The sequence below is a fragment of the Prunus mume genome, linkage group LG5 (genome assembly GCF_029339155.1).
Source record: "Prunus mume cultivar Tortuosa linkage group LG5, ASM2933915v1, whole genome shotgun sequence".
In the NCBI taxonomy this organism is placed as follows: Eukaryota; Viridiplantae; Streptophyta; class Magnoliopsida; order Rosales; family Rosaceae; genus Prunus; species Prunus mume.
In genome coordinates, this window is record NC_142702.1 from 22,949,885 (window position 1) to 23,021,047 (window position 71,163).

Consider the following 71,163-nt stretch of genomic DNA (forward strand, 5'->3'; position numbering starts at 1 on the left):
TTGAGGATCCTTCAATAGAAGTTCTATGTATGTGTGTGTGTGTGTGTGTGTGTGTGTGTGTGTGTGGCCAATGGGATCTAGCCTAGTGGAAAGGGTCTTGACTTGCAAATCAAATCAATGGTCTCAAGTTGAAACTCCTATGATATCTTGATGATGCATATGTAAGAAACCTTCTCCCTTTATAATTTAGAATATCATTCATACATATATGTGTATAAATGTCCATCAATTGAAATACATATCGACAATTTGTAAGGGGTCAAAATCGCTTAAGGGTTGTGGTCCTGGTGGACAAAATCAACTTCAATTAAGGACACAAATTCATATAGCCTAGGGGATTGCCCACCTCTCTTTTTTTTTCTTTTTTTTAGACATTGAAAGAAATTAAATTAAGGGTCATTATCATTCATTGAATAATAATACTGTGTGATTTAATTATGGTATTAAGTCTATTGACTCATTAACGAGAAGAAGTCATATGACTATAACATATTCAACAAGCTAGTCCTTCATGCATTGCATTCATAATTTAGTCAAAAAAATCATTAGTCACAAAAGCTTAAGTTCTATTTGACGTATGATAATTAAGTTTTTTTAATGTAGAAATTATAGGATTGCATTCATAATTCAGCCAAAAAAGTCATTAGCCACAAAAGACCAATACAAACTAGCCACAAATGATCATTACAATAACGGAGCTGTCTAACATTAAAATTAAGACCGTTTGGTGCACCTCTATTAACAATCACGCAGGATCAAAGAAACTCTGGCATAAACATCCCAACTAAAATTACAAACTCAAAATAATTAAAAAGAGATAAAGGTTGAAAAAGCCAAATCATAACAATACAAATAAAACTCTCACAAATGAGATATGAAAAGCTCTCACAAAGGAGAGGTGAAAAAAGTTCTCATAAAATGAGAGTTGAAAAGCTTTCACAAAAGGAGAGGTGAAAACTATACAGAGAACCCAAAAGTCTCTGTGACTTATTCCAAACATAAAGAAACCACGAAAAATATGGCGGTAGAGATCCGACACCGAAACCCAAATGGAGATCCGATACCGAAATGAAGCCGCCTGTGATGATTGGATGAAAAAAATATTTTTATTTATTTATACAAACGATATTCTAACCACATGATTTCAATTTTTTTTTTTTGGAGATTCAACGATCTTCATTATGGGAGAGGAGAGGGGCTCAATTACCATCATTGGGGTTCAAACGGGGTGCCATGGGGGCTGGCGAGGACCTCAACCTCTAACCATATGGTTTTGAGTTGCTTAGAAATATACAAGTGTAGAGTTAAATCTATTATCTTTTTAATGAATCGGATAATGAATTAATGGTCAAAATTTAACGTCCTATCATTTTACGTACAAATGGTTCCCTAGATACCAAGTTTTGCTATTAGTTGTTGTTTAAAAGATTTTTAATTTGCCACAACAATTTGAAAGAAAATTGTTTTTAATTCGCTTCGAACTCTCTCACATAATATGAGGCCGGCTTATAACATTCGAAGATACCTCACATATCCATGATCCATTATTGCTAGTTTGGTTTGAATTTGCGGCGCTTATCACAAGATTAGTTAATTAATCAACTCCTATGACATCTTCCTGGTTGCAAATTAAGGTGCATAAATGCATGCATGAAACTGCAGGTTTAAGGAAACTAAAACTTGTATTAATTTTAAGCATATACATACATTAATTTTAACCATAACCATTATTGCTAGTTTGGTTTGAACCATACCTTGGCATACAAGATACAGGGACAGGGCAAGATTACATGACCAACAAAGTAAAAGGGTATACGCTTTTTTTTACCAAACCATTCCATTAACCAACCCCTGCACGAACCTTTTTTTTTTTAATCCCTACTTCTATTAAACTTCACTGAGCTGCACTGGGCTAACCTACTGCGCCTCGGGCGCACTTTAGCAACCAAAGGCTTGGCCATCTCACACGACAGCCTTAGCACCTCAGACAAGTCCACGGCATTCTCATCCAACGGTAGCCATTCATACTCGTGTAAAAGCGAAGCTACCCAGTACGTGACAGTTGTCAACCCCAGAGCCTTCCCCGGGCAAGTCCGCCTACCCGAACCGAACGGCGCGAGCCTCAGATCCGACCCGAAAACCGAAAACTCCAGCTCCCCATCACGGGCCACGAATCTGTCGGGCTTGAACTCTAGTGGGTCCACCCAGACCTCCGGGTCCCTCGAGATGGCCCACATGTTTACCATGGCTGTGGTCCCTAAAGGCACATGATACCCATCAATTGTTGTATCAGTGATGGCGAGGCGGGCCCAGGATAAAAGTGGGCCAGGAGGGTGCAGCCTCAGGACCTCTTTCACCACAGCCGTCAGATACACCAACTCAGAGATATCAGACTCGTTGACGGCTCGCGACCTGCCCACCACTTTGTCAAGCTCGTCGTGGACCATCGATTGAACATCAGGATGAAGAACCATCCTCGCCATGATCCACTCGATCAGAACCGCCACGGTGTCCGTCCCTCTAAATATCATTTCCTGCGCATATAAAACGACAGCGTTTTGATTACTAACAAGAAGATTTTTATTAAAAATCTGAGTAACAGCAAGAGACTGATTTAAATGCTTACCCAGAGGACGGCAATCATATCGGAGTCGGACAATTTATCGGGTCCGTGGAGCGAAAGCAAGACGTCAACAAAGTCAGGGGCCTTTTCAGATTTTCCGGCTTCGACGTCGGTTCGGTGTTCAGAAATTATTCGGGAGACGAACCGGTTCACTCTGGGGACGAGATTGGAGCATCTGAACCGGATTTTTTGGCCATCAAAATCAGCCAACCAAGGAAGATGATCGGACCAATTTAACATACCCAACAAATCGTACCCTTCATCGACCAACCCTTTGAGCTCTTCGACCTCATTGTTCATGGAGGCCCCAAATTCAAGCTCGTATTTTCGCCCAAAAACAGAGCACATCATGTTGTTCAGCGAAGCCCTCTTGACCACTTCACGAATGGCCAGTTTCTCCTTGTGGGTCCCAAACATTGCCACCATTTGAGAAGCTAGCTCGCGCCGCTGGACCTCGGAGTTCTTGATTTGCTTGGGGGAGAAGAGATGGGCGGCGGAAATTCGACGCAGGGTGCGCCAGTAGACGCCGTACGGAGCGAACCCGATGGCCCGGTTGAACATCAGGCTGTAGGCGGACTCTTTGACGGGGCGGTCGGCGAAGACGGAGCTGTTGAGAATCTCACGTGCCACGTCGGGGTGGCACGTGACGACGACTCTGGTTTGGCCGAGGGAGAAGGCCATGAGGCGTTTGGCGTTGCAGGAGCGGGCCATGGCGGCGATTTTGCGGTGGGCCAGGGAGGTCATGAGGGCCATGCTGCCGATGAGAGGCAGGCCTCTGGGGCCGGGAATTATGGGCTTGGTTTTTGAAGATTTTAGCAGCAATGGAATGATGTTTTTGAAGTTGCGACCCCAAGCTGGGCCACCAGGGTGAGACCAGTAGATGAAGGTCATGGCAAGGCATGTTAGAGCTACGAGCAGAAGCGTGCATGCAATGCTTTCTGCAGAGAAGGCTCGGAATGATTTGGAGGCTAGGGCAAAAACCCAGAGGTTTTCAATGTCTGTTTTCATGGCGGACAGTGGAGAGAGAGAGAGAGAGAGAGAGTGGGTCTCGGTTTGGAAATTAGAGTGAGAGAGAGAGGTGGGTTTTGAGTTTGAACCAAAAATAAGCTGAAGAATGGGGCAATATATAGGGGAAGATATGAGATACGGTGCATAGATTTTTGGTAGCTTGCTCAATAAAACAAACCCAAACAAAAACAATATAAAAAAGAAAAAGAAAAATACAAAAGAAATTGGGCAAATTGTAAAAGAAAACCGTTATACTCAAGACTCTCAATAGTTGGAGGCGTATAACTGAAACAACTTTGTATTTTTCATTTTCTTTTAACCTTTTATTTTTTATTTTTTATTTTTTTTAATAGATGCGCCGCCAGATGTGCACGAAGTGTGGATTGGAGGTGGGGGCGGGGGTATGATTGTCATTTTAGTTCTGCATTGTCGAATACGATTGGCAGAATTTGCAAATTGGAAGTGGGTCTTCAGAGTAAATTTAACTATATGCTAAATTGAAAATAAATAAAAAATGTTTAAAAATGTACAGGAATCTTAGAGTGATTGGGTTGGGAAGAGATGTATATAGACACAGATGTGTCCGAATGTTCGAAGTAGTTATGTGCTAAAGTCGACCCTAAACACTGTTTTAAAACCCATTTCACCATAAATTAGTTAACATAGCATTATCCTCTCACAATATAACTTTGATTTATTTGAAAATTTATCCATAATGGTGTTTTAAACGACCAATTTGATATTATAAGAACTTCCATGTTTTCATCATGCACTCATTCTCTTGCTTTTGTCCCTTCAATTTCCTCGGGTAGTACAAGTACAAACATGAGAATGAAAAACTACGTAACAGAACTTATATATGGTACTATATGCAATACAATAGCAATAAAGTGAAGTTATTGAACTGTACCATTGCAAGCAAAATTGTTGTTCAACTGGTGGTAGCAAATGTCTAGATATTCCTCGTTTTGAGACTCGATCTAATTTTAACTAGTTATCAATTTTTTTACTAATTACGATTATATTTTACCACTTAAAATGTTTTAAAGTGTGTTTTAATTCAAATCAATTGTATAGATTTAGAAAATTGAAATAAAAAAAGCAAATAAATAGAGCGTGATAAGAACTAGACATGACATGCGCAGCAGCGCAGGTGAGGCAGACATTTTGGCCGGGAGGCCTCGACAAGGGAAGCATGGCAGCCGTTATTTTCAGGTTGCACGGTCGGACACGTGGCGGCGTTTGGCGGGACGTTGTTCGGCGAGGGCGTTTGGATGCACATGAAGGCCCATGCATGCACAGGAGGGAAAATCTTTGGTACGACGGGCTCATGCAGCGAAACTCGTGGGATCTGATCCGATGCACCGTCTTTAGGCGTGTATGCAAAAAGAGAATGGCCCGATGATATCTCAGAGGTTCCTCGAGTTATGGTTCTCAGCTGTTTTTATTGACACGTGGCGGTTGCATGCGATATCCATGAATCACCTTGACCACGACAGCTCCTACCCACGTTCCAAAGCTCCCCTGCGTATTTTGGAACTTGGAAATCGATACGCACAACAAAAAAAGCCATAATATTAATATTGTTTGTTTGATATGTATATATAAACAAAACAAAAATAAAAAGAGAAGAAAATTGCATCTTCAAATGTTTATATACGATTTTAAAAAAACATGAAAGGGCAAGATAACCTTTGAGACATTAACGTCAAAAATGTAGACTCTGATGACTTGAACTGATCTTTCTATTCTACAGTACGAATATGTGTATTACGTACGATGTACGAACGATGAAAAATGAACAAAAGAACTAGACCGTATTTTGAGTGAAATGCGTCACTCGATGAGTTATTATGATCTAGAAAGTGTGGTATTTTTGTATGTTTGTATTGAATACGAGTTGATATATATTTGAAACGGAGTTAAAGTAAATTCATGCAATCATTAGAGGCATTTTTACATTTTAGTTTCGTAATTTTAATTTTGGCAATTTTAGATTTGTACGCAGGAGAATTTTTCATACTTCAAGACTTGTGTGAAAATGTGTCAAACCTAAGCGATATTTTAAATTCACTAAGAACCCGAAAATCTACATTTACGCACTAAATTTTAACGGAGTCAACATTAGGGTACAAAAAATTGACAAACTTAAACTATAGGATTAAAGTGGAAAATTGTACAAATTATAAGGACCAACAATGTGATTTGGTCTCGAAAATTATAAATTATAAGCAAGCATTCAGTCAAAAGAAAGACTTGCGAGGGACGCAGACCCTGACTAGATTCAAGTCAATACACAATAGGTAGCGTATTTTCCTTTTATCGGTATTTTTTATTTTATTTTGTTCTGGTTAACTGGTACATGGCGGCTTCAATTAGTTTACTGTAAATTTGCCCATGGTTTGGTGATGATAAGATGGACTCACCATGAATCCATGACCATCGTTACAATTTAAATATTTGCACGTGTTGCGCTAAAGTAAAGCCATGGACTCACTCACCCACTAAGCTAAGCTAGGCTATAAATTTTTTTTTTCTTTTAAAAAATTTAAATTAAAAAAAAAGAAAGAAAGAAAAGATTTCATAACTTTTATAATAACATTCAAATATTGGCTGGATAATTTTTATTTTAATCTCCATACTTAATCAATGTGCTTAGGTAAAGCTTATCGGGGAGTTGGTTGATCTCTGTCAAACACTACCACAATTCTTGGGACTTAAGCTAGAAGAAAACAAGCAAAAAAACCTTAAAAATTGCAAAAGAATATTTTAATTTCGAAAAGGGGAGGATATGTAATCTAAGCGTGACCCTAATTAGGGTTTGAATATTACAAAGTGTGAAGACTATAACAGCAAATCAAATATGCGTATACGCATCTTGTAGGTCACCGGCAAACTTCAAGGAAATTTCCCATGTTGGAAAATTGCACCATGGCATTCAAACCTCACTATATATATATATATAACCGGAAGCTGACGTGGCATGCAAAGACCAGAGACGAAATTGCAGTGAAAGAAAGTAGAAAATGAGCTGAAGAATACAATATTAGTGGCATTACTATTTGTAGAACAAACCAGCTCATAATTAATATTTTCTTAATGCACCGGTCAGGATATGCCGATGATTACTATGTAATCAACATATCCCATGCAACTTGCAACTTGTACATATTTTTATGTTTCGAAAACGAGAGACGGACACGAAATTAATTGAACGCCATATGCAAGAAGAGAAAGGAATTGGTCGTGGTCTAATCAAGCGGAGATTGCTAAGTGATTAAGAATTTGTACACAAGGTTTTATATTCGAAGCAAATGCAAATCCATGGCATTTCGATGAAACCTATGCATTTATCTTAGGTCGTCACGAGAATATGGTTAAGGATTGAGCATGTTGTGCACATATGTTAGTGTTTTGCATTAACTTGTGTATCAGTAAATCCAAAGCCAGTTAGCTGAGTCCAACTTTGTTGGAAGTCTTCTCTTCATTTAACCTTTGTGCACGAACCTACATGGAAGTTTGAGCACATGGTGTTTATACTTTGGTTGGATGAGTTTCACAAGTCGTACCATAATCGCTTCATTTGTACTATGTATTACTTGGTATGTAAAAATATATGTTGTCAGGTGTTCCGTTATTTTCAGTCAAATATAATTCATTCGCATCAAGGGTGGTTGAGGCTTAGACATTCCAACTTTGCTTTTGAAAATCTTAAAGTTGTTGACAAATGAAAATTACTTTACATTCCTTAAAAACAAATCATTAAAGTGAAGAAAAAAACCTCAGTTTAAAGATTTGGATGATTTGATTACCCTAATCTTTGAAAGCAAGGTCAAATGAACAAACAAGTAAGTTAGTGGGCTAGCTGCGATGGTGAGGACCTAACCCACTTGGTTTTAAACAACTCCCAAGATGATTGGATTCGATGCTGTAATCTAACTGGGTGAAGTTCCATTTTGACTGGCTTGGGTGGGGTGGGGGAGGTCTCAAGATTCTTGACTTTTATATTTTCTTTATTTTTTTTTTCCTTTTCAAAAACTTGAATCTTTGAATAATGGAAAATATGTTCAACTTCGGTCCGTGGTCCTTCAAGGAGCCCTTCTTTTCTCGTGGGGTTCTTGAGGCATAAATTGATGATATATGACTCTTGCAAACTCCACTTTCTTTTGACTGCAAAAAGTCGAACAGAGGTAACTGAGAAGTTGAGTTGGGTCCTACATGTAGATTTGCTTCTTCTCATCAAATATCACTTGAAAATATTCCAAGTCACTGACTCACTGTGCTCTCACTGTGCTTGCTTGTGTTGCCTATCTTCATCGATCTATCTATCCTCTTTTGAATTTGTCTACAACCAAATGTCAATTATACTTCCCATGAACGAACCATATTTATGTTTTTTAGGCCATAAATTTGAACTTCAACATGCATGCCAAAGTTTTTTGCACGATGGATCAATGAGAATTGCCTATTCTGCACAAATTCATTTGTTTGGTGTCCCCCTAAAGTTGATAACGAGCGATATGTAAACAACAATGGGATTGGAAATGTTCGAATGTTATATATTTAATCAATGAAACATACTAATTAACACAATTTCTGAGGATTAAAATGATCAATACAGATAGCTTAGCCCAGCAGACAACACAGAGAAATATTTATGGAGGATGCTTACTTTAATGGAGGACCAACTTTATGAAATTCTAAGGCATAACCAAATCAGATAAACAACAAAGCATAATCTTGACCTCATATTCTCGATTTCCTTTGTCCAGATTAGATTCGTGATGTGCAAATACTTGTTTATAATTTCAAGCACCTCATAGGCTTACACAACTTGCGCATACTCAATATTATTCACAAACTTTATTTTCCTAAACCCAATAGTAGTCCTTCTCTCCACTGTTTCCTTTTCCAATTTTTTTACTTCTTCAAGTCTGGTTGGTGCCACACAACCCAAAAGTACCGTCTCAAAGATCTAACACCAAACTGCATGCATATGCCACCCACGTACGCATACTTACAACAAAAAAATATATGGCATATCAACTTTAATCGAGACATTGCATGAATCAACAGGAACGATTTGAGGGTTTTGTATTTTTATATATATCATGATCATCATAGATGATGATTACAGGAGTTGTGTTTGGCTGCATTGGAATCATATCTTGGCTTGGATTATCAAAACTAATCATGAAGGGGATATTATGCTTTTTTTTTGCTTTTTTTACTAAGATACTCAGATCAACATTGTCGAACAAGTGTAATGATGCTTATTGTTTAACAACTAAACCCAAACATTTGTATTTACTTTCTTCTCCTCTTCCTCTCCTTTTGAGGTTACTATGAAATGAAATCCCATTTTCAGCCCCCACCCCCCAAAAAAGGAGAAAATACCCAAAGATTTTTCTGATCATGAATCTTAGTTGAAGTGGAGGCCAACCATGCAATGAAAGGTGAATTATAGGTTCAACAGTTTTGTCTTGTGTGGTGATTGTAAATCATTGTTTCACAGAGCGCCAATTACGAGGCTTACACTAAATCAGAGTTGTTAGTCTTTTATGCATGTCGATAACAGATTAGTCGTTTATGCATGTCAATGACAGAAACTGTCATTTCTTTTTTTATATAAAGATTAATGATTTCATTCCTAAACAATATTTTTTGTTGTTTATATATGATGCTTGATGACACAAATAATTAGGTGTAATATCTGGTGCTTAAAAATACCAATCTCTGGTTGTGGAGGTAGGGGTGGACTAGAAGAAGGCGTAAAGAGTAAAGACCACGCCTAGTGGAATCTTGATTTGTATATTGAAGATAGGTTTTAAGATTTCTATCTATTCTTAGACTATGGCCTGAACAAATAAAGAAAGAAAATCCAGTCTTCCATTTGTAGAGTTCATACGAATATGATACGACGATTCACCAACCTTCTTGGCATCTTGCTGTTGTTTAAAAAACACCCACTGGCAGTATAATCCAATGAAATTTCCCCACACAAAATATACAAATTTCTAGCTTGTAGATATTTTGTATCACTATCAAAATGAACCAAGACGACCCTCCTTGGAAACATATTCATTACAAACATAAGTGATTTTTTAAAAATTTATCACAAAGACGTCTAAATTTAGTGGTACTTCACTTCCCAACATTGTAAGATGTTCGAATCATCCTTATTATTATATTTTTATAAAATAAATAAAATAGAAGAGACCTCTGAGATCCAGTTTTTAGTCTTAAATTAGCACTAAAATAGTTTGTGACCAAGGTGGTGCGCTGGTCTATTTTACTATTCACAGAATACCTTCACGCCGTCCACAATGAAAAAGTGTACAACAATTGGATTATAATTAAACAAATTTAAACCTTTATTAGCTGGAAATTAGCTAGAAAGAGCTGAGTTGACTACGAAGTCAAATCCAAATAAAAACAAACAAGGTCAATATCGAATGTCATTTGTGCTTAACTTTGGTTATGGAAGTTTGTTAGCACGTTCAAGTCTAGGAGGTAGGTAAAAGCCTTTTGCTAAAAGGGCAGTCACATCTTCTACTTACACTACCCCATTAATATCATACAAAGTGAAAGCGAAATGTACTAATCTGCAATTTGGCAAGTGATTGGCACTTCTTTAATCATAAATCAAAATTGTCTGGTGAGAGCATATCCTTTGCCAGTTTCAACTTGTCAACCCTTGACCTTATATTTAGTAAATCATCCCCAAAACACCTTTCATAATGGATTATATATATTTTTTAATCAAGAGGAGTTCAGCATATACCTTCAAAGATGCTGTAATGTTAGAAGATTGAACCAGTTATTTCTTGATTTTTTTTTTTTGCTTAAGAAACAGAGAGGAAAAGCCTGAAAAGAAAGTTGATACATTGTTTTTGTTTTTCTTAGTCAATTGTTGAGAGGGACAAAAACCAAAGGCCCATTTTAAAATAATGCTCTTCTTTCTGTTCTCTTCATGCTAATGGGCTTTTCATTGTCTTCCTGGTTTTGCTGTTGGCCCTTTGGAATATTTTCGAATGTCACTATTGCCAGATGGTTTCTTGCACTAAGAAGATAAGGACATTCACACATACAGAAGCAATCAAGTGCTATAGAAAAGAGATATCAAGAGCAAATTAATGTTTTACAGCTGAAGGTGTACATAATGGTTAGTGAGACATCAAGATTAACAGTAAAACAGACTGTTAAGTTTTGAAATGAAAAAAAAAATCTTGTCCTACCTACTATCTTTCTGGCTATTGTATAGAATTTGGGTTGGCAGAATGCTGAGCCAGTTGAGAGACCCTTAGGATCAGCCCATCAATGTCGACTGGGAGAAGCAGTTTTCGCCATAGACACCCGGTGGAGATTACTTCTGGTGGTTGAACAATCGTAGTCATCTCATTGTTTCTATGCAACATTCCAAATACTGTCACAGAGCTGCCTTCTTGTACATACCTGCCAAAACTCATGCAAATCTGCAGTACATAAGCTCTTAAGAAGCTCAGGGCTAAGAAAAAAATAAATTTAACATTCTAATGTATAATTAGGTTACCCTTCCTCCAGACGTAGTAGACGGGATTCAGTCGAGAGATTTCTCTCACTTAACCATTTCCTCAAGTGAGGGGAGAGGAGTCTACATCTTTTAGTGTTGACAAGTTTGCTCTCAACGACCAGTGGAATAACTTTACAACAAGAACCAGCTTTGACAGTAGCTCTAAGACCAGACTTCTGATCGGTTAAGTAAAAGTCTGTGGAGAATCTCTGTCAGGTGGAAGGCCGAAGCAGAAGAAAAAAAATTATAATTCCAAACAGACAATATTATATATCTACAGAAAGAAAAAAGTAGTAAGATGCATTTGGCTAGTTTATTTGAGATATCTAAACGCATAATATACATGAAAAGTTTGATAGTAAAATGTGTATTATTGATACTACTTAGAAATTAAATATTGAAACTGATAAGAAGTCTGAAGTCAATTATAAGCCACACGCTTCTATCTTTCAACTTTTTCTACCATCCTCATATTTTTTTTTTTCCAATTATCAGACTATTGCAGGTACCAGGTGATGCTAAAAAAAACAGGAAAAGCAAATCCAAGCTAACAAAAGGAGCAGAGCCTGAGGCCTTCAAACCTCAGAATGTTTTAGAGCACAAACAAAATATTTAAGCATGTCCATATAAAAGAACCACAAGACAGGACAAATGAAAATCAGACAAAGCTACTAGATAGATGATAGGTAGCTCTACTCGAGAACAATGAGCAACTATGAGCTAAGATCTTTAGCCACAGGGGCTATGAGAAGAGCTAAATGCACAGCGAAAAGAAGTAATTTGGATAAAGTTGTACATGCTACAAGGGCAAAAGGAAGTCCAGAGTTGAAGTTCAAGATAATCAGAAGGATGTGGCAGAAACAAAACCATCAACAAAGAAAAAAATTGGATCATCATTTTGAGTACAAAGAAAGCATTCTAATCCTACTAAAGTTAATTAAATGCACAAAATGGACTCAAAGTACGAATAAATATGGAAACATAACATTATCTATCTCATGAATGCAACCAACATATTTCATCTAGTTAGAAAGACAAGAAACAGTCTTTTCACTGATCTACACGGCTACTGAAGAACATTTGTTTGAAAGGCTACAGAAGAACATAATACCTCACAATATGCTAAATGCCACTGGAAGCATGATCTATTGACATTCACTGGCTGTAGAGTTAATCCCCTATATTCATATAAAAGAGTAGACACATAGATACATCCGGTAGCCTTTTCATATGAAGATTCCAGGGAGAGACTCTCACATGAAGCAATCTGAAAACATCAGAATAATAAATTAGGATCAGCCCCCCAACATGTTTATGGAAATTATAACCTACCAACAGAATAAATCACATATTGACTGATGGATGAGAAACTGGAGGAAATAAGCAAGAAATAAGAAAGGTTAACCATAATGCAGTAGTCTACAAGTTTAGAGACCACCGTGTATCACATGCACTATCAGCTTGTTAAAACGTTGCGGAATTAGTTCAATTGTATTATTAATGTCATTCAAGATTTCACACAACATTCTCAATTAGTTCACATGTAGAAACTAAAAGATGAAATTGCGCCATCCGTTATCAGCATATAATTGCACGAAGTTTGAATAGCTTTTTAATTGCTTGCCAAGCCTTGAATTTAGTTCAATGAGACCAAACACGCTTTCTGATTTCCACCGCTATAAAGTATTCTGAAGTAAGTTAATGAGCTTCATTTGAATTTTAGAACAATAACTGCTATTGATATTCTCTTTGTTTACCAATGCCAGAAACCCAACACAGGGCTTATTTTTTAAATTTCACATAATCTACCGTATATGCATTGATATTAAACCAATTGAAGAAAATAGTACATCATAGCACTGAAACAGAAATACTCAAGCTATCATTTTTCAGTGCCCTGCTTAGTTGCACAAAGAATCAGATGACAGAAAAAAGGTAAAAACAACAAGGCTCCCAAAATTTCCTTCGTTTTCCTCCAATTTCTCAGCAACCAAACATAAATAGGCCAAACTACATCTACATAACACTCCAATAACACATTCCCACACGAAAACAAATCACTTCCAAATACCCAAAAACAAAAATAAACAAATCAAAACAAACCTAGAACAGAAAAATAGCTAAAAGAGCTAGAAAAACAGTACCCCAGTGATCTTAACAAGCTGCCCGTGCTGAGCGAGACGAAGGTCAGACTCAGGAAGAGAGTTGAGGAACAAAAAGAATGCAGCTTTCTTCGCCCAGTGACGCTTGTTCCAGACAACGAAAGCAAAAACAAGAGCAGAGAGCACGAGGAAGGAGATGAAGAAGAGGGCATTGCGGACCACAATGAGGATGAAGATGGAGACCGAGAGGCCCAAAAAGAAGATGGGTACAAGAATGTAGAGGACCAGAGAAGGTATGGGCTGGAAGGCGCTGCTTTGGTGGTCTATCAGAGCTGCATTTGAGAGGTCGTTCATTACGACTATGGGCTGCTATGGCGTGTGCTCTTTCGCTAAAGCACCCACCTTTACTGATCCAGTAGCAGCAACAGCAGCACGGAGCGTGATGGGGAAGGAGGGAGTGTAGCCAAGTGCCCGAGCGTTGAAACGCAATGCCGTTTGGACACTTCGCACGCGTACGGTGCAGTTTTAGATCGAAGAGCCTATTGGCCAGTCCTGTGTTGACCTAAATGACTTTCACATGAAACGACGCCGCCTGGTACGTGTACGGATGTCGTGTTTCTAACAAGCCAAAAACGGGTAATACGAATTAGGGGCTTCTATAACTCAACTGTTTAAGAGCATTCACACTTCGCACTCGAGATTTCGAGTATTCCAACTTAAATTGCTTTCATCTATCGGGAAAATTTTGAGATCAATTTTGGGTTTCGCTTTGTTTCAATCTAGTCTTTAATTATGTCATTATGGTATGAGAAAAAAGTAGTATAAAGTATCATGATTTATGCAATTCTTGATTGTGTTGCACTTTGGATACTTTGCTGCCACCCCTCAATAAGTTAAATTATATTTTAATGTATTTATTTATTTGATTTTGGCTTTAACAGTTAATCAGCATTAGAAGTTGATGTTTGCTCGAGGGCAGTGTAAAACTTGTGTGTGTGTAAATGGGCAAATTGGCAACAGAAATAGAACAAATTCACATATGTTAGAGGCTACATCAAAGTGTTCAGGGTTCAATGTTGAGCAGCTAGCATATATACCAACACCTACAAAACTCTAATTGAGATTTGAATGCATAAATATGTGCGTGTGTGTGCGGCTTTGGGGCCTATACATGGGCACACATTGCTCATTCAAATCGTTGAAAGCCTTGCCTTTGCCGCTGTGGCTCTACCTCTCCCACATGATCCCCCTAATTTTTTTAGTCCCAGTCCTCGTTCAGATGCATTTGTAGGGTTTCTCAAAATCTAATGTGATTGGTGATGAATTGACACGCATGCCTTCTCTCTCTCTCGCTCTCTTGACTCCAATTATGATGAACACATTAATTTTTCTGTTTTTCAAGACCAGAAATCCCACCACTGATAATCACTGCTAATTGACTCGTCAAAGAAACCATCAGAATTCAATCTGCCCCAGTCCTCAGTTGATGTCAAGGACCCATCTGCAGATTCAACCAAGCTCACAAGGTTTGGTTCTTCTTCAAGCCCAAAATACTCTGCCTTTATGCTGCTGTCATCATCTGACAAAACCCCACGCCCTCCTTGCTCTGATTTTTCAAGTGACAGATGATTAAGCTTTACCTGATCAGATTCAGACCTAGGTGCATCTCCATTGTCTGATTCACCACAGCTCTGCCTCTCCTCCTCTGGCCTTTCCCTCATCAGATCATTCAGCTTCTGCAACTGTGACAAAAACACAAGACATATCTAATCAGATATATTGGTTCTGTTAATTAATACTAATATTGTATTTAACCCTATTAACAAAACAGAATGAACAATCAATTGGTTAATTAATTACCTGAATAACCAAGGCCTGCTTTTCTTTCTTCAAAGCTTCAAACTTTGATGCCAAGTTGTTGTAATTGGCTCTGAGTATGCTGTAGTCTCTTTCAAGCTGCTTGGACTTCCACCTAGCTCTCTTGTTCTGAAACCAAATTGCAACCTGTCTTGGCTGCAAACCCAGCTCCTTGGCCAATTGCATCTTCTTCCTTGGCTCAAGCCTTGACTCAGACTCAAATAAAGACTCCAATGACCTAATCTGTTCATCACTGAATCTCTTCTTGTTTTTGCTGTTCTTCCTCTTCACACTGCCAGCAGCTTCAAGTGAGCTCATGCAGCTAAAACCCTCATGATCATCTTCTGCTGTGGGGCTAGAATATTCAATTTGGTCTAACATCATCTTTGATGGCATCTTCAAAGATTAATCAGCAGAAGTACTAATTGGGTCTTCAAATTTGGTGATGGTGGTTCGGGTAGGGAATGTTTTGGGAGTGTGTGCCTTCTTCTTGATATGCATGAATGGATTTGGCTCAAAAGCTAGCTTATGTGTGTTTATGTCATGGTTTTTGGTCTTTGTACTTCTGATTGCTTCTTTATATCCAAAATCTATGGGCCTCTGATAGCGTATAGTGATTTTTCTCAGTGCATTAATAATTAAATAATTTTACCCTTTTTTTCCTTCTTCTTTTAACTTATTCATAATCCATATATTATTTGTGAATTAGGCTCTAGCTAGCTTAGGGTTATAGCCGAGCTGACTTGTTTATTTATTATCTTCATCTTGTGTGGTTTAATGCAGCACATTTTTGGTGATTTGTATATTCTTTTAAGATGTAATTTTAAAATGCCTACGTCTTTGTCATTGTGTATACCATCGTACATCTTGCTTCTCCTAATTAGCTATGTAGACTGTCGGCAATATGAACGAGTATCACGTTCTAATTCATTGAACCATCCGTCCTTGTTGATTTACATAAATTCTTCCATGTTTGGTTTTGGTGTCTTATACTCCTAGCCGCCTAGGAGTAATCGATAGCTTATATATACATGGAGATATACCAATACTATGAGGTGCGGGACGCAACAGTGAATTCATGTGTTTTTCTTCTTCTTCGGGTAAGATGAAGTCCGTACACCACCTTATCTAGTTATTTTTTACTTTGTATTTTGTCTCGGTTTCTTTTAGGTATTTTATCAAACATCTTGCCCATGTAACAGTCAATTTAATTTATAAAAGAGCATTTGGCAATTTAATTGTAACAATAAAATTGGTTTGGTGTAATTTGTATAATCTCACCTCACCCATGTATTAGTGGCTAGACACAAGTTTTTATAACATCAGCTACTCAATTACTAAAGAGTAGGGACACCAACATTTTCATACATAACTTCAACAAGTACGCTCAAATCTCTAAGGAAGAAGAAAAGAAAAAAAAAACACGAAAAATATAGTGGTAGTAATGCCTACTTTAATTGGGCATTTTAACATGTTATTACATTGTTAAACTATCAATAAGACCATATTTAATTATGCACTTAATTAACGATTTTGTTTACCATCAAACCATATAAAATATCAAGCCATCTTATAAAAAAAATACCGTAATCACGTTTATCACGCCAAGTTTGTGGGATCAAAAATTTAATGAGCAATAGCCAATAGGTCTCCATCATTAAAACCAAGTTCCTACTTAATGATTCAATCAAACCCTAATTGCACCAAGGCTTCGGCTCAAGCAAGAGCAAAGCCATTAACAAATTCGACTCAAGCCATGAAAATGTTTTGATGAAGTCACTTTCGGAACGTGTCCAATTTTGATTCTCCTTCCCATACGATCAATTTGCAGACCCCATCTTAACATTAAAAAAATCGCAGAGGATATTGTTTTAAACCAATAAACTTAGTTGCATCTCGACAGGTACCTGTCACCTGTCTTCCGTCATCCAATCATCTCTCGCCACCTGCTCCCGGTCAAAACTTTGGTATCCCATTTTCTCTGGAGTTTTGGTGATGGCTCGTTGACGTGGCAGAGATCTGACGGTTGTATGCCGAAAGCTCGATTTATAAAATCGACACGTGCCCTTGTCTTTGTACTGATTTCAAGCCAACTTAGAGTCGTGTATGTGGGGACAACTATTTCAGGTTGTCTGTCGTGCAGTCTGGCTTGCCACGTGGTCATTTTGCCCTTCCTCCTAATAACTCTTCCGAGACCACAATATAATGTTGGTCCTTTTTAATTAGCAAAAGAAATCTTGGTTCCTTTTTTAACAAGATTATTAAGATTTCTTAAGAGGGAATACTATGAAAACAATTTCTTAGCAATGTTCTAGCATTTTATGTGATGATGTCCGTGCTTGTAATCAGATTTGAATGTAATTGACAGTTTAACAACATAACATATTGACGTTTGTTTTTTTATGTCAAATAATTCAATTGTACATGGTGTAGACTTTGTAATTCACACTGATGATGACAAAATTGCATAAGTTGGAGGAATTCATTAAAATACTGTGTGGGCCTTGCCTTGATGTAGGGTAAAGGGAATGTCCCCACGTTTCTTCCATGGTATTGTTTATCTTTAGAGTTATTATTATTTTTAATATTGAAAATATTTTGTTGACTATATTTTCCCTTATTCAACTGTGTTTAGGCAACAATTGTAGGACGGAGATTGGATGCTGAAGTACAATATTGTCATAGCTAGGCAGGAGGATCTTACTCGTTATCATATCAAAGGAAAGAAAAGTATGAACACTTTACTTTGTCCAGAGACATAGACTCATCACCATGAAGTCGTGAAATTAAATATAGTACAAATTAATCGGAAAGAAAAAGAGAGATGGTAAGTGATGAAGATAGTGTGTGAAAATGACACACGTTGTTGTTTTATTTGTACTAGGCACATACTCATGGTCGTCCTTATTGCTTGCTTAGCATTAGAATGTGAGCATTTTACTTAAAAATCGACTGATAACGAATGGCGACGATTAACTTTTATTTCTCATGTGTAAAATATAATACTCTCGTATTGAGAGTATGTTGTGATATTAATTATAATAGAATGTGAATGTCTATCTCAAATTAATTAATAATGAAAGGAAAGATTCATGATCATCGTTTAAACCAATAATGCAATGCTTGTATTTTCTGATGCGGATTAATGCTCTCAACATGTAGCATTCTTTCCCAAAGGAATACGAGCAGAGGAGTCCGAGACATTTAGCTGGTCCTTATGTTATACGAAAGGACAATGGTGTGAAGAAGCTAGCACTTTTTCTTCATGCCACATTAGCAAAATAATGATTCAGTACTTGCAAAGCAACGTGGCGTCACAAGAGCGCAACACGGTGCACCTTGTTGGATCAAGCAGGTCTATTTTATTTTGGCATGTTGGCATCAAGAGGTTGGAGCATGAAGGGATTGAATTGCAGTCACAGTCACTGTGTCTGTCGCATATGGGAACCAAGGTTGGTGAAACAGTACTGTGAATGCATGTCAAATTCCAAAGAAGGTGGATGGAGTTGGTTAATTTCTGGAAGCCATGAAATTAAATGGACCTAGAAATGAGTGGTTCTGTTTGATGACAATTTGTAGCCAACAGAAAGACGAATATATATATATAAGTAAGGGGCAAAGTTGCTATTGAGGCAATTTAACGAGAATCATCATTTAGAAGCAACTCATAAAGTAGCACTAGTACAGATGCATGATGGGGTGACTAAAGGAAACAAAGCATTGTTGTGCAAATGAAAAAGGGTTGAAAGAAAATATAATGATTTCTGAATCTACAACATTGAAAATAATTACAAGGGTAGCTGCCATCCAGATATATATAATACAGCAGGGTCTGTCTTCCTCCATTCGCATAATCTGCCACTGGTCGCTAAATTGATGTGTCTCCTGCAGAAAGTAGCGACCATCCGTCCAAAGCCGAGCTTCATTCTTCCTTATAAGTGCCAAACCTGAACAAGATTCCGGACACAACTCAGTGTGACAATATGCTTCAAAATTCACTTCACAGATTTCTAATAGTGATTGTCTGTACCCAGAACATGGAAGTTCTTCCCGAGTCAATGTTGGAAAGCCCCAAAATGAACTACTGGGCCTGAAGACCTGAAGATGATAGTTGGGCATGAAGACTCGACTCGACAATACTTGTATGAACCACCAAGCCCATAAACTTTTATACAAAATGGAACCAAGCCCAAATACATCCTTGCATTTCATGCACTGAGAAGGTTTTCCACCATCAAATTAAATTATGGTAAATGTAATTTTGGACATGAATTTTTCATTGACTCTCTTCAACATCAATACCAGGCTACCAGCTACTCTCTGCAGTCACCATCATGGTCCACACAGTGATAGGTCTGTGGCCATTAATTCAAAGGAATTCAAAATCTTGATTTACTCTTTTTTTTTGTTTTTGTTTTTTTTTTTGCATGCCAAAGGAATTCTAAGATGAAGAGCATGCAGTCAGTTTGTTGTTTGATCTCTACTCTTTAGCAATTGATTAATTAATATGTATATATATATATATGTTAGTGATTAGTACAAAGTACGATTATATATATATACATATATATATATATTATATATAATTTTTTTCTCGATCCAGCCACCAAATTGACTTAAGTGCCAAAAAGCCTTCTCAAAAGCTCTCTCAACCTTTTCCTCCTTTTCAACCACTCCTACTCCCCCCCCCTACCTTTTCTCTTTCACACAGTCACACTGAGTCGCACAGAGCCACACAGAGTTACAGTGTGCCACAGACACAGCACGTGACAAGCATATGGCTTATCTATGGAGGAAAGTGAACATAGTAAACCCAGCTCCAGGTGGGTTGTGTGATCACCTGTCCTTTTTACATATACATATACATATATATGTACATTTCCAAGTTTTTATATTATAATCGAAATTAACAATATGGTGAGGGGGAATATTAGTATTAGTATAGGGTTTAGGGTTTTATATAGAATTTTGAAATGGAAATGGACAACCTGGCTTGAGATAGGGGGATTTGACATTTACGTGTTGTTTCTTTCTTGCTGAGCCTTTTCTTATCTCTCTCTCTCTCTCAGTCACAGCTGCTTCTTAATTTACACAACTTTCAAGGCTTGTAAGAGCGTTGAAATCTGGAGCCAGTATCGTCCTCTCCGTTTGTCACTCTGATATGGATATGTATGTACAACAAATACACAACCACATTCAACATTGAAACAAAGAAAGAGAAGAGAGAGAGAGAGAGAGAGAGAGAGAGAGAGAGAGAGAGGACATAAAAGAGGCTTAGGGTTTAGGGTTGAGCTTAATTTGGTGGTGAAGTTGTGCATACTAGGCATGGCAGCACATCTTCCGGGCACCCTCTTTTAGATAAAACAAGGAGATGATCAGGATTCCAATTCTCGATTTTACTAATTAACTATATAACAATAATAATGTAATTGATTAACAAAGCTGAAAGCAATGTCCTGTACTTGTGTGTTTTAACTTTGAATTATTTTGCAAGGATAATAAAACTGAAATTTGGGCATAGACCTATGACCTAATCTAATACACTAATGGGGTAGGTAGGGTTTCCATTGACTTACATTAAAAGCCTCCTTATATTATATGCAATTGTTTCTCTAGCTATAGGTTTATGATTGAAAGTAATTGTCCACCTAAAATTATGAGAAAAAGCCATAATACATGGCTTGAAGATGAACACGTGTGTTTAATTCAAAACTTTTACCCCAACAAGGCTGCATTTTACTGTTGAAAACTCATCTTGTGAGTCAAGTAGTTGTCCCCCAATTACATATTATTAATGCAATTATTACAACACAAAGCTCTTCAACTATTTGTGACATGAAAATTTACTTGTTTTTATTACAAGTCCAACTTCTGCAAACCCAAGTTTTTGTTTTCTTTTCCCATAGCTAGCAGCAATGTCAAATGTGCCACAGTGTATGGTCTATTGGCTGCAAACACGCAGTACTTTTTGGCAGCCTCAAGTAAGACAGAAGAAAAGGTTCATAAATTAACCTAGCTACCCATCATTCCATCTCATCAATACAATATATATATATATATATATATATATATACAATGCTTCTGATTTACCACCCCCTCAAAACCCTAGGTAAATATATACTCGTTTGACAACCCTCTTCTCAATTCCTCTTGAATGTTTGAATGGTTTTGATTGTGACAGTAGAAAGGTAAAAAAATGTAAGCTAGATAGATAAACGGGATCGTTCGCAAGGGAAAGGGGAATGGGAAAGGGAAGGGAAGGGAATGGACCCAGAAAAGTCGCCGAGGAATTTGGGGTTGGAAAGGTAAAAGGCTAAAAATGCCCGAAAGGCAAAGTGAAAATGAGAGAAGGGGACGCCTCTGCCCCATCTGTCGGTCATCGCCTCGAATTCCTCGCCCTGAGCCTGAGCTCTAAAGTGACACGCCAGCCGAGGGCCCCTCTTATTTCTTTATTTTTCACTTCATCAAAATAAAAGATTTAATGGATTTCACATAAAAGTGACAAAAGTATTAAATGGGGTTTCCATTATCGGGCAGCTCAATCACCCAACCACTCCTCTGACTCCCTTCATAGCCCCTCTCTTTGTTTTGATTCCCTTTTTCCTGTATATATATAAATAAATAAATAATTTTATTATTATTTTGGTGTACTTTTTTATCATTGTACAATGATAGGATCCTACGGTCCAAGATGGGTCTTTGATCTCTAGGGTACACACAGAATTCTTATAAGTCTAAGTAGACTATTCACTATTATTATGTTCGATGACACAATCAAAGCATCATGCTCAAAATCAAATGGTGTGAGAGAGTTTTTAACTTTTTGGGGTACTAATTCTTATGGTCAATGGTTGTACGAGGTGTTTACATCGATCAACGGTCATCTGCCAAATCGGACGGTCCATATACATAGTATCAGTTTCATCCATCTAATCTAACCCTAATGATATACTATATATATATATATATATGTTTTCTTTTTCATGTAATTAAATATTTGTGACTGTGCGTGACTCTGGCTAGACACAGTAAACAGAGAGAGAGAGAGAGAGAGAGAGAGAGAGAGGGTGCATGGGGTCGTGGTCATTTCTGGAAGTGAGAGAGAACACAGCTGGTAGGGTCGAGTCTGCACCAATGTTTTTGTCTTCTTATATCGCCTTTATGACTCTTGCTATTATAAATTTATAAGTTTATAACTCTCTCACCCCTCAACCCCATACCATAGTTACCATACACCCCCCCATGATCATTATTCGTTCACATTCATCATTCTCATCCCCCTCTCTCTCTCTCTCTCTCTCTCTCTCTCTAACCCCCCTTGAAGATAGGCGAGACTCTTGGGGGACAGAGAGATAAAAGAGATCAGAGAAAGCACACATAGTCCACATATATATAGAGACACACATGATCGTCAAAATCATGGATTTTGAAGAAGAGGATAGATAGATATGTGAAGCTTTAGCTTTTGAGGGGAATGTTGTCTGGCTCGAGGACACTTTTCCTTGATCTGTATTTCTTATAGATCAACCTGTATATTTATATCTAGGTATACATATATATGGCTTTTGGTGAATTAGTGTCGTCGGACCAGGCTTCATTCCCCCCAATTTATGGCTTCCATTGACCTGTTGTTTTTCCACGGCAGAGGGCTTAATTCTTCACAGTCTTAGAGGTTTGCCTTCTGTTTTATTTTTATGTTTTAGATGATTTGCTATTTTGGGTTCTTTTTTTGTTTTGTTTTGTTTCTGGGGTTATTTATTGGCAGTTTAAAATGATGGGTTTTTGTTTTTAGATCAATTAAGGTTGTTAGTTTTGTGCAGATTGGTGTAATGATGGAGTATTTGACTATTTTTGCCCCTTTTTCAGTTTCATAGACTGCATAAAAAGGTTCATCATTGCTCTCCCTTTTCATTTATTTGTTTCGTTGTTCATGATCATAAAATTATGATGATGTTGTTTTGTCAGTCTAAGGCTCTAAGCGCTTTTTCCGCTTCATCATTATCCAGATTTACCTCATGATGCCTTCCAGTATCTGATCTGTCTGTTTCTGCCATTTTTCAGATCTGGCTTTTTTGGCTTTCTATTTAAACTTTGGTAAACATTCTCTCTTCTTTCTCACGTTCTAACTCTCTCTCTCTCTCTCTCTCTCTCTCTCTCTCTCTCTTAGGGTTTCGTAGGTCTAGATTTAGGCTATTATCTAAATGAATCTTTTAGAAAATAGCATAAGCCTTTGCTTAGGAGAACAAGCAAGGAAGTGACACCCTTTCTGACATTGTTTAAAATGCCTATTTTCATTTGTCAACAGTTTTCTATTGCTCTCAGTCAGTAATCCTTTTCTCAGAGTGTTGATTAATAATAATGTTTAAAGATGCATATATATGTATATATGATTGCTGTATTTCATTATTTTGCAGATCAGTTAATTATATTCCTGTTACTTTTGTTTATATGCCATGATGCTTCAGAGTTACCTTTCTTTTGGTCTTGATGATAATGTCCTTGCTGACATCCCTTTATAACTTGAACTTTGCTTCTTTCAAAATGTGATGAGCATATGACATGTACATTGCAGCCCAAAGGACAACTATAACTTTGGGAAAGCGTGTGTGTCTGGTTGTCCAAAAGGAAGCCTGGTCACTTGCCTTTCCTTTGGTATCTTCTCAGTGGATATACCTATTGAAACCCTAATCTTGTTCATCTTTGATTTGCTGTGAAAGGCTTTGTGATTCTCAAAGCTTTTAGTCACTCACATTGTCTTTTCCCCTCCTGACTTTTTGTCCCTTCATTATGGTTTTATTTGACTGACTGTACGCTAGCTAGCTCAGAGTCAAGGGCCTTAGAACACAGCCATTGCTGAAAACTAAAGGTATTGAAAATGCATATGCTAGACAAGAACAAGGAGCACTGTGGAGGTAATCTAGATGCCCCAAACAAGTTACAAACTACTAATTTGATCAAGTTCTTCTTAGAACTTTCTTAAGCTTAAGAGTTTAAGAATTCCCTTTGTACAATCCCAGAGTTCAATTTCTTCTTGAAGTCCATGTAATCTAGTGTTTTGATGTCTCTCCCTTATTTATTTATTTATTTTTTGTTACATTGGAGTTCGGACTGGGTGCCATCATGCCACCACCACTATAGTGGGAACCCATTGGCGTTATCTCCCTTCTTTACAAACTATACATGTATTCTGCAAGGCTACTGATTAATCCCAGAGTTCAATTTCTTCTCAATTATTCTAGTGTTTTTTGTTATCTACATTCTTTAATTTCCTTCTTAGTTTTGATAACAAGGTTTTCGAACAAGTGTTGTCTTGGCCTCTAAGAACTTACAGTAATTAACATTCCTTATTCTAATTAATGTAAGCTCTCTTTCTGTCTCTCTCAAGCCCACACACACACACACACACATTTAGATCAGCACATTCATCTTCAGATATTGCTTGATATTATATACATACAAGTGGTCTTCTTGTCTCTTTCTAGTTTTTTCACACTATTATTTTCCATGTCACATAACCCTGATTGCAAGAAAAGTCAATGTACGAAAAGCAGCTGGTTTGGAATCAAGGAAGAAATCTCATTTGCTAGCAATCAAACTCTTCCCCCTTGCGCTTTGATTTTTTCACTAATGTGGTAATTAAATCTAATTTCCTTGTTTAAATTGGAAGATGTGGGCACTCATGTTTTTTGTTTTCACCTCGTGCTTTTGTCCTCCTCTTCTTTAACCCCTCTTTAATTCATTGTTGTTAATATACAAAAGTTCCTTTTGGGAAATTGAATCTTTTTGACCTTTGCAAACATAAAAGTAAAAACTTTATTGCTTTGTTTGTGCCCATAATTTTCCACACACACAGAAAGAGAAAGAGGAAGAGAGAGAAAGAGAAAGAGATAGAGATAGAGAGAAGAAAGATAGCTTTGGTCATGAATGGTGAACTCCAAGAAAAGCTTTTTGTGCATGGCCACAACTTTCAATGAATAATTGGTGTGATTGTTCCCACTTGACAAAGACTCTATTAATTAATTTAATTTAAACCTTTTGAGGAGGACTTTGGATAATTGTTCTTGTAGCTAGCTAGCTATAGCTGTTAGATAGATGCATGGGAAATTTGAGCTACTTGGTCCTAGCAGATGGAAAGTTGTGGACCTCCTTTCCTTATAGCTCCATACTTAGGCACTGTACAATGGTTTGAAGCCTATAGTAGACTACTGTAGGATCCAAGGCAACTTAATTTGGTTCCACTTTGAACTTATTCCCTCATTAATTGGCAGGATTGACTAATAAGAATTGTGCTTTGTGCTTGCAGCTGCTGAGATTTCATTAATTTGTTTCATTAATTCTTGTTGAGTTTTCATCTGTTGATTTCCCTTCATCTATCTAGGCTCTTTTTTTTTTGTTAAGCCACTCAACTTTATATTGAAGTGAGATCAAAATCAAGTAGTACAAATTAAAGGGAGCAGAAATGCTTGTCACTGCAGACTCACAGGGTAGTAGTGCTTCAGTAGGAAGTGAGGAGGGCATATGCTTACTGGGAAGAAATACATTAATCTAAGATACAATCACTTTGAATGATTTATATTAATCTGAGTCCTTGATCAAATCGAGTGGAGACAACCATATCATCAATGTATTCATGTTAGTCGACTCTAAGACCTCCTCCAGTTATGTAGAGACAACTACCACTAAACTAAACACTAGTTGGTGTTTCTTTTCGGGTTTGATATTGTGATGATCGATCAATGGCTTGATTTGGCCAGGTAGATTTCATATACAAATGAAAATATCCATAAGTTCTTTATTTTTAGTTTACTTCCTTTACAAAAGAGTACGTAAGGCGGAAGTAAAAACTATTGCTGTGGAAATGAGGGGTAAATCAATGCTCTAACACCCACCAAAGATTCATTAGCCAAATCAGTACTGGTTGCAAACTGTATTGTGTTGTCTTAGGATTGTTTTCTACGTGAATCAAATCCTAGTGCACTTAGAGGGAGGGAAAGAGTTTGGCCTACTTTTCCACTATGATACCACCCTCATGTACGTTAAAATTCAGCTATTAGCAAGAGCTTAATTTATGCTGTCATCTTCATTTTGGCCTCCTACCTAGACAACAAAATCTTCATTTTTAAAGCATGTTTTTCCAATAGCATGAGGTAGGTCGCACACTTGTTTCACACACTTCAACCATAACATCCTTTTTTCTAATCTTCTTCTTTGTTTCTTTTTATTATTATTTTATTTTTATTTTTTCCATCTATTGGGTTTCAAATGAATGTCTTATTGATTAATCAAACACTAAATGCCTTTGCCAAATTAATATTCATTTGTTAATAAGTGGGATTTCCAATTGGACCCAACAAGTCCCAAAACTCCACGGATCGAGCTCAAACTAAACCTTTAGGCTCAGACAAATGGGTCAAGCAAAGTTTGGGCTTGTAGGGCAATGCAAGGTCCAAATAATAATGTAATTATTGTTGGCAACAATATTTCTGCGTTTGGCTCCAAAGATAATTTGGTTGGTTCAAATTAGAGAAGACCGATTCTCCACTAGGTAGCTAGCTAGTAGTAATGCCAGCAGGTGGAAATGGAACAGATCCATGTATAAGCTGCCTGCTTCAATGCATTGACCTCTGTGATACAATATAATAATTATTTGAGGGTCAAAGGAAATTATGTTTCACGAAAGATATTCAGAGACAAAGCAACCTCCCCCACTCCAGCAATAAAATGGAGAATAACATGTCAATTACATCTTCTTTTCTCTTTTGCTTTCTTCAAAAAAGCAACACTGAATCTGATGGCTCACTCCCCCACTTTGGCTGGTTTTTTTTATTTATTTCTTCCATCCCCACTTTCTTGACTTTGCATCTTGCTAATCTATACCATATATTTTATATGTCTCCTTGCTCATTTAGTTTAACAAACATAATCATGTATAGTATGTAATTGTATATAAGTTGGAAGAACATAACTTAGTGGGTAGTTCTACGACACTTTTTAATAATTTGGTACATATTATATATATATATATATAATTAATTTAGTGTTTTTTATATATATATAGAATTGTATGGTTCTTTTAATGCTAATTGACTTGTGTATAACTTAGTGGATACAATTTATACAGAAAAGAAAAGAAAAGAAAAAAATGCTTTAAGTGGGTAGCATATTTTGTGACTTTTTAAATTCGATATAGTCTAGTGTAAAAGGGTCTTGATTTACAGACTAGTGGTCTCAAGCTCAATCCCTTAAGAAACTTTGGCAGGTTGTGTGAGAAATTCCCCTCCCTACTGTGGTCTTAGGTTCTAACAGAGATTTGTGAGTATTTCTCCTGAATCATTTTATTGGAAAAACTGTAACTCTCTTAGAAAAAGAATTAATAATTGATCCACGCCCTCATATTCTTAGAAATATTCTAACAGAGATTTGTGAGTATTTCTCATGAATCATTTTTCCTTTTCAGTACTACTTTCTTTTGTTCCGAAAATATTGTGAGAGCTTAGCGTTGAAATATTCAAGAATGAAGAATTTTGGCATGTAGGGAGGAGTATATATCTTGACATGCACTTGATGAGACAACCACAAAAAAATATCTAAAGTTCTTGTCATGGTAAAAGAGTGTTTTACTTTTGATCAAACATAGTAAAAGAGTGTATAATTCATTAATTACTCGTTAACTCTTGGCTTACATGGTGACTAATGTGGTGGCCCACAGACTAGTTCGATTGGCTGAAATTTGATATGAGGCGTTGATGTGGTATGGGAATCCTCTTGATATCATACATGATGTCTTAGCCGAAGATCATATGTAATGGATTTTCCAATAATAAAACATCTTGGCTTACCTAGATCTTAATCGTTGTAAATTCATAAAAAAAATATATCTTCTTCTTCTAAATTTTGAATTGAACCAGGTTGTGGAGACGACTTATGAGTATTGCCTGGTAAGACTTCTGTAGGCTGTTTGAAGGGTGGAACCAACTGGAGAAAAGAGTGAGGACCATATATAATATTATGCGGTATACAGCACACACACACACTCCATGGAAAGTGAAGTCCAGCAACACATATGCATACATCTAATTCTAAACCAAAGAAAGGTTGGGGCCTACTGGAGAAAACAAAAAAAATAGGTATATATTTTTTAGAGCCGAAAGAGAGGACGACCAGTTTTTGTCATTCTTGTCCCCGATTTTATTATTCGACCAGTTATTGGAAGTAGATTTCCTATGAGAGGGTTTTGTGTTGTGTCCTGTGTGTGTCCTTGAACATATGTATACGTCAACATGGACATGTTCGAGAGCTGCCATTGGATGTTCCCAGAATTTGCCTTCCTGTAGACGACACCCCTCACTGTCGGTTTCTACTTGGGTGCTTCAAAACCCTAACTCCACCCACCCACGTGTCTCTGCCTTCTTCCACTCACTGTCTACGTGTTTTAACTCCTCACACAATATCCGAATTATTCCTCTCCTTTCTAAAATCAAATCACAACAGAACAATTTTGGTTACTTCTGCCTAACTATTATTGGTGTAGTTTTTTATTCATCTCTTCAGTGTTAAATCAAATGACGTGTATGAAAAAATTATGAATTGGGGAAATCAAAATATGAAAGAGAATGAATGTGATCAGCTACTACTAATAAATATAATTCCTAAATTTTCAGATATTATAATGTGAAATTTACATAATTTTCTTTTATGTAAGTGTCCGTAAACAAGAAAAATAAACACAAAACAGTTATAACATAAAAATTCTAACATCCTTTATTCAAATCCCTTCTTTTCCAAAATCGTTTGTATCATCCGTAACATAATTTAGAATCATATGATAAGCAAAGAATCTAGGTCCCTTATAAATCAAACGCCAACCAAACCAACTTGTGTGAAGGACTAGAAACCCCATGTCACATACGTTACAACTCCCCACTTTCTTATCTGATTGTTCTCAAAGATGAGGATGATATCATCGTCAATTGATCATCAATCAAGGGTCAAAGAAGCCCACTTTGATTGAAAATTACGAAACCCCCTGGTTGCACACCAAATAAAAGCCCACTTGATTATTCTTGGGCTGGCTTGTCTCTCTCTCTCTCTCTCTCTCTCTCTCTAACTCACACACACACACACACACTCTCTCTCTCTCTCTCTTGTTATATATCTCATTTATTTTCTGGTTGGTATGCGTTTTGCACTAGGAGTGTAGTTTATCAACGATGACCAACGTACCAAGGTCTCTGAGTTACTCTTCTCTAACCCTTTTCAAGCAAGCCATAGCTGCCTCAGATCCTTGGCCGTTTTCCTTCGTTTTCTTCTAAGATTTTCTAGGAGAAGATCAAAAGGGGACTAGGGTTAGGTTTGTTTTTGTTTTCCATCTTTTATTGCCTTTGTTTGCTGGTTTCTTTTCAGATATGGGCAGTGGAGAGAAGAGCCTAAGAAATTTCCATCTGCACCTGCCTCACCTTCACCATCATCACCATAGTCATCATGGTGGGAAGAAACAAGGGATCAGAGATGTTCCAAAAGGGTGCTTGGCAATCAAGGTGGGCCAGGGTGAAGAGCAGCAGAGATTTGTGGTGCCTGTGATTTACTTCAATCACCCACTCTTCATTCAGCTCTTGAAGGAGGCTGAGGAAGAGTATGGCTTTGATCAGAAGGGCACCATCACCATCCCTTGCCACGTGGAGGAGTTTAGGTACGTCCAAGGCATGATTGATAGGGAGAAGTCCCTCCACCACCCTCACCACCACCACCACCATCATGTTGTTGGGTGCTTTAGGGTTTGATTATCAATCAAAGATTGTGGCTTTTCCCTGTAAATTTGGAGTCTTTTTTTTTTTCCATAGTTTTTGTTTGTTGGTCCTTGTTAGTTGGAAGATGATGGCAAAGATGATGTGATGATGATGAAAAAAAGATAAAGATGAATGTGGCTTGCAATTGTAGTCACTTTGTTATTGTTAGGAATCAAAATGATGATAAAGAGAAAATCAAAATGCTTTTCTCTTTTCTTTTATATATAATACTTTTCCCTTTCTCCTCTTTATTCTATATTAGCATTTTTATTTTTTATTTTTTGGGTTTTCTTTGTGATAAGGGTATCATTGGTACAACTTTGAGAGGGAGAGAATTGACAAGGCCAAAGGATGGTAGGGTCAAATGCTCAAGGCCATTGCTTTAAGCCATAAATTGCTATGGCAATTGTATCTCTCTCAATCTCAACATTATATCATTATAGCTATATTTGATAGAAACTTCTCTTTACCAAGAAAGTGGTATTTAAAAAAGGAAATAAGCAAATGGAAAAGGCAGCAATATCTGAAATTTCTCAGTTCCTTTCTTATTTAAGAGGTAGGCAATATACAGTTCATATTGAGGAGTTTCAATAAATAGAAATAATTTATTTTTTGAGATATTATATGAATGACTGAGATATCCCCAACAGACTTCTATGGAAACTGGAAACACTAGTAGTGATGGGCCATAATGGAACATAGAGTGTGGACCATTCTCTCTGTGCTGCACACTGCTCATCACATCACTGAAAACTCTTTGGAATTGTGAGTGTATATCACTTCCCATTTCCTTTTCATTTTTTAAAACTAAATTTAAATAAAAAAAATTTGGTTCCAAACTTTTAAGTAACTTGTTTTTCATACAAGTGATATTAAGATAGGGAAGAATCGAACTTAACACCTCGGATTCAGCACTCGAGCTACAAACTTCCAAGTATTCGATGAAGTGACGTTGTTAATTATTGTATGGATTGGACCGCATTAAATTGAGTCAGTCTGGAAAGACTCAAGTGTATACTAAGAACAATCCAGAGAGAGGGAAAGAGGGAGAGAGGGAGAGAGGGCTGTTGGTGCATGACATCCACGTTTAATTTGAGTCAAACTTTGTCTGTAGATGCCAAGGCTCTTTGCATGTTTAGTCCCTGTGTCGTTCAACAGAGGAGCCAAACAAAATCAGTTTCGACCTTTTTCAGATGGTATTAATTGTTATAGGGTCATTAATTTAATTTAATTCAATTAGCACCAAAATTATGGCACAGCTTGGAAGTTAATGAAAGGCATAAAGCATGCAATCAAGGCCTCTGTGGGGTTTTCAGTTGTCAGATTCCAAATTAATTAATTAATTAATGGCTACGTGTAATATGTAAATAATAAATAGAATAAAATAAATATATATACAAGTGTGTTGCATAAGCATGCTCGATGGGTAGGGGTCTGTTGAAGTTAGCATGTCTTTCGTGTTTTTGTTTTTTGTTTTTATATTAAATAGTTTTGTTATGTTAGTGATAATGACAGTAGCTGAACTGATAATATATTTTCAAATTAACAATGCATTATCCAACTTATTATTTATTAATTTAACTGATTAAGATTTGTATGTATGTCTCTTAACAAGTTTAGGACTTTACCTCACCCGATTGATTTTTACAATCTGTACGTACGGAATGTGTTTGCAATAACATAGACCTATAGTTAAACTATGTTTATCGCATAGTTTTGGAATAAAATTCTAAATGTTTTTGTTTTCTAAACAATGCGATATTCTAAACTACTCTAACGTGCAGTGATGGATATCAAACTCGTGTGCCATGTACAGTAATGCAATGTGGCGAATTCAGTAAATCGTTTTGCATTGACAGTGCTGATAAGTACCTATATACTCGTTTCACCCAAAAGAAAAAAGGTATCTATATATCGCACAAAGAATTATACTTTGATAATCCTTTAATTTTCCAAAAGATAAAGAAACTCATACTAATCTTCACTCAAAAGGATTATTCTAATTCAAATTATCGGGTGATAATCTAACTGGTTTGATATGCCTATATGTATACTCCCACAAACTTCACAATCATCACTTGAGTTTCTGAGATTTAATTTGCAAAGATGGTGAAGAGTGGAGTTGCTGTGTTTTTCCTTCTTTTGGGTTTAGCTTTGACACAATGCATGGCTACTGATGATGCCAAATCTCCATCACCACCCACCCCAGCCTACTTCATGGTGGCACCCTGACCCTAAGCTTATAAAGTGCATGGGAGATTACCGTGCTGCTGCTGGAACTTGTTACCGTGAGGTCTGTGTGTCGTTCTGGACCCGAAAAGCCGCCATTCAAGAAGATTGTTGCAAGGCCATTACACAACTTGATGGAGATTGTTCCTCAGCTGTGTTCGGCAGGTTCAACAACCCTTTCTTCCAGCTTTTGTTGAAGGAGCATTGCTCAAACAAAGGAGGATCATCGGCACCGGCACCACCAGAGGCAACCCCCATCACCTCCAAAAGCATAAGATGTCTAGTTGAGTCTTAGATTAGGCTTTCTTTGAGTACAAAATTAGTCAAAATAGTAAGTGCTCTTTTTTACTTTTTAGTTAGTTTTTTGCCCTAGGAGTAAACAATCACTCAGGTGTAGCTAGTATTCTCCACTGTGGCATGTTTAGAGCATCCACAATGATGCTCTCTATTTCTTAGCTAAAATTTGGCTAAGAATATAAGAGCATCCACAATGGGCTCCCTAAACTACCTCCTTAGACAAATTTTATGGAGGAATGGTAAAAATGCAACTCCAACCACGCTCCCTATTCACCTCCTAAAATTGGAAGTCTTCTAGGAGCTCCTAAATCTGAGGAGAGAGAAAGGACTCCTAGTGGCTCCCTATAATTTAATGCTGCTTTATTTAATGAGTATTTCAAACCTTTATTTAATGCTAACCTTTTTTATTTTATTTTTTAATAAAGATGGACCAATCAAAAAAGAGTTATAGCATTTATGACTCTCCAAATTATGGAGTATGGTTGGAGTTGAAATTTTTTAGAGAACTCCTAAAATAGTTTTCTTAGAGCATCCACAATGATACTCTATAATTTTTAGCTAAAATTTGGCTAAGAATATAAGAAAGCTATTTTAGGAGCTCTCTAAAAAATTTCAACTCCAACCATACTCCCTAATTTGGAGAGTTATAAAAGCTATAACTCTTTTTTGATTGGTCCATCTCTATTAAAAAATAAAATTAAAAATGGTTAACATTAAATAAAAGTTTGAAATACTCATTAAATAAAGTAGCATTAAATTATAGGGAGTCACTAGGAGTCTTTTCTCTCTCCTCAAATTTAGGAGCTCTTAGAGGACTCCCTATTTTAGGAGGTGGATAGAGAGCGTGATTGGAGTTGTATTTTTATCATTCCTCCCTAAAATTTGTCTAAGGAGGTGGTTTAGGGAGCCCATTGTGGATGCTCTTAAGTTAAATATTTTAATATTCTTAATAAAAATTAATTCTGTTTAGTTATTTGCTCATGATCTTATACTAGTACTGCTTCATGATTCATGACTTGATATACCTAAATCCTGTTATCAACGACTTTTATTACTTATTTTTCACTAAGATATCTTGAACGATTGACGTGATCAAAATTGCTTCGTTGGTTAAAAAATAATTGTTTGTATTCAGAAACCAGTAATTTTGAAATATATAGCCATACCACTTTTTTTTTTTTTTTTTTGAATAGTATTTAAATTAGGTCAATAGAATGAATATGAATTATCCTTGATTGTGTACAATAACATGTCTATCTCTTTTATCATGTAAGGTGGTGGACGGTGAAAGACTAACTATGCTAAAAGAGAGTGAGAGAGAGAGAGTCCGGTAGGTTTAATTAGCCAAGTTTTTCAGTTGGTGCTAAGACTCTGCATTGTTGGTTCCTGTGTCGTTCCATAGAAGACCCAAACAAAAATGCAGTTTCGACCTTTTCAGATGCTATTAGTTATAATATATACTAAGGATATCTTTTATGAACCACCAAGAATGTTATGCTCAATGATTAATTTTTTAATGTTATATATAAATATATACATGAGAGTCTTTGATGAGTAGGGGTCCGTTTGGATTAGCATGTCTTTGGAGTTGAGTGTTTCTTTTTTTCTTTTTTTTTTTTTTTTTTTGCTTCCTTAATTACCCATAGCTAAGTAGTTTTCTTGCTCGTGTTAATGACAGTTGAATCGATAATAATCCACAAAAGATTACCTTTAGCATAAATAAATAAATAAACAACTTAAGAATTCTATCTAAACTTAGACTTTCATTTCAACTATGATTGACGATTTGCTCCTAAAGCTCAAATTAATCTTCACTTAATTAACTGCAATCTTTTGCTGGAAATGATCGATTTGGATACTTCCACAAACTGCACAATCTCTCACTCACTGACTCAATCACTCATATCCTTCACTTGAGTTTCTGATTTAGCAAACCAAAGATGATGATGAAGAGAGGAGCTCTTGTGCTCTACTTTCTCTTTTCTTTAGCTTTGACACAAAGTTTTGCTGCTTCTGATGCCAAAGCTCCTGCATTACCCTCGCCATGGTGACACCCTGACCCTAGCAAGCTTCAAAAGTGCATTGGAGCTTACCGCACTGCTCCAGGAACGTGCTACCGTGAGATTCTCGTATCTTTTTGGATACGGAAGGTTGCCATTGGGGAAGATTGCTGTAAGGCCATTGTAGAAGCTGATGATGATTGTGCGTCTACTGTGTTCAGCCAGTTCAACAACCACTTCTTCCAGATGTTGTTGAAGCAACAGTGCTCGAACAAGGAAGGCCACGCCAGCACCATCGCCACCAAAGGCAACACCGGCACCAGCTCCACCGAAAGCAACACCATCACCACCAAAGTCATAAGATTTCTAGTTGAGTCTTAGATTAGGGTTATTTTAGTATTCTTTTGGTCTTTATTAACATTAATTAAACTTTATTTAAATCGTTAGGTGGTGGCTGTGGTTGGGTCAAACACAGCTTTATTTAGTTCCCCTAACTGCCAAGCTTCCAAATTTTCTAAGACTTCTCCTAACACCGACCCCTGAGATAATAAAACTTCAACTATTGCTTGCAAAGTTGCAATGCAAAGGTCAACTAGCATGCGCAGCCAGCAGCTTCTCCAGTGTGGGAACACTCGTAGTATTTACTAAAAAATAAAAAAAATTGAATGTCTAATTTAAAAGTCGAGCAGATAGACACGTATAAAAAGACGTAAAAAGTCATCCACAAGCTGCTGCACATGAAATATTAGTAAAATGAATCAACATGATTGAATTGATGACACGGTTGGACCAAATGCAATGCACGCTTAAAAAAGGAGACCAGAATATACATCCTCTGCAAAAATCATATATTAAATCTTCGTTTTATAACCAATTAGCAGGCTTATAATCTGCCATTTGGGTTTTCTTTAATGGGTCAATTGTCAACTATCTGCAAACTGAGGGAATGAGCAAGGAGAAACTCATCAACTTTTTTCCAAAAAAATATTGGCTCGAAATTCCCAACTGGCTTGACTAACATGTTCATTTATACACATTTTTCTTTACCCCACCCCCCCAAAAGGAAACAAAAAATAAAATTCCCACAAATCATCTGAAAACCCATGAATCTAATAAGAAACTATATGTCGAAAGGCTAAAAAGAAATAGAAGAAAGAAAAGAAAAAAAAAAAATGAATAAAACTAATGGTGTCTGGTGTTGGAGCTGCGGACCGTCACACCATGCAAAAATTTTGTATATCCAAGGAAACTAAGCTTTCCATCTGCGTTTCTGATCCAATCTCTGAGGACAGAGTAGGCAGAAGGGCCAAGATTTAATTCCTGCAGTGACAGGGTAAATGCGATTGAGATCAAATCAGAAATGCAACAGAACTCAGCTGCAGAAAAAAAACATAGAAGGACTTCCATGACAATGAGAGAGGTAGAATTGGACATACTCTGGCCAATTCTTCGATCGATATGACTCGGTTACCCTCGCGTTCAAAATGCTCAAAAGCGGTAGAGGCTATCTGCTCCCAACCTTCAAGGGCCTCCAATTGATGCGTACTGATTGCGGCTGCACAAAATTCTTCGAAGTCCATCGCTCTATAAGCAAGGGGCTCCATCTGAAGTCAAATACAGCATGGAATTGAGAAACTGCTACTGAATTCAGAATAATATATAAACAAAGAAAGAAAAGATCAAGCCCAGAATCTTCTTGAAAATGGGAAGATCTAGGATAGGCGGCCAACCAAAAACTCATATTAGAAAGACAATCGTTTTTTGTTTATAGGGAAAGGCAGAGTTTGTAAGAATTTGGCCAAAGGAAAGTGACCTTCTGTTGCATTTCTTAAATTGAAATGACCTCAAAAACAGAAATGACTTACAGCATTTAGTATATCAAGAACCCTCGACTCCCTCATCGCCTCAGTTGAATTTCTTTGAAGAGCCTGCAAAATTCAATCTTCTAAGCATAAAATGACTTTTTTACAAATAAAAAGAACAAAAGGAAAAACACAAGTCCCTCTTCAAAATATATCTCGCTTGTACAGTCAAATTAAAAGCATTAGGAGTAGGAAATAACCGTTTTGAAATTAAGAAGAGAGACACGTTCATCGTTATCTGGTTCCAAAAGCATGAATTGGGCTCTAAGATATATCAGCTCATCCTCTGTCAGGGCTTTCGAAAGAGACTGCCATTACAACATGAAAAAACAGAAACACAATTTTGATATCCATCACAAAGGAATCTCAATCCTTGCTTGTTGCAATATAATAGACATTAATCTAGTGGCATACAGTTGAAAATGATTTTTCATACTTGCCCCGTGAAAAGTAAAAGATATGGCACATTAATAATCACACAACCTTAGACACAGGAAATAAAAAAGGAAAAAGAAGACAAAAGGGGATAAAAAGTCACGTAATTTACTTGGATTTAGCTACATGGAGAAAATGAGAGGAAATTAGAATTTTGCCAATTTTGTTTCTATGAGCCAACAGTCTCCAAATATTGCCTACTTTATAGAGAGAGTTTAAGAGACAAAACTAGAATTTTTCCCTTTTCTTTTCTCTTCCATTTAGAAATAGGAACCAAACAATGGAAAGGAATAGGGGAATTTAATAAAACTAAACATTGATTACATGGGCAATATCTTCCTTCGTGTAATCAAAGATTATCATGAAAAAGTTGAAGATACATTCTGCATTATCATAATAAATAAAAATGTAAAATTACTCTAACAGGAATTAATCATTGAGTAAAAACCAAAAGTAGAAGTTTTGGCATTCAAGAGCAGAGACGACTAAGTTAAATATACTACTAATAATCAGATGATATCCAAAATCTATTAAAGTGAAAAATGCAACGGGTGAAGGTAGCAAGAACCATATTTGGAAATGATAATAATACCTTAAGTGTTGCACGTTTGAAGGGCGTAGCATGGAGATATGATTTGACCAATTTGTAGATCAATATATCTAAAGGAAGGGGACGACTATCATTTCGCAGCCATGGGTGAGCTGCCAATTATGAGTGATTATTAGCTTTAAATATCAAATCGAAAACATTAATTATCATCACTTCCAAATAAGAATGCCAAAGTAAAATCAAGTTTTGATTTGGCAAACAGTATTCAGTTTAATGTCACTCATGCTTGTAATTTGTAAATAAATATTTTGGGGCATGCAACTAACAATCAATAAAGTTATGTAGCTGGAGATGTTTGGGATGATTCTATCACCATCTTTTTTTAGAGGAATGAATAAAGCTAGTTCAGCATATGACACAATATAGGTGGACATTTAGTTCAAATATGATGGACCGACTAGATGGCAATCTCCCACCCACTCCCTAATATAATTTTTATTTTCTTTCGGAATGTGGGAGGAAAAGACATAAAACCACCCATGCATCATTAAGCGCAAAGCATATCATCTAAAATTTCCACCAATTGGCTAATCTCTTAGGTACTTTAGACAGCAATGGAAAGAAATTTGCTTACCTAAAGCCTGGACAGCAGTCATTCTTTTCCTGTAGTCCTTATTCAAAAGCCTTCTTACGAAGTCCTTGGCCTCTAGAGACATAGAAGGCCAGGGTAAATCATCAAAACTCGGATCAGCTCTTAGCACTGCACGGAAAATTCCAGATTCCGTTCGTGCCCAGAAAGGTCGGCTTCCGCATAGCAGGATATAAGTGATAACACCAATGCTCCATATATCTCCCTCAAGGCTATAAGATCTATGGAGGACTTCAGGTGCAACATAGTATGCACTTCCAACAATATCATTAAGTCTTTCATCTGTACATATATGCATAAACGGATTAATAATAAAGAAAAGGTTTCCTCATATAATCTAGTAAGTACCAACGAATAAAGTCCGAAACAGCTCTAGTGGTCAAAGGGGCAAAAAGTATATTGAAATTGGACAATTGAAAATGTAGCATGTTGTCCACAGCTGTTCTCATAATATTATGGCATTTTTTGGTGCGAATAATCAAATTTAGTTTGTCTTAAAAAAGCTTGAAAAACGAAACAAATGCTTTATTTTTTCAAGAGAGGTAAGATCAGATAATTCATGTTGCATAGAATTGGATTGGACTTGACACAAATGTAACGTCATCCATAGGTTTAACCTTGAGTTGATAACTATCATCAAATTTATCAAATGCGGTCTAAGATTGACTGCCAAGTCATGGCACGATGTTCCATTTAATTGAAACATCAAATACTCAGGAAAATCCGAATGTTGTCCCTTTGAAAAGGAAAACAATAAATAAACCAAGTGGTACCTTGAAACTGCAGCTCTAATATATTTATTAAATCAAGGAGAATATTCAACTTCAACTAACGAGAGAGTAGCAATGATCATCAAAAGTTACCTGGTCTGATAAAGTCAGAAAGACCAAAATCAATAAGCTTCATATCAGTATCTTCACTTCTAGAAGCGAAAAGGAAATTCTGTTAAGCAGGAAAGAGAGAGAATATATTTAGCACTAAGTCTGGAGGTAGAAACAGATACGAGATTGTAATTAACTGAAGCACATATAGGTTGAAAATCGAAACCTCTGGCTTTAAGTCACGGTGCACAACGCCTTGAAGATGACAAAATGCAACAACACTTAAGATCTGCACAACTATATGTTTTGCATCTTCCTCCGCATATCTTCCACCTCTGCAATTAAGGTGAGTTTTTCAACACAATTCAGCTATGCAATGAAATGACTAATAATTAAATACTGGCCAAGAAAATACCTAGATAAAATTCTGTCAAGAAGTTCCCCACCTTCACACAATCTGGTAAGAGAACACAAATCCACATATGTCATACCCAAAGAGCAGGAGAAATATGGCATATGATGCCTCAACCAGAAAATTTATATACTTCATCATTCAACAATCATGTATGCAACACCAACCTAACTGACTATTTTCACTTAAATAAATAATATTTAAAAGGAAAGTATTAGTCAACATTACAAAACATAGATAACATAAAGAACGCCTGACCCTCCAAATAAAAAGGATGAATAGAAAACAAGGTATACATACTCCATGACTATGTAAACATTATTGGCGTCTTCACATGCATCATAAAATTTTACAAGATGCTTATGCCCAGATAGAGCTTTCAATATCTTCACCTCTCTACGAACATCTTCAATTGATATTGCTGTCGTCATCTGCCAAATGAATTTGGTAAGAAATAAATACTATGCATTTAGATTGGGTAATCGATATTTGCAAAGTTTCACACCATTACAGTTAAAGAAATTTGAGACCTACAGAAAAAGGAAAAGGAATATGAGGAAGGATGACAATTGTCCAAATCACTTGTACACAGGTGTTATCATACTTCCCCAAAAGCACTCCCATACAGATTGTAGACTAGATACATTTCCAGCTGTAAATTGCAGCTTCTGACATTGTAATAGATCATAATACTATCCCAATTATAAATTACCAATTTTGACATATGTAAGTAGATATCTGGGTAAATGAAAGGGCAAGTTGTGTTCTGAGGAGAGTTAGATGCAAATAACTAAATTTGAAAAGTAAAAACAGTTTACGCTCATAATGCATGCAAGACCTTCGATGTATGACACTTCATTCAAGACCTAGGATGTATGACATTGAGGAAGAACCAAATGTACTTTTGACTACTCATTTCAGAAACTTAAACAGTTCTTATTCATTGATTACAATAGTTAAGATACATGGAAGATGGGAAATCGAATAATTACGATTTTGAACAAAACTGACGCGTACCTAGTTTGGGGACTTCGATGATTACGTAATCATTACAGAACGATAATTATCATGCATTGATGCAAAAAGGGCACAATGACACGTTAGCTAAATTCTGCAGAGATGGCAACGTGGACGCAGTGAAAAACGCAACGTAAGATTCTAAGGACGTTCGAGCTGAACACATCATCTTCATGCTGCATATCCCACATCATTGTGGGATACTGCAAACAGATCAGCCCTTATCTTTTCTTCTTCAGTAAGAAATTAATATTCAGTATCTAGTTCATAAATTCTGTTTAACCAGAAGAATTACCATCAATGTGGTTTCTCTATATATGCATTTTATATGGTTCTTTTCTTCTTCTCCATGCATTACATTTCCACAGCTATTTCGTTTCTTTTCCATTTCTTATTAAATCGCAATTGACACCACCTGATATGAACTCAAAAGTGGTTCCCTTAAGACAGAGCCATTCCAATCCCTATACGTTTCCCACTACAGTTTCGACATGATAATAATGGAATATCTTCTACATAAAGATAACACATTAAGTTCCCACTATACCATAATTTATATATAAACAGGATTTGCATTTCATAAACAACAATTACTTAAAAACCAATGAAAGGAATATACAATTAATAGCATAGCTCGATTGTACCTTGGCTTTGGAAATGATCTTAACAGCCACAGGCTGGTCCTTGAGCTCGCCCTTCTTGCCTTTACCAGAGCAAGTATGACCAAAATGCCCTCGCCCCACCTCCTTCCCTAGCTCATACTTAGCTCCAAAATTCTTCCCATACCCGAAACTCTTGTCCAGCAACTGTTCCGGTTCAACTCCGTGCTCCTCGGGAATCGGGCTCTCCTTGGGCTTACCGAACCGCTTGGCTAGAGACGCCTTTATATGCTTCGCCGGAGAAGGAGGCGCAAACCTCCGCCGGAAAAACCTCCCCGGAGTCGACGACCTCGCCGGTGACGGCGATACTCCCGCTGGCAAGGGGCTAGCCGATACGCCGTGCGGGTAGGGGCTCGGCCAAGGGCTAGGGTTCGACGACCGGGCCGGCGTGTTTTTCACGCTGACGACGCCGTTCTGCGGCGTACTCTGAGGTTGGTGCACGGAGGTTGTGATGGTGGTTACGGTGGTTGCGTTCGGCTCATTTTCAGTCGTCGGAATAGTCTTGCCGTAGCACTGGCCCATCGTCGAAGCTCACTCCGGCGGTGTATCGGATCACGAGCCCAAGTCAAAGTCCGCACATCTGACGGCCCGTGTCGAATCTGAGTCGACTCTCGCCGGCGAGAGACGACAAAATGAGAAAATGAGAAAATGAGAAATTTGAGATCTACGGCGAGAAAACGATAAACCAAGAGAATGAAAGAGAATTTGAGTCAGGAGAGAAAGAGAGAGAGAAAGGAAGAAAGGAAGCGAGGGACTGAGACAGAATGAGTAGGGGCCTTCTCTGTTGAGACACAAGGAGCCAAGTGATGAGAGATTATAAGCTACTCGCCTTAATACAAAGAAACGAAATCTTCGACAGATTCTGGACCGACAGATTTGAATAATAACACATGGATGGTCAAAATCAGAGTTTGAAAATGATTGCTTCCCCTAGACGAAGCATTTGAGAATGAACGGTTGGATTTAGCATGCTAGTATACGTTCTACGTGCTCTACAATGTACGCTAGTTTTCTCACTCCTTGTGCTTCTGTGTGCAATTCCTTTTGATTTTGTCTCTTGCTTCTTTGTTTGCCTTTTTTGTAATATTTAAATTCAAAAAGGGCTTTTCGGGAAAGAGATGAGAAATATTCTGTGCGGTTTGGTGTACGGTGTTTTTAATGGACCTGCTCAGCTTTGACTAGTTAATGATGGTGGGTGATTAAATTTACCCCGTTTTGACAGGTGGCAGGCTAGTGAGGTATCTAGGAGAATTGTCGTTCAAGGTGTGCGTAGCAGGGGATAAAAAATTTGGAAGCGGATTTGAGTGAGTCAGAGCTGACGAACATGCACAGCCTGGTCCGAAGGTTCGAAATAGGTGGCGATCCGGTGGGAGACGGAAGAAATGTGAATGCGCTGTGCCCCTTTTTCTGCCGTTGATCACCGCCTTCAGTTAGTTGACTTTGATTAACTTCATTAGAGTACATCACTGTAGAGTGTAGAGATAATTATGCGGTAGCTCTAGAGGCGAGGAAAAAAAAGGGATAATTAAGCAAGTTTAATGTAATGAAAATTGCAAACCGGCCTAACCCAGTTGAAAAGGATCTAGATTTGTAGATCAGAAATTTCAGGCTCGAACCCAGATTTGTTAGGGTCTTGAAAATTACAATCCAACAATTTGTTTACAATACTAGTTATAGTCAGGTTAATTAAATTATTGAGAAAATGGCACTGGTGTCCTTGTGATTATATTTATATTTCTTCTTCAACTTCTGATTCTTTCGGGTTTGTCAAATCCTATAATCCCATTGACCAAAATAAAATTCCTATCATCTTAAATTTAAATTTAAAATAAACCCATATAAACCCCATGTTGTTTTTAATCTATATTAAATCAAAGTCATTTTATTAGTGGTATTGAGTCTTTATTTTGTTAGATAAGGCTATTAGTTCAAATCTCATAAGTAGGAGAGTTTGGTATAAATAAATGTGGACATTTGATTAGTGAAATAAGAATAAGTTGTCTTTGTATTGCTTTGCTTCTTGCGGTTTATTTTTCATGTTAAGAAGTAGTTGAAGTCATAAATAACCAGTAACTGAGTTCTGTATTGTGCACTAAAATAGGCCTTGCTACAAAAATGAAACTCAAGTATTGTTATAAACTAAAATAGGCCTTACTTTTGTTATGAACTACAAATATTGTCGAATTCTAAAGAAACTCGTATTATATTTTGGTTGAATCACAAGTTTTATTTTTAGGTAATGTTTTGTGGGTTGGACTGAACTGGACCATTTCAATTAAAGTGAATGAGAATCTTGATCGTTGTTTGATGAACTTATAAATGTTGAGACTAGATTCATTGAATTAGAGTGGTGAGACAGATAAAGATTCTCTTAGGCATAATTATCCTTGTTGTATAACTCAAACAATTAGAATAAGGGTTGCAAAACATGAACATGTCAACTTTCCACTTACTCCCACTGGCCGCAATATCTTTGTCTAAGAAGACGTTAAGTAAAACTTGTGGTGATGGGATGAACAACCCTCTTATTGCATCAAATTATTTGACTTGCTCCAAAGGCTTATACACAAAAGGACAGTGTTTTTAGACCAACTACTTTATCCAAAACGCCATTGAGTACACCATGAGAAGACCTTGGAGGTTCAAAACCACAAGCCAACAAATAATCAGAGCACAAGCAAATAGCTTTAGTAATGTCATTAGAAAACCTACCCTTGTGGCTGTATTATATAATTAGACTCCAATATGAGAATATATTAGGTATCTACATGATTTACTAACTGCATTACGCTTCCCAAAAGTACATTTTCAAACAAAAACAACAAAATTCACAACAACCAATCACATATTGCATACATTTTTTGAAATTAGGGTCGACCTTGAGATTCTGAAAGTCCCAAATGAACCCTCGAGCTGAGACTCCTCCGACCTACATGTATTTTACATGGATAAAGAAAAAGTCAATTACTTCCAAAATTTTGTTTCTGTTATATCTTAGAAAAATGAAGACCATAATTTCAAATAATCAACAATTTTATATATTTAGGAAGCATTGCCATGGGTCACGTTGACTTATTCTATCAATCAACAACTCAGGATAACTACAATGCCTTTAAATTTTAATACGATGTCCGACCACATGACTTAGAAGTTAGAGGGATATCGTGGATGTTGTAAAATACTAACTACATAATACATTTAATTACGTCAATAGTATTGTGTATATATATATATATATATATGGATACAAAAGAGGACATAAAAAAGTGAGGGATAGAGCCTCCCCTTGTAATTTAGATTATCGCTTAATGAGGTTCGAACTTGAGACCATTAGTCTGCAAATTAAAGTCATTTTCTATTAGGCTATTAGGCTAGACCCCGTTGAAAAAATATACTTTATTGAAAGTCTTGAGTACGTATGTGATTTGACCAAATAAAGAGTACCATGTGATTTGACCAAAAAAAAAAAACAAAAGAGTTATATGTGATTCGACCAAAAGAAGAGATGTATGTTTTATATATATTGATAAAATATATATATATATATATATATATATATTTCAATACAAGTGATAGTCTAATCTAATAGGAAGAGGGGGGATTTCTCATACAGACATATTACCAAGGTGTTATAAAGATTCGAACCGAAGATAACTTAAGATAACATATATTAATACTATTACAAGTTACAACTCGAAACCATGAACCCTTACCTCACAACTAATTTCGTTGAATTCAAAAGGCCTAGTGCCTGGGCAGGAAAAGAGGTTGGTATGTATAGAAGCAAAAGGCTTTAAGGCTGCCAAAAATAAAAAATCACCCCACAATGAATCAAGGTTGGCTTCCCCAACTCATTCGGTTTGGTTTGATTAAAAGAAGTGGTTGGTTATTTCGTTTAAAAAACAATTAAGCGATTTTCCATATTGCTTTATGCATGTCAAAGGTGCCATAAATTTAACAATAAATAGGGAAATTTTGAATATGGAGAAATTTGAAAGAAAAATAACTTCTAATTCAAATGATTTAAAGATGTTATATTTTGATATTAAATGCTATATATCAATGTGTTGGATAAAAATAATAGTAAATGGTGAGGATCAATAAAAAAAATTGCCAAATGCTTAAATAAATACATAATTTGAGTTGGTTCAATTCAATTTTTATTGTTGTCAAAGTTAGGTAGGAGATGGGGGAATTCATACACAAGGATACCATAAGGGATTGAACCTAGAACCACTTGGGAGCACACTAATGCCTCGTTTGATGGCCCATATAGGACATGATTGGATTTAGCTTTGTATATTCGATTGGATTGGTTGAGACTGGACCAGACTTTGAGTATGTTGTGTTGATGTTATACCTACTTTGGACTAGACTAGATAACGTAATAATTTTGGAAATTTTGGAAAACATAATGGCAAAACATAAGGGGAAAAAGAAGTTAAATTGAACAAAAGAAAACATCGATTGTATGAAGCTATGAAACTTGAAAGATTCACCACAAGAAAATCTGAACATTTTCGAAAGAAGAAATCAACCTCATATCATGAATAGCCATGGCACACCACACAAACACAACATGAACCTATATATATACAGCAAAAGGCAGAGAATGGTGAAACATTCAAAATATCAGAAAATATCATTGGTTAATTCAAACATTAAGAATTAAAATTATTAATTAAATGAGGATAATATGGTAAATTCACACTTTTTTATATTAAAAAAATTAAAATTAAAAGAAAATTCAGATAATGAATCCTATTTTTATGGAACGCAACTACCCATTATCTTTTTTAATTCTAAAATAAATTTTAATTTTTTTTTTATAAAAAGCCTATCGTAGGCAAGGAAGCGCGTGCAGAGAGGTTAGTACCCATAAAACAAACAAATCAACCCCATATTGTGAGCTTTAACAAGACCAAAACGACACCCACATTTCCCAAAACCAAATCCTATTTACACCCAAACAACAATATGAGATCAGCACGAAAATCCCAAATCACAAAAATAATGACAAAAAAACAAAAAAAATAAGAGAGAATAAGATGAAAAAAGCAAATACCAGGAGATTGCAGATTGAATTTGACAGAATCAAAGAATTTGAGCTTATTATCACAAAACGTCCCTGACATTTGCGAAACCATCAGATTGCATCTTTAAAGTTTTTTTGTATCACTCATGGTCCCTAACGTTAATATAGGTGCTCTTAAATAGTCTGTTTGTTAAAAAAATCGTTAAATCCCTAATTTTATGAGGGGTATTGTCAACTCCCTTTTACCTCTCACGCTTCAAATATATTTTCTCGTGGTCATCGTCAACATCATCAGACCTATTTCTACGCTTTTTTTGAGAAATAGGGCTTTTCAGTCGTGGGAAATTGGGCTGTAAAGCTTATGCAAAAGTGTCTGAGATAAGATGGATGAGGCAAATGAGCGTTGGGAGACCGAGACCAAACCTACATTTGTGCACTTAGGGGTCTTGGCCAGGTGTAGAATCTCCATATCCAAGCAATTGGAGATGGCAGCAAAAGGCCTACGTCACGATAGAGGCAGACGCACGTTGGGACAAGAGGGTCTAACGACCCCTTGGACAGCTGCGGCGACCTCTTGTGTGCACACCAGGTGCTCGATGAAAGTCCCAGCTTGTCTCGAGTCTATGATGGCTCTGTTCCACGGGCGAGACCGAACGCACTGAGCTTGGTAGGGGTAAGGTAGTGGAGCCTCCTTTAATAAGGTTTTCTAAGTTGCAGAAGAGGCACTGTGTGCCTAGCAAAGAAGATGATGCTTGGCTTGTCTCAGTGCCTGTGCCCTTATAAACGAAACACACCGTTTTGTTACTAGCCTCCTTTAGTTAAATGGTGGGTTTAGTGTTCAACATTTGGCTGCCCCTTGTCATTGTCGATGGGTAGTTTTGGTTTTATCGGTTTTATGAGGTTTGGCTTCATGGTAATGGGTGAATTATTTATAAACTTTATCTTATGGGCCAATATAATATAATAGAAGATTATCTAACAAACAAAAAAACTATTTTAACAGTCAATATAAATATATATAAATTTATAAATATTTAAGTAATGTTTTAATTCGATAATGCAATAATAATTGAGGAATTTAAAACTTCTAATCTAACCTTTGCATGATAAAATTTTAAATTCAAATAGTGTTAATTTGTTTTGTATTGTATTGTATTCCATTCACTTGTGATTTTTATTTTTATTTTTATAGAAAAACAAAGCAACAACAATTCTTGAAATAATAGATAAGAAAAAGGAAAAACTCTCTAAATTTTTTTTTTTTGGAACATTTACACTATGACCCATTGGGTTATGGATCCTGGATCCGCCATTGGTCACTGACCTGAAGCTTTTCTAGATGGATCTCAACCATGAAGGTGAGTTGCTCTGCTATCACCTGGAGAAGCTTGTCCCAATCGCGAAAGCACCTGAAAAGTTTCAGAGTCCTCAGATTCTTCTTTTTTTCTCTATTTTTTACTTTTGGGCTTTATTCGTCAAGTGTAATAAAATAACACAGGGATTTTTGTGGCACTAGTAGTTCTGGGAATTGGGTTTTACTGCCAACGTCTAATGCATTGATTCTTAGTTAATTTTTGTTTCTTTTTTGTTGTTTTTTGGTGTTGCAGAGTACAAATCAGAGTAGTAGAGAAGCTTTAGAGCTAAGACTGAAACAACAAGTCGTCGACAAGTGTGATCGCAGTATGCTTTTAGCCACGACGACAACATGCCGGCAGATCACAGAAGATTTGTCGTCGACCTCCATCCGGCAGTTTGCAGCCGTTGATTTGGGCTTGGAGCGATGGTTGTCATGGCAAAACTTCTAGGCAAAAGTGTTTGGAAGTGATTTTTTATGGAAGTCATGTAGGGGTTAATGTGATGGAATTGAACGTGGTTGATGATATAAATTGAATGTAGTTAAATGTGTTAGTTTATTCAATTTGTTCAACGTATGTTGTTTACAGTTCAATTTGTTTATGTTATTCCCTTCCATTTTCACCCCTTACCTCTGGCAATTCCAACAAGAAATGGTTCCAAATTGGAGGCAAACAGGTCTGAGTCATTGAAGAGGTCAAAAGGATTGATTTGACGATTATACCTCTAGATTTAACAGTTTTTTTAACTGATGAACTATTTAAGTGCACCCATATTAACGTCAGGGACCATGAGTGATACAAAAAACTTTAAGGATGCAATTTAATAGTTTCGCAAACTTCAGGGACGTTTGTGATAATAAGCCATGAATTTGAGATGGCAAGAGAAATGAGAAGGGAGAGAGAGAGAGGAGAGAGACGAAGGCAAAACCATAGAACATATGATGTGAATGAGGCTGAGGGAGATGACGAGGTGCTCACGTTCGCAAAGATGAAAAGGAGCTCTTGTTCGTTGTAAACCCACGTCTGGGGTTGGGTGCCAGAGCCGTAGTTATTTGGGACTTGACTCCAATGTCCAATATCCAGTCTGTGATACAATTAAGTTCATTAAACAACATATTGGATTTATGTTTATTTTAATAGTGCTGCTAAATGAACCATAAAATTTACTGAGTGCACTATACTATCAAATTATTTATTGAATTATTAATTTACCCTAATATAAAATGACCAAAAAAGATATATTGAATTGTGAAACAAATATAATTTTAATAAGTACATCATACTCACCAAATCCAACTCTAATCAAACGTAGAGAAGTTTTCGTTTTTGCTTGACACCGACGGCAAACAACACAATGAGCATTGTCAGTAGTGCAAAGAGGTGTCATTGAATGTTTGTTCACTTGCCCCTTCCTTTGCCAACCAACAACCCTCCATTGCTACCCAACAACTCCTCCATTAGACATGAAGGTTAAAGAAATTATTGAGAGACCAAATCTAAAAGTGGAAGACCATCTAACTATTCATAGCAATCATTGAAGATATTAGTTGGATCTAAAGTTCAAATATAAGAAGGCATTTGGGAATTAGTTTTCAAGTTTTCATTTGAATCAAGTTTGCAGTAGCTATTAGACCCATATGGCGTGTTGTCGAACCAGTTTGAACAAATTCGTTATTTGAAGACTAAATCAAAAACCCATTAAGATGAGGAAAAAAAAAAGGAATTTGTAGAACAAGTATTTGTTCAAATTGACACATTTTAATTTGAAGAACAAAAGCATTATAAGAAATTAAAATATGACGTGGCAAATTAAATGTGATATAGTGTATTAGGGTGTACAAAGAGTATTTTTGGTAGTTAAATAGGGTGTACTTAGTTAATTTTACATTTTGATTTAAATGTTATGGTGTACTTAGATCATAGGGTGTACTCAGTTAATTTTAGAGATCGTTTAACATCACTTCTATTTATTTTAATTGAATATATCCAATTCAATTTAGCCCATCAAATATAACCCAAAAATTTGGGCCAATCTAATTACTATTTTATTAATAGTTGGTTCGATTCAATTCAAGATTATTAATTTAGTATAAAAAATAACCAAACTGCTCCAATAAATTTTGTTTGACCGGCCTAAATGGTCGGATGGTTTTCTCGGCTACTCCCTGACCAGTCGAGATAAATCCTCGCTTATGTGGTTTTTTCTTTGGGTTGGGTCAATACTTGCTTATGTGATTTTGGTTCAAAATTGGGGGGCAAAAGTTGGGTCAAAAAATAACTTGGTCTTGGATTTCAAAACTTGGGCTTCTATCAACCCAGTTTAAGTTGTACGGTCTAAAAGCGGTTGATCCATTAGGAAGATAAGTATAATTAATGGCAGACCAGTTACAAATTGATCATGTCATGTGGCTTATTGCTGGTCAAACTAACTTCAGTCTTCTTGTTCATCAGTCAGCGATCAAATTGGGCTACTTGATCCGGAAAACCCTAACATTAACATGTGCCAGTAGGTCGCCCCTTCCTTCGATTTCATGGTGAAACATAGACTATGATATCAATTGTTGAGAACTTATAATAGAATTTGTCCGTAAAAATCAACTTTTAAAGGGAAGGATGCCCAAGAACTCTTAAACCACTTTAGGATATGTTATTTTTCCAATGCGGGATCTTGAGTCCTAAAGTTTATACTTTTTTCACCGTCAAAATACATTGTTGAGTAACCCTATAAAGAGCATGTGCATTTTTTTATTTTTAAAATCTCATCCATGCATAGTGAAGATTATGATAAAGCAACAACCTAACCATATTTTTCCTTATATGCATTTGAATATAAGAAGAAACTTTTAACTTAAAAAATCCATAAATATATGAAAGAATGAGTTGAATTAATTTCTAATTATCTTAAGGTTGAATTAATATAGAGGACGATTAGTTAAGAAAGATCATTCGAGTTGTTGTGGTTCAATTGAGATAAGCCATTACACAAACTTTCACCTAATTGCTCATATGAATAATATTTGACCTTACAAATCACGTCAGCCGTCAGTGGATGCTCATACTCGATCAGATTCTTTGAGTAGCTTGAAAGCAACGCAGCATCGCACACACAACACGGCAGGACCAATATAATATATGCTTCTTCTTCATCACTTCCTTTTCATTCCTTTCTTTATGTACTGTTTCTTTTTGCATGAGCTTCCTCCACCTCCTTTCCAAATTAATATGCTTTAGAAGCAAGCATATGATTCGCACTTTCAATTAATATAGTAAGGACAGTTTGGTGGACTGTTAGCTTGGATCAATCATAGTAAAAATCATTATACATTATACAGGGAGGAAGATCAAACTCAGGCGTACTCGGTCGTACGATAAATGGCAGGAACTCTACTTTGGCCAATCGACTTAACTCATATAAGCACTTATATCACATCATATTTTTTGGACATATACGTATGAAGTCCATAAACTTGCTTGAAATGGCAGATCGTCTTAAAGGCCTTTGTTCATAGGCCCACAGTTCCAGTACAGAATTTACAAACTTTTGGGAATTAAATATATCTTGAGAATTAAAATTTAAAACGCAAGCATAAACTTTTGCTCATATGGGAACTTGATTATGAATATGAAGAGGTTTGTTTGTTAATAAAAGCGTATAATGATATACAAAAAATTATATTGCTATGCACCGATGGAAGATGGACATGGACAACATGTTACTTGTTCACTTGTGATGAGCGAAGGCTGTGACAAAACAAAACTGTAAGAAGCAACACATGTGAAAGCCATTGGATTGGTGGTGGGGACCATGCAAGGCCCACCGTTGGATTGGATCAATATCCTGCGGTAACACAGTAATGACAGATGCCTGCATTTGCATGAGATGCATGGGCTTGTTCACGTGCCACACCGTTTTCCACAATTTGCATTTAATAAGAATTACCCCACACTCAGGCCACACCATATGCTTTATGGACCAAACCTATGGTAAAATATCCTTGGGCTTTCACTTGGGGTGTATGACCCAAAAAATAATTTAGGCAAAACAAAAACAATACAACAAAAATAGTCGGGAGAGTTTTTCTTGTTTAGAAGAAGTTAACTACGTGATTTGAACTCGAGATCTTTTTCAATATAACGAAGACACTGATGTTTTGCTAGATCAAATAATTATCCGTAATTGGGAAAAGTCTTAACAACAGAAACATCAATCAGAAGATTTTAGGTTAACTTTTAGTTACGTCGTACGTGCTTGAAAACTAACTCCATCAAGTAATCAAGACTATTTTACATTGATAAAGGACTTAAGTCTTTATGACTAGCCTCGTATACTTGAACTTAATTTTGTTTAAAGCTGATCTTTTGTTTAATGTTGGCGTAAAGTACTCATTAACCCACAACACCAAGGTATTATTATTATTAGTAGGTTTGGAATAAGAATGGAACATGACATGTGGCCACGTGACTGGCATGGGGGTTGTCTTGCAAAATACAAAAACAGCCAGACGACACGCCATTTTCAGATACTCAAATAAATCCAAAGCATCAATTCCAAAGCTTCGTCTCATTATCCCACCGAAAAAAGATCCATACTTTGCCAATTCCCAACACCAGACGTGAATAGTGAACAGTTTTTTCATCCAATTATTTGGAACGTTTGATTGAGCAAAGAAGATGGTCGTATAGAGTGGATGAGGGAACATCCTAGGTCAAAACGAAATTGTACCACAAGCCTCTTAAGCACGTGGAATTTATGGATAACGTTTCTAGTATACCATGCATACTTGTTTTATACAACATTTGCCCAAGGCCATGAACTTCCTTAATTGCACTTCACAATTTAAAACTAGATTTAACATAACATTGTTAATGTTAATTTATGGAAAAATCAATTATCGTAATCAAGGAGAATATAGATTTTCGCTAACAGGTGTGATCAAGGCATGACGAATCTTGTGAAGTGATCAAGATGACATAGTCTCGGAAATATAATGTTAAGAAGTAAGTTGTTGATTGATGGAATTGAAGCATGATTATTAACATAAAACTATTAATTTAGAGAGCTGATTTTGTTATTCATCCTTTGTCTACTTACATTCCCTTTTATATCAATCTCTAATTGAAATTGGACTTTAAAATAATAATTAAGGTGAGGTAAATATAAATGGTTGGTTGATGGAATTGAGGCGCAATGAAATGAAATCTACCAATTCATACCAACCTCTATAGCTAGTAATAGTATGTGTGCCTCTTATTTGGTCGGCTTATACAAACCAACATAATGTTATCTTAAACACACTAGACATTTAATTTGTACTAGAATTATCCATGAAGTGATTCTTTCAAATGGATAGCTTCTTCACACACACAGCAATGGCCCCTCCACCCATCTTCACGCCTTCCTTGTTCAACATCTGTATCATTGTGTAATGAATTTTAACTTTCACTTGAGTAACTTCCAAGGCACACACTCACTCTCATATCTGGTTGTCTCGTAGTCATTTGTCACCGGCCTCTCTCTCTCTCTCTCTCTCTCAAAGCTCAAATACGCAAGAAGAATAAGAGATGCAAATCACTCGAACAAGAAGAAAAAGCAAAAAGTCTCAATCACCCTCACCACCACCACACCCTCCCTCTTCAACTTTCAACCCAAAACCCAATAATAATCACTCATCCCCCTCTTCCAAGCAACCCTCTTTCCACCTCTTCGTCAACACCAAACCCACCTCTCCTCCTCCTCACCCTCTCTCTAAATACCCAACCCCCATTTCATTTTTATATTCTACAAACACACACTCTCTCTGTTGTCTTTTAACTTTCACTCTGTTTTAGACTTTAGGCTTTTATTATCACACGTTAGTTGTTGGGTTCATTGGTTTTATTATTTTAGTTTAGAAAGCAGAATGGCCCGGCTCTTCCGATCCAAATCTTGCCATCTCGTTGGACTCACTGAGTTCAACATTGCCCCTCCGAGCCCATTTTCCCACCACCATAACAACAAAGACGTTGATGGAGAAGATGAAGAAGAGGAAGAGGAGATGGAAGAGCTGGAATATGAGGACTTGGGTTATGAAGATGAGGTTCAAAACAATCCCATGTCGACCCCATTTCTTTATCCCACAAGTAGAGCCCATGGGAGCAATAAAAGTCGAGACTTTCATGCTCATAATGGTCACCAGCAGCAAAACCAGTTTGCTGTACTGGACATTTTGGTGGCTGCTCTGAGGAAGTCTTTGATAACTTGCAGTGTGGAGAGGGATGACGTGGCTTCCTCTATCGATATCAGTTCTCCTACTGAGGTGAGGCATGTTTCGCATGTCACATTTGACAGGTTTAATGGATTTCTGGGTTTGCCCACTGAGCTTGAGCCTGAGGTCCCCAGGAAGGCGCCTAGTGCCAGGTGAGAGCTCCTTTGATCTTTTTGCAATTTTGCCTTCTTTTTAATTAATTTATTTATTTTTAATAAATTTAAAATAATTGGTTGAGGACGAATTTGTGGAATTTATGAATTGACTTGGTTATCTGGAAATTTTGGGTCTTTGGGTTGGTTTGAAGTACCAGTAGTCTGAATTTGAAAACTTTGACAGATTCAAGTTCATTCATACTTGGATTTTATGTGTGTGTTTGTGGGGGTGTTTTTCTTACTTTCTACTTCGCTTTTAATAATGAAATTGAAATTATGTTGTTCTCTTGTAGACTTCTAAATCAGTTTCTGTGATTTCTGGTCTTGTTTTGGCTTCTCTTTTGAAACTCCGCAATTTTATGTCTGGTTGGCTTGTCAAAATTGGTCTTTCTAACTCTTGGGTTCCCCTGAAAAACAAATTAACCAAGTGGCTTACTTTAAATGGGTTTTTATTTTTTATAAACACAATTGGCTTGAGTCTTGAGCAAGGTTGTGAATCCCCTTCTTTGTGTTAGTCACAATCACAACCATTACCGCTTTAACTGATCTCCTCAAGAACAGAGTTCCCCTGAGGATACTGATTTAATTTAAGTTCATATTTGGGGAGGGAATTTAGAGAGGGAAAGATGATTTGATTCTGACCTAATTAGATTGTTTCACCTTAGCGCTTATAATTTGTGGTTCCTGCCATATCATAGCTTTTGCTATTCTGCCTTGAACTTGGTTGAAAGTGTTGGTAGGCACTTAGGCAGATAAGGGAATGTAACATGGAAGGGATTTATTGTCTTTCATTTTGTTTCTATAGCGATGGGTGGAGTGATTCTAATTATCAAAGGAAACCATTTGGTCTGTTCGGTTTGCAGTAGCGAAGATTGTTAAAAACATCTTATTGAGCAAATGGATTTGCATAGGGTAGCAAACACTTGATCTTTCGGCATTGTTTATTCTTTTTGTTTTCGTGAGTAGATTGTACTAAAAAACTATCTGAAGGTAGATTTGGGAAACATGTATGTGGGTCTGGCAGATGGGAGTTTTTGTTTCAGCAGTTTGAATATATGTCTTACATCATTTCCTTGAGTCCTAACATCAATGTTTCTGTACCATTCTATTTGATTAAGGACTAATGGGATACGCTTCTTTTCATCCAGTGCAAGTGTGTTTGGGGTCTCTGCCAAGTCAATGCAGTGTTCTTATGATAATAAAGGAAACAGTGTGCCTACAATACTTCTTATGATGCAAAAGCGATTGTATTCAGGAGGAGGCCTTAAAGTAAGTTTGGTTTCTGAATTAGTAGCCAAGTTTTACTTGTATGCTTCTTTGCACTTCTAACAAAACATGAGGTGCTATTTCATTCTCCTCCTGCTTAAAGGCAGAAGGAATATTCAGAATAAATGCTGAAAATAGCCAGGAAGAGCGTGTTCGGGACCAATTGAACAAAGGTGTAGTCCCGCATGGAATTGATGTTCATTGTTTAGCAGGTTTGATAAAGGTAAACTTATTTGACATTTCTAAGAAAAATTCCTTTATTATGCGTTTGTATACATTTTGAAATACATAGCCACTGGCTCCTTCTTCAGAATGTTTAGTGTTGTTAAAAATGTTAGTGGACTTTCAGTTTTTCCTTCAATCTTTCAAATTCTTGATCTTAAATAAACCCTCTTGAATTAAACCTTTCATTCCTGTCATTTATGATATCTAAAATTATCTTTATTAACTTTGGGTTTGTGCTCCTTTTCCTTTTCTTTCTTTTGGTTGTCAACTTCTTCTTCCTCCTTTTACTAATGGGTGCTCCCCCCCCTTCTCCCCTTATTAAAACTTGCAGGCATGGTTTAGAGAGCTTCCTTCAAGGGTACTTGATCCACTCACACCAGAACAGGTGCTGCGCTGCAACACAGAAGATGACTGCACAAGACTGGTGAAGACACTTCCTCCAACAGAAGCTTCACTGCTTGATTGGGCCATCAATCTGATGGCGGATGTTGCGCAGAATGAACAGCACAACAAGATGAATGCACGCAACATTGCTATGGTTTTTGCACCGAACATGACTGAGGTTGGTAGCCTTTGATTTAAAATGGTTGTATATTGTTGTTTTACGTGTGAAATGTCTCTGGTTGCTATATGTTGTTTGCCTCAATTTTTCTTTGAAACTCTCTCCATTTTGAGTTATGGTCAAGCCTGATGGTTGTTATAGCTTTAAAGTAAGAACCGCTGCGGATGATATCCACCAGTATCTTGGAAAGATGAAATGAAATGTTGTTGTTCCTTGGCCCCCCAGGTGGGCCAAGTTGGCCGGACTCAGGACAACACATTTTAGATGGAAGGCCCTAGTTGGCCTCCCACAATAATACCTTGTTGATTACCTGATACCTAGGTCAAGTGTAGGCCTGGATTTTGGGGTTTATCAGGCCCACCTACTAAAAGATGAGTCAATCCATAACATCAAAAGATTGTTGGTCCTTGGCTATGACTTGGATCTGACAATGATTCATTGTTTTATAAAACTTAGCCAAGTTTAAATGATTCATTGTGTTAGCCAAGTTTATTCTAGCAGGGCTTCATTGTTATTCAGTTTTCTTTACTGGCGGTAATTCTGGTTGTAATGACCATATATAAGACAATCCTCTTTGTTCACAAACAAATATAAGCTTTGCTATAGACTAAACTAGAATTGTTGCTGCAGATGGCAGATCCTTTAACTGCATTGATACATGCAGTGCAAGTTATGAATTTCCTGAAGACACTGATTTTAAAAATCCTGCGTGAGCGAGAGGAATCAGCTGCAGAGGCTACACTGCATTCACCAAGCTCGAAATCTCCCAACCACAACAGTGACACTGTGTATTCATTCATGGGTGAATCCTTTGGGCAGAATCTAAATACCTGTGCCCCCAAAGGACCTGTTGATGATATCTCATTCAGGACTACCAGTTTGGACAGCCCGAAAGCTGACATTGATGAGAAACTGTGGTGCTCTCCGGTATTAAGTGACGGGGAAGATGAACTTGAGTCCAATTCACACAGCAGCATGTCTACTAAGTATGAACTCGATTGTTCCGAAAATGGATGTAGAAGTGGATATGAAGCTGGAGACTGGTTAAGTTTGAGGAAAGGAGTGCGGAAGCTGTGCAGCCACCCGGTGTTTCAGTTGAGTAAGCCAGCGAAGAATGAAAATCTTGGGATTGTAAATACTAGGGGAGGAGGAGGAGGAGAACCATGGGCATAGAAATGGGAACCTCTGTGTGAGAGAGAGAGAGAGAGAGAGAGAGAGAGAGAGATGTCTGTATTTGTTCATAATATGTTGGTTGTGGTTGGTTTGTGTGAACATTTTTATAGCATAGATGTTAGGCTTTTGGTTGATTCTCTAGTCAGATAAAAAGGTTTGGAAGGAACTAACTTGGAGGGGTAGTGAAATGGATATAACTTTGAGTGCTTTTAATAACAATGTTGGAGATTTATACAAGTGAATAAGCCTTGAAAGGATGCCACTACAGACAATTGATAATGTTAGTGAGAAATTAACACATCAAAAATCAACTACAAAAAGAGAAGAGAGTTTTGATGGGCTTACCCTTCAATAAACTACACATTTGATTGGGTTTGTGGTTTTGCCATTTTGCTCCCCAGCAGAATGAGCCCAAAACAAGGAGGCCTTTTGAAACCAAAAAAAATAAAATAAATAAAGAGGAGAAAATAACTGAGGTAGTCTCCAAGATTTGGATTATGCGAAGTGACGTCGGTAATTTAGCAAAGATCTCTTTTGACGTTAAGTATTTGATCCTCTCTCCCCAAATCTTTGACATGATTATTTTATTTTAATATGCAAAAGTATAAAACCACAATTATGCTAAAAAAATCGTGGGTATGAATTAAACACATTGATTATTATATATTATATTCTTTTAATCAAAACTTAGGCACACACCTTTTCTTACTTATACGATTTATTATATATATATATTTGTGATGAGTTCAATGCGCACTAACCTAACGTAACTTTGAATTTATTCTCATTTCAAGTGACTTTGACACTTGGCCTATTTTCTTTAAAGTTTTCATTGCAAAAGGGAAAGATGGAAAAAAGCCTCAGGATCTACTAGCTAATATAGTTATATATATTTTGATTGTCGTTGCTAACATTAAACACAGGCAGTTGGTGTTCACAATCGATATTAGTGGTTTTAGGCCCTCGATTAAGATCTCTTAATTTCCGTATATATAATAGACCCTTTGCATGCAAGTCCAAACCCAATTTCCCCCCTCACAAATCCTCCTGCATGGAAACAAGATTTTATATTTAAAAAATATCATGGATCTTACCTTAACAGTTCTTTTTGTCTATGTCATAAGTTTGAAATGATCTTTCATTATATATATACAATTATTGGGTATAAACATAATTATTAAATCAAAATGTTGATAAGTATATAAAAAAGATAGAACAAAGGCGATTGTGTGGCCTGGCTCTCTCTAATATTCCATAAATACCAAGTACTAATGTTCCACTCCAGATCCTAATTTCTTTTATTGGAAATTGCTCGCAACTTAGATGCCATTTTCAAGAGCATTTTTTTATCATTATTTTAACTCAAAATGTATCCTCACTCATTCTCAACACCGGAGATGTGTTCATATGCATAATTATAGTTTCATAAATACAAAGAAAAAAGTCAATCATGATTATGCATATGGACACATATAAAATATTAAGAATGGTAACGAGGATACACTTTAGGTTAAGTTTCTTTTCTCTTTTTAATGCCTTTGGAATGTACTTTTTTCATTAAAGGTTGTGTATGTACACTCCCTCAGAAAATTATTAGCTGGAAGAATAAACTACAACCAAAATATGGCAATGGCAGGTATACGAATAAATAACATAGGTCCTACTTTAATGTTATACCGTAGCAGGGTATGATGATGAAAAAGACGATTCCTAGACGCACAGTTTTTGGACCCTCATGCATGAATGACTGGTTGGTTTGCTGATACGTAGTAACGTAGTCCAAAAATTCTGATGATGGAGTTACTGTTTAGGTGCAAAGCTGGAGAGCCATGTTAAAGCATAATGAAAAGTGTCATTGCATATCCTGAGGCTAATGTTCAGCATTTGCCTAGGATTACTTCTGATCACAATTCAATCAAGATTAAGTTGAGCTCTCGTTTTGTTGTTTCTCCGCACTTAAGGCCTTTAAGGTTTGAAGCAATGTGGATGCAACATGAGCAATTCAATGAGTTTTTTTTCCTGATGTTTTGTTGTTTCTCCACTCTTAAGGCCTTTTAGGTTTGAAGCAATGTGGATGCAACATGAGTAATTTAATGAGTTTTTTTTTCCTGATGTTTGGGGACAAGCCGCTGGCTCAGCCTTGGACAAAACTTATCAGTTGGTTCAGCCTCTAAAAGATTGGAATGTTAATGTTTTTGGACATCTTAAGAAGCGGAAGGCCTGTTTGTTGGCTCGTCTTAATGGTATTCAAAAAGCTTTGTGCAGGGGCTCAAATATTTTTTGAGTAACTTGGAAATTTCTTTGATTGAGGAGTATAATTGTGTGCTGGAGCAAGAGGCTATGTTCTGGAAACAAAAATCCAGATTACAGTGGCTTCAGGAAGGTGATCGAAACACCATTCTTTCATCTTACTACTATTATTAGGCGGCGGAGGAATAAAATAGAGAGATTAAAGAATAATGAGGGTGTTTGGGTTGAGGAAGCTCAAGACATTAAAGGTTTGGCTATGACATATTGTTGAGGCCCAAAAATCCAAGGGGCTAAACTCAAATTAATACTTGGCCCAATATAGGTGATTGGATGCAAAATAAGCTCAATCGGGATAAAGGAGAATTTATAAGAGCCGCCAACACAAGCTACAAGCTACAAATCATGCTAAACAAGCACGTGCAGAAGGAGCCAAGAACATACCGATATTACTAAATCACGCTCACATGCTCATTCGGTGCTACTTGGCCCAACTATAGCCTATCACGGCATAATAAAACCCCAAGCACGAGCATAGAAATCATGCGCATTCTAATACCGAGCTACGTCACGAGCTTAAGTGGACCCAAGCCACAAAATTAACCGGGGCTTATTGAGAAGGTTGTGGTATGGAAGGAAACAAGCAATCAATGGGCCCATTGAGGGTTCAAGGAACGTAGGTTTCAAAGCCACTTGGGGGCTTTGGAACTCAAGCCCGTTCCTAGAACCTAAGCATATGGGTTGGCATGAAAGAGAAAAGAAAAATTGCCCCATGCTCTAGGAAGACACCAAAAACCCATCAACATGCTTAGCCCAACCCACATCAATAGAGTTAAAAGCCCTTTCCAGCAGTTTGACGAAAATTCGCTAGAAATAATAGGCCAGCAGCCCAAAAGTCACGCACAAAGCCCAGATCCAGCAGCTTGTACAAAAGCTGTCATCGTGTTCCACCCTGATAAGACTCCAAGCAAGTCAAACAAAGGGTCAAGGCAAGAACCAGCAGAAATTCATGGGTAAAGGGCAAATACCCATCAGATAAAAGGCTTCACCCATCTCCTTCCCCATTACAAGCTCTGTTTTGAAAATACTGAGAGAAAGCAAAGTGGCGCCTCACCCTTGTGGGGAGGTCCAGCTGCGTCAAACTTGTTGGAACCACAATGGTTCCTTTCCCATATGCCTTGATAAGAGAATTGCACGAAAATAGGACTAAGTAGAAGCTGCCAAGAGAAAAGGAAAAGGAAGACCAGACAAAATTAGAGCTCTTAATGCCTATAAAAGGAGACTTTTGCTACCCAGAAAAATCAACCATCCAGAGCCTGACCAAGCTTTGTCAAGCAACCTGGAATCTACTCAAGCCACCCAATCCTCTTTCTCCGTTGTTTTCTTCTTCCCCTGAGATAAAACCTTGCTAAGTTTTCCTTCGTTCTCAGTTTAGATTTGATCCTTTGTAAGAAATACATGTTGTTCTCTCTCTCTCTCAAACTGCTAAACTCGTGAAAGCTTAGCTCCCATGCCACATGCTCCTCAGGCTAAGTCATTAGCGAAATCATTACGCTTATTTGGGTGTTAGTAAAGTGATCCTGAGAGTGTTCTTTTAAAATCCCATCAGATTTTCTAAAAACTATCTTGGGAGCTTGGTTTCGAACTCAGGCATTTGGGGAATTTTACTTGTTTTCTTCTTACAGAGCCCATGCCCATTCGTCAGGCTCTGGAATAAAAAACCCCCTACACATATTTTGAGCAATTGTTTTCTCAAGAGATTGTGGAGCATAGAGACCTGACATTACCTAAGTTGTTCCCTGTTATTGATTCGGCTGATTTGGAGTTGCTTGAGAAGAAAATTGATATGGCTGAGATTAAGCGAAGTTTGTTTAAGATTGGAGGTTTGAAAGCTCCTGGTGTAGATGGGTTTCCAACTTGTTTCTATCAAGCTCAATGGAATAAATGTGCTGATGATATTTTTGCAATGGTGACTCAAGATTTTAAGAAGTGCAACATCCCTGACATGCTGAATTACACTTTAATAACTTTGGTGCCTAAAGTGCAAAGCCCCCAGTCTATGGTCCAGCTTAGGCCTATAAGCTTATGCTCTACTCTGTACAAGGTTATTTCTAAAATCCTTGTGGCTAGGTTAAGGCCTATTCTTCCTAATCTCATAAGTCCCAACCAAGTTAGTTTTGTCCCTGGACGACATATTACAGATAATATCCTTATTGCACAGGAGTTAATGCATAAATTTAAGTTGTCTAAAGGGAAAAAATGGTTTGTCGCTTGGAAAATAGACCTTTCTAAGGTCTATGACAGGTTGAATTGGCATTTTGTTGAGTATGTACTTCTTGAATTGAGGCTGCCTGCTCGGTTTGTTAAGTTGATAATGAACTGGACAAGTAGTCAATTTTGATAAGTCTGCTGTCTTCTGCTCTCCTAATACTTGTAAAGAGGTTGCTAAGGAGATAAGTTTGATTTGTGGCTCTCTTCTCACTAATGACCTTGGTAAGTATCTAGAATGCTTCTTTTGCATTATAGAATCGGAAAGCACACTTATAGTTCTTTAGTTAATAAGGTGCATAATCGTCTGGCTTCTTGGAAGAGTAAGCTCCTTTCTTTAGCTGGAAGAGCTACTTTAATTCAAGCGGTTACAGCTTTTATCCCTGTTTATGCTATGCAAACTACTAAACTTCCTGTTAGTGTCTGTAATGATTTAGATCAGCTTAATTGTAATTTCTTCTGGGGCAACAGTGATAAGAAATATAAGATCCATCTTTATCAATGGGATTTGGCTTGTAAGCCTAAAGGTAAAGGAGGTTTAGGGTTTAAAAAGACTGCTAGTATGAATCAAGCTCTTCTTGCTAAGATTGGATGGAGATTGCATTCTAAGGACAATGGTTTATGGGTAAAAATTCATGAGGCTAAGTATCTTAAAGGGACTTCTATTTTTGATAATTCTATTAGAACAAGGCAGGTTTGCTCCACTACTTGGAGGAGTATTATACATGGTATTTAGTTGCTTATGCAAGGGATGTGTTGGAGAATAGGTCGAGGAGACAGTGTAAAATTCTGGGAGGATAATTGGGTTACTAATGTCCCTTTAATGCAGTAGGCTGGAGTTCTCACCATTCATGATAGAAAATGTTATGTTTCAAGTTTTTCTAAGAATGGCTAGTGGGATATTGATAAGTTAAGAGTTGTTCTTTGTGAAGACCTTGTTCAACAGGTCATTAGTGTTCCTGTGGGGTTTTTGGGCTCTATACTTGATACTCAGATTTGGAAGGGTAGTGATAATGGCAACTTTTCTGTTAAATCTGTTTATAGTTTATTCTTTCAAGGTTGTTATACTTCTGACTCCTGCTCGAAATCCTTGTGGAGTTTAAATGTTCCTCCTAAGCTACAATACTTTAAGTGGCTGGCTTCTCAAGGCAAAATTTTATCTAATGATTAATGTGTTCGAAGGCAGTTGGCTTCTGACCCTTCGTGTGGCTTTTGTTCTTGGCCTACTGAAACTGTTCTTCACATTCTTCATGATTGTGAGCGAGCTCGATCTACGTGGAATGCTATTCGCCCTGCCTATGCTCATAATTTTTTCCACTTAGATGCTCAGCCTTGGATGAAGGTCAACGTGCTTTCCAAGGAGAAATGGAATGGTGATGTTCCCTGAAGTACTGTTTTTGTGTTTACTTGCTGGCATTTATGGTGTTGGAGAAATAAGCATGTTTTTCAGAATGAGTATACAGTCATCTTTAGTCCAAGACAAGTTATTTGTGAGGCAGCCCAAGAGTGGATTAAGTTAACTTCTAATCACACTATAAGGGTAAATAAAGTTCAAATTCATGTTGCCTAGGAGCCTCCTAGGCCTGGACAGTTCAAACTGAATGTGGATGGTTCTAGGAGAAGTGTTACTGGTTGCATTAGTGTTAGGGGAGTCATTTGTGACCCTTTTGGTGACTGGGTATGTGGTTTTGCTGTTAATCCGGGAAAAGGTCAAGTTCTTGAGGCTGAGATATGGGGTCTTTTCTTTGGTTTGAAGTTAGCAATTGAGAAGGGCATCAGTAGTCTCATTATTGAGATGGACATCTATGTTATAATTATTATATGCTTGCTCTGCATCCCTTAGCTGCATTGGTTAGGAGCTGTTGTGACCTTATGCAGATATCCCAGTTGTGCCCTTTAGCATGTTTTTCGTGAGAAGAATATTATTGCTGACCGTTTCGCTAATTGGAGTTATCAAGTGGATCTTGGGCTGTACGTGTTTGATCAGGCCCCTAGTTGGTTAAGTGCTTATCTTGTTAATGATCTGCTTGGAATTGGTCATTCTAGATTGGTTTGTTTAAACCAGTGTGTGTAGTTTGTTTCTTAGGGCTTTGCCCCCTACTTAATAAAAAGAAAAAGAAAAGGTGCCATTACATATATAGGTTATGCCGGTTAGGCACGATTGTGTGCCTACTTCCTTGCATTAATTCAAATTCGATTCTCATCCCTGTAAGTTTTTGTTGATTCTCTAAAATCTCCTTGGACTGCGGATGGGTTATTTCGGAGTGAAGTAATTGAGTTCTGGACCGGATGAGCTTTGGGTGCATAACAAAGACATCCTGCTTTAGGTGAGTTTGGTATAAGGGCGCGGATGGCAATGCGATTTGAGTTGTGGATGAATGGATTGGATGGATGGATGGTTGAATGCACTTGTGTGATCTGACTTCTCTGCAAACGATTATTGGCTAAGAGAGGAACAAGTCTTGGTTGTAAGGTTCACGGCCTGAACTACAAGGCCGTTGGATTTTTGCGATAGTTACTCCTACTCCTAAGAAAGCATCTAATCATAACCTGCCCGACTACCCCCTTCTTGCTCGGTCTGGTAATTCTTCTTCGGACTGAAATACTTCTTCGGTCACCATTTTCCCTCGTTCCCTTACCCTTTTCCTCTAGGCTATCTAATTGGCCGCTTTTAGGCATCATGCACCACCTTCCTTTTTCCCAAGAAGCCCAATACAAATATATCCAGCAAGTACAAATTTTTGGGCTGAAGAGTTTTTTGATCACCTCAGCTCAATCCGACCGACATTATATTTCAACTATACAAAATACATGGGATATTTTCATACCACAACTGAATTGAAGGGTATTTATTTATCAGACTCATCAAAAGGAGTGGTCCTGATTGGATTTGTTTTGGAATAATCAATGATATTCTAGAGAGGTGGTTAAAAGGGAATATTATCTTGTTCACAAGCAAACTCAATCAGGCGGGAAGCTGTCCCCATTTGGGTCTGTATTGTACTGATGATCAACATGGCAACTTCCAATCCAATTATAATTAATTATGGTGACAAGGAAGTGAGTGTATACAACCACTGTGTTTATGATGGATAGCGTCGTCAATATATAGTTGTTCGGTGTTTTAATTAACTTCATTGTCAAGGAGAGATAGAGAGCCGGAGAGGGACTATACCAATTGTCCCATATACATGCCTGGCTAAACTGAATAACAAAATCCAATGAATAAGTAGAGACAAAAATCAAGTAATTAAATGAAAAGTGGAGAGTGAAAAACACTTAAGGCCCGTCTGGTAATTCGGAGAATGTTTTCTAAGAATATTTTCAGAGAATGAAAATGAAAAAACTAATTTGCACTTTCAGGTTTCGAGAATGCGTTTGGCAAATTAATTTGAAAACAAATTTAGAAAATGAAAACAGTGAAAACATGTATGGTAGTACAATTTAAGAATAATAATATGTGAGCTATTTTTCAAATATATTTTTGCTAATGTATGTTCTTAAAAAAAATTAAAACAATAATAAAATTCTAATTCTAAAAAAAACCTAGACAAAGAATGTATAATTCTAATAAAAATACATCATATAATCTATGTGAGCTATTTTTCATGGAATTATGGAATTGAAAACAAAAAAAGGAAACAAAAATACAGATAAATCTTTTATGAACATTCTAATTAGTTAAAATAGTTTTTAAAAAATAAAATAAAAACAGAAGATTTATTTTATTTTTTAAAGAAACCCAACCCCATTGCACCATCTCCCTTCCCCTATCTCATGAGACAAACTCTCATGTAATGGGTATAACACTTTTTGCTATTCCCGATCAATAATGCAATGACACGTAGGATAACTTTTGAACGTATCATTGTGTAAGTGGCGGATCTAGAAATTCGTCAGGGGCGGGGCAATATTTAAAAGACTAAAAGCAAAAATAAAAATAAAAATTCAGATAACCAATTACCCTTATAATTTAAATAATACCAAAGTTTTGAAAGGAAGGTATAGGTGTAGATGCTAAGTAACTTTAGTCCCGCAAGATGAAGCGTAAGCCTTAAAGCAATGATGAGTAAGCTTTTTGAGAAGAAAAATTATAAATAATAAAATATAATGAAACTAAATCAGTAAATCTGATTAAAGCTTCATATTCAATTAAATATAAGTAATAAATATAATAATAAATTTCGAAACCTAATATTATCCAATTAGTTATACAATTGAAATAGAGTAGGATGATTCCTAAATTGACAGGAGGGTTAGGGCTAAAGATACATGCGGTTGAGAAAAAAAGAATTTGGGGTTTAGTGTGATTGTATTGGGAGGAGGGAGAAATAGATTTGGAAAAAGGAAACGACAAAAAAAGGTTTTAAAATAACAATCAAAACGCACACTTTTATTAAAACCCAAAGGTGAACACAACGACATTGTTTAAGAAAAAGAAAGGGTTCAGAAATCATCTTCTTCCTCACGCAGCAGGTTCTTCTTAGCCCAACCAACACCTTCAAACAGAGCAGAAGGGGCAATCTTTGCCACTTCCAAAGTGTTTTCCAGCAAGAGGAGGTGCAACTGCACCTTCTTGCGCTTATGTGATCCGCCACTGATTGTGTTATTGGCCAAGGATAGCAAAATATTGATATCCCTGTTACATGTAAATATTTTTGCTATTGGAGACGTCATCGTCTCTCTCTCTCTCTCAATGGAAAATGAAAATGGGATCCCAAAAACGTAAACCAATGGGCCCTTAGCTTACCATAGAAAACGATGTCGTCCTAATCAATTATGGTATTTGTTTAGGGCAAGCTGTCCTAATCAATTATGGTATTGGTTTAGGGTAAGCTAGATCTAGCTATAGAACGTTATATTGCACATGTAATTATGGTATTTGTTTGAAGGCATGATATGAAAGTGGTATCCTTTTCAAAGGATTCTATTTTTAATACTGTTGTTGTGGTCCTATTTTGATTGGACATGACAAACAAAGCCTATCGATCCCTAAAAGTGTCCACAATTTGGCCATCCTTCATATATTAAAAAAAATTATCTATATACATGCTAGTTAAGTGTGTATTAATTTAATATATTATCCCTCTCTTAATAGGAAATTCTATAAAAATAATAAATAATAAATTCAAACCATGAATTAAACAATAAATATATGCACAACATCTCTGTTCCATAAAATTAATTCCTTGGTTGGCAACTTGGCATGGGAAGAAGAAATAGCTATTAGCTAGGCTGCCGGCTGCAGGCTGCAGGCTGCATGCATGTTCCTCTAATCGAAATTCTTATCAATATCCTGGAAATGACGTTTTGTATTTCTCTCTAAAATCGTTCTTTCTTAATTTAAAGAGCAACTCTTCCATCTATTGGAAAACGTTGCTAGAGCTTGCTCGTTCAATGAAGAAACGATTATCGTAATTGGAATACATTGCAGAATAATATCGCATATAAAAACAGTCATTGAAAGTAACCATATATAAAACATAGTTTTAAGAATGTAAATTAAACATATACAGTTCGTAGTACTGTGAATCAATAAAAATTAATATTTCTGACGATTTTATATTTAAATGTAAAAATAAATGGAATAAACGTTTAGCATGTGGCACTGTGCAAGTTTTTCAGTTCATGGTTAAACTCTTTTTTTTATGTATATGGAATGGAGTGCCTTTCAATGCCTTTCAAAGTAATAATAATAATAATAATAATAACCAAAAAGTAAACATACAGCGAGCAACTTTCTTAAGTTGTACGGCACTTTCGATTTTATACTACGAACATGGATAAAACCAGTCACCAAGTGTTGATTTGATCACGAAAGCCACCATTGAAATTAATATAATAAGCAACACGAGTAAGCACCCAACTCAGTATTATATATTAGCATGTTTTTCCTCGTGCTGTAAAATCTTATTGGTTAAAATTTTCCACCCACTAAAATACGTCAATTCTGCTTTGATTACTTTGCACTAACATATATTAACCATATATATTTTGTCGCACCAAATTAAAAACCAAATGGACATTAGACAGTGATACAAAGATATGCATGGACGTTAGTATTTGAGACATATGCATATCAATTTTTTTAAAAAAAAATTGGAAATCTTGACGGCATGAGGGGACTTTATTTATAACTAAAATTCAAAGCATAAAGGCATTCTTAATAAAGTCAGGGGCACCCCAATCCACGTTACAAGATGCACGCAAGTTAGAGCAAACTTAATTAACTTTTGCGCTACTTCATTTGCTCTTTATAAGACCCTAATAAAAATGTGGCACATTGTTTCTCTATTTTTCTTTTTTAAATACAAATGATAGTCTAAACCGCAGAGAAGGGAGTTCATTTCTCTATCTCAATTTTTTATAAATTTTTTTAATCAATACCATTTTTAACTGTGTTAGACCCCATTTCTCTATCTCAGCAAACAATAATTGGGTTCATTTTCCTTTCATAAATAGGGTAGGCAATTTCATCCCCATGGGGCGTAATAGTACGTACTTGGAAGATCCAAGTGTCTATTTAACTAATAAGTAAATTTAGGTTTTAGTCATAAAAAATTTTCACTTTTGGAAAAAACCAAAGCTTTTTTAAAAAACACAGAAAAACCTCTCACCTTCAAATTAAAGACATCAAATATAAAGGATTCCTTAAGAAATCCAAAAATAAATAAGCAATTGTGTCCCTTTTGACTTCTTTTAAAAAATTTCTCTTTCCTTTTGTTTTTTCCAAAGTCTCCCGTGCATTTCATTTATGAATCATTATGATGATCTGTCTCCTTCTGTTAAGCATACAATGACGAGCATGTGAGATGTCAACACTATAATTTCAGAATTTTAATTTTTCCGCAGATTTATTTATGACAAATATATGAATTCCTCCTTGGCCTAGCTACTAAATGCTTGCATGGCCCCCACCAATATCAACTAGGTATATCAAGTTTTAATTTCTGCCTATAGCTAAAAAAGATGGGTAGCTCAACTTCTTGCATGGTAGTTGAGTTGGCAGGCTCAGAGGGTTCTGTCTGATCGCTAAGGCATTGCCCACATGTCGATTAAACTTGTCCAATTATTTACGTGTCATTATCTGCAATGGACAAATTAAGCCCCCCTTCCAACTATACGACGAGCCATCTCTGATTTTCCTGAACTTCTCATAAGAAAGAAAAAGAAAAAATAATCTAAGAGAGTTTTATTCTAAAAAAATTCATTCCGCGAATCAAACGAACTCAAAAGACTTTGATATTCAAGAACAAGTTCAAAATGGAATTATTACTGAGGTGGTCTGGTTCGTCAAGCACAATTAAATGAAGATTTTCTTCTTTGTTTCTTTCCCATAAAACAATTAAATAAAGAATGTAGTTGCGTGTGGATCTCGAACGTACTTGTCATTTTGTTTATTGGTGGGGCATGGGCATACGAGGTTAAGTTTCATGTTAAATAATGGAACAGTTAAATACAAGAATTAGGCACAAGATCAACATGCTTAATTAAGTCTGTCAGAATCCAAAAATAAATAAATATATTAAGTCTGTCAGTTCAAGAGACATACGTGTACAAACTAATACACTAGTTTTTCAATCACACACTGTAAATTAGTTTAGTTTAACAAATGCAATGATTCCCACTAAAATAGATTTTAAAAACTTTGAAACAAATAGATTAACGAAGTTGTGTCCAACCGGTTTTCAAATTCTAAATCCACCACTGTTCCACTTTATATATAATAAGCTTATGAACAAAGAGTAACAGACTGGATGATGAGTTATGGGTTATTAGAAAATGTCGAGAAAAATTAGTTTTAAGTAACGAATTTTTCTTTTTATAATTTGATGCACAAAATGAAGTTAAATATCATGTAAAATGTACGTAATAACATTCGTGCTTGTTTAAGTTAGGCAATCCTTTTGGAACACAAACGCTTGTAAGTACTTCCTACATCATGTAATACGGCACATGAACTACTCATTCGGATTCATTTCATGATCCAAAATGTCAATTTATTAAGTTATCGTAATTCCAATTGTTAGTTCTTCAGTGATGGAGTTTTTCTAAATTAAAACCTTTTATCTGATAAAGGGAGGGAGTGAGTTTTATATATAAACTTTTCAACTTATTGAGGGGGAAAAAGGGGACACCTGAAAAGACCTAACAGGGAAAAGATATGATCTTGGCCCTAAACCGTACGTTATGCATGTGCAGTTGCCCTGTTGATATAGTTCCATCACTGTAGATATGGCCCCAAAGCTTTGCTGGTCCTTTTTTAACCAATGTCTATATATGAAGAGAATTTTCATATATTTATATCCTTCACTTTCAGGCCTAGATATGTGTGTGTCTGCGTGAGAAAGAGACAGTACTGTGTGTGGTTTTATGCATGTCAGATCTAGAGTGTCGTCGTTTTACCTGAATTTGCATCTTCCTCCCTGAATGTAGTTTGTGGATATCGTATGGTCATCTTCTTGGCGACTTGTTGGTCCATATCTAGAACAACATCTTCCCCGCGCCCCCGCCCCCGACCGTAGCCAGAATTAACATAAAATAGATCTTGATATGATCTTGTCATACGGACTGCAAAAGTAAAATTGTGCAATAATAAGTTAACTTTTGTAAATTCAAGTAACAAGTAATTGCACGGGAGACTCTGGAAAACAAAGGGTGGAGAGACCACAAAAATTATGGTAAAACGATTAAGAGAGAGAAGCATCGTATACACGTATCAGTGCTTGTCTCGGCTGTTAAAGTTAAAATTGTACATTCAATCCAACAACCTCATACATATAAAAAAAATCAGAAAAATTATTTAATCATCTAACTGTTATCACTTAATAGACAAACACAATATTAATGTTTCTGATTAAACATTAATTGAATTATTACATTGCTAATTAAACAGTTAAAACAATTTTCTTTAATTGCTTAATGATCTTGGGAATGAACGATTTCAATTATCATAAAGCTTTGCATAATGAAAAAAAAAAAAAAAAACAGTGGGGAAAAAGGTCTATAGCGTTCCCCAAGCACACATTTGTATCATGTCAAAAGTAGTTTCATGAATTGAGGTGTTGTGCCTCATCTTGCGAGAGGTTGCTCTTATGGCTTGGTCATGGTAGATCCATTGCTCATTGGTACGTTGAGGCTCTAGAGTAACTAGATGGCGCTCCATGTCATGTCCCGAATTAAGATTAGCGGATGTTGATCTTCTTTTTGTCGGCTTTGTTTTAGCTTTTTTATTTTGGTTTAGACAATAAAGTCCATAAACTCTATGAGTTTTCTGGTTTTTTTTTTTCCGGTCATAATTCAAAAAACTTGGTTGAATTTGCTGGGTGCTTTTAGTCTCTTCAAGAGAATCATGTCAGTTAGTGACTAGTTTTTGTCATTGATGTCATTAGACTAGATTCGGGGAAATTGTGGCAGTTGAAGGGGGTTATAGAAAAGTTATTTTCAGCTTTTCTGTTAGCTCAGGTTACTAGAGAAGTTTTACATATACGTATGCCATATTGTAATTGGGATGGCTTCATTTACAGTATGTATCCTTTTATTTATTATTATGTCATATTGTAACTGAGATGTTGTATCTCAACAGTACAATCAAAGACATCAACATAACATCTAAAGTACCAATCCTAAGAGGGCAACAAACTAACATGTTAAAAACAAAACTAAAACAGACAAAAGCTACACTAAAACTATTAGCTCATATCACTACAATTAATCATAAGTCCAAACAAAGCCTACATAACCAACATAACTGAAACTCTAAACAAACTCAT

General features: G+C 36.6%; 6 protein-coding genes across 8 annotated transcripts; 2 read left to right on the forward strand and 4 right to left on the reverse strand.

Moving 5' to 3' along the window:
- Positions 1 to 1,663: 1,663 nt before the first annotated feature.
- Positions 1,664 to 3,721, reverse strand: LOC103332160 (cytochrome P450 78A9). The gene is made up of 2 exons (XM_008234862.3): positions 2,627 to 3,721; positions 1,664 to 2,534 (listed from the first exon to the last, which is right to left on the reverse strand). Exons 1-2 carry the CDS (start codon positions 3,629 to 3,631, stop codon positions 1,872 to 1,874), a joined length of 1,668 nt encoding a protein of 555 aa, XP_008233084.2. The 5' UTR covers positions 3,632 to 3,721; the 3' UTR covers positions 1,664 to 1,871.
- A 7,014-nt stretch (positions 3,722 to 10,735) lies between these two features.
- LOC103332158 (protein SHOU4-like) lies at positions 10,736 to 14,144 on the reverse strand. Its single transcript, XM_008234860.3, has 4 exons — positions 13,328 to 14,144; positions 12,295 to 12,450; positions 11,184 to 11,392; positions 10,736 to 11,086 (listed from the first exon to the last, which is right to left on the reverse strand). The coding sequence occupies exons 1-4, from the start codon at positions 13,637 to 13,639 to the stop codon at positions 10,885 to 10,887; spliced, it is 879 nt and encodes a 292-aa protein (XP_008233082.2). The 5' UTR covers positions 13,640 to 14,144; the 3' UTR covers positions 10,736 to 10,884.
- A 151-nt stretch (positions 14,145 to 14,295) lies between these two features.
- On the reverse strand, positions 14,296 to 15,716 carry LOC103332157 (homeobox-leucine zipper protein ATHB-12-like). The gene is made up of 2 exons (XM_008234859.2): positions 15,146 to 15,716; positions 14,296 to 15,027 (listed from the first exon to the last, which is right to left on the reverse strand). The coding sequence occupies exons 1-2, from the start codon at positions 15,536 to 15,538 to the stop codon at positions 14,683 to 14,685; spliced, it is 738 nt and encodes a 245-aa protein (XP_008233081.2). The 5' UTR covers positions 15,539 to 15,716; the 3' UTR covers positions 14,296 to 14,682.
- Positions 15,717 to 29,241: 13,525 nt separating this feature from the next.
- LOC103332155 (auxin-responsive protein SAUR32) lies at positions 29,242 to 30,179 on the forward strand. Its single transcript, XM_008234858.3, has one exon. The coding sequence runs from the start codon at positions 29,548 to 29,550 to the stop codon at positions 29,920 to 29,922; it is 375 nt and encodes a 124-aa protein (XP_008233080.1). The 5' UTR covers positions 29,242 to 29,547; the 3' UTR covers positions 29,923 to 30,179.
- A 5,222-nt stretch (positions 30,180 to 35,401) lies between these two features.
- On the reverse strand, positions 35,402 to 41,639 carry LOC103332154 (CDPK-related kinase 3). Of its 3 annotated transcripts, none has more exons than XM_008234856.3 (11): positions 40,845 to 41,639; positions 39,484 to 39,614; positions 39,187 to 39,228; positions 38,998 to 39,106; positions 38,814 to 38,892; positions 37,936 to 38,232; positions 37,344 to 37,453; positions 36,517 to 36,624; positions 36,320 to 36,382; positions 35,891 to 36,058; positions 35,402 to 35,774 (listed from the first exon to the last, which is right to left on the reverse strand). In XM_008234856.3, the coding sequence occupies exons 1-11, from the start codon at positions 41,379 to 41,381 to the stop codon at positions 35,637 to 35,639; spliced, it is 1,782 nt and encodes a 593-aa protein (XP_008233078.2). In that variant the 5' UTR covers positions 41,382 to 41,639; the 3' UTR covers positions 35,402 to 35,636. The 3 variants fall into 3 exon arrangements, 2 of the variants coding, with proteins under 2 accessions (XP_008233078.2, XP_088908939.1); XR_016127152.1 differs by having other exon boundaries at positions 35,544 to 35,774; positions 35,891 to 36,038; XM_089052813.1 differs by lacking the exon at positions 35,402 to 35,774 and having other exon boundaries at positions 35,890 to 36,038.
- Positions 41,640 to 52,760: 11,121 nt separating this feature from the next.
- Positions 52,761 to 57,112, forward strand: ROPGAP3 (Rho GTPase activating protein with PAK-box/P21-Rho-binding domain-containing protein). The gene is made up of 5 exons (XM_008234855.2): positions 52,761 to 53,646; positions 54,798 to 54,918; positions 55,019 to 55,138; positions 55,472 to 55,702; positions 56,333 to 57,112. Exons 1-5 carry the CDS (start codon positions 53,150 to 53,152, stop codon positions 56,873 to 56,875), a joined length of 1,512 nt encoding a protein of 503 aa, XP_008233077.2. The 5' UTR covers positions 52,761 to 53,149; the 3' UTR covers positions 56,876 to 57,112.
- The last annotated feature ends 14,051 nt before the right edge of the window (positions 57,113 to 71,163 follow it).

Bases quoted from the DNA above. Each gene is read 5' to 3' on its own strand.
- LOC103332158 (XM_008234860.3), bottom strand. From the start codon at position 13,639: ATGAACGACCTCTCAAATGCAGCTCTGATAGACCACCAAAGCAGCGCC. The intron at 12,451-13,327 runs GTACTGTTTTTC...TGATGTTTTCAG, and splicing joins AGCTTGTTAAGATCACTGGG to ATTGCTTCATGTGAGAGTCT. The intron at 11,393-12,294 runs GTATTATGTTCT...TCCACCTGACAG, and splicing joins GGCATTTAGCATATTGTGAG to AGATTCTCCACAGACTTTTA.
- ROPGAP3 (XM_008234855.2), top strand. From the start codon at position 53,150: ATGGCCCGGCTCTTCCGATCCAAATCTTGCCATCTCGTTGGACTCACT. The intron at 55,139-55,471 runs GTAAACTTATTT...TAAAACTTGCAG, and splicing joins GTTTAGCAGGTTTGATAAAG to GCATGGTTTAGAGAGCTTCC. The intron at 55,703-56,332 runs GTTGGTAGCCTT...TTGTTGCTGCAG, and splicing joins TTGCACCGAACATGACTGAG to ATGGCAGATCCTTTAACTGC.
- LOC103332154 (XM_008234856.3), bottom strand. From the start codon at position 41,381: ATGGGCCAGTGCTACGGCAAGACTATTCCGACGACTGAAAATGAGCCG. The intron at 37,454-37,935 runs GTAAGCAAATTT...CATAATTGGCAG, and splicing joins GACTGCTGTCCAGGCTTTAG to CTCACCCATGGCTGCGAAAT. The intron at 35,775-35,890 runs GTATGTCCAATT...CTGTCACTGCAG, and splicing joins CGATCGAAGAATTGGCCAGA to GAATTAAATCTTGGCCCTTC.
- LOC103332160 (XM_008234862.3), bottom strand. From the start codon at position 3,631: ATGAAAACAGACATTGAAAACCTCTGGGTTTTTGCCCTAGCCTCCAAA. The intron at 2,535-2,626 runs GTAAGCATTTAA...TTATATGCGCAG, and splicing joins ATATGATTGCCGTCCTCTGG to GAAATGATATTTAGAGGGAC.
- LOC103332157 (XM_008234859.2), bottom strand. From the start codon at position 15,538: ATGCCATCAAAGATGATGTTAGACCAAATTGAATATTCTAGCCCCACA. The intron at 15,028-15,145 runs GTAATTAATTAA...TTTTTGTCACAG, and splicing joins AGCAGGCCTTGGTTATTCAG to TTGCAGAAGCTGAATGATCT.
- LOC103332155 (XM_008234858.3), top strand. From the start codon at position 29,548: ATGGGCAGTGGAGAGAAGAGCCTAAGAAATTTCCATCTGCACCTGCCT.